This window comes from Nansenia antarctica, assembly GCF_963989245.1.
Source record: "Nansenia antarctica genome assembly, chromosome: 1".
NCBI classification, from domain to species: domain Eukaryota; kingdom Metazoa; phylum Chordata; class Actinopteri; order Argentiniformes; family Microstomatidae; genus Nansenia; species Nansenia antarctica.
In genome coordinates, this window is record NC_137674.1 from 100,037,297 (window position 1) to 100,109,061 (window position 71,765).

At 43.0% G+C, this 71,765-nt stretch overlaps 2 protein-coding genes across 2 annotated transcripts; both read left to right on the plus strand.

Moving 5' to 3' along the window:
* Positions 1 to 14,158: 14,158 nt before the first annotated feature.
* Positions 14,159 to 17,291, plus strand: LOC308155148 (E3 ubiquitin-protein ligase RNF14-like; the record flags this gene model as incomplete). The annotated part of the gene is made up of 6 exons (XM_080528398.1): positions 14,159 to 14,312; positions 14,784 to 14,914; positions 15,154 to 15,783; positions 15,931 to 16,216; positions 16,533 to 16,705; positions 17,178 to 17,291. 6 exons carry the CDS (start codon positions 14,159 to 14,161, stop codon positions 17,289 to 17,291), a joined length of 1,488 nt encoding a protein of 495 aa, XP_080384524.1.
* A 2,269-nt stretch (positions 17,292 to 19,560) lies between these two features.
* On the plus strand, positions 19,561 to 22,138 carry LOC308155158 (leucine-rich repeat-containing protein 24-like; the record flags this gene model as incomplete). The annotated part of the gene is made up of 4 exons (XM_080528409.1): positions 19,561 to 19,713; positions 19,885 to 20,163; positions 20,467 to 20,635; positions 20,949 to 22,138. 4 exons carry the CDS (start codon positions 19,561 to 19,563, stop codon positions 22,136 to 22,138), a joined length of 1,791 nt encoding a protein of 596 aa, XP_080384535.1.
* Positions 22,139 to 71,765: the final 49,627 nt, after the last annotated feature.

Below are 71,765 nucleotides of genomic sequence, written 5' to 3' on the forward strand. Positions count from 1 at the left end.
CACACACACACGCACACACACACACACACACACACACACACACACATACACACACACACACACATACACACACCTCACAGGGATATCGAATACTGTGCCATGAGGCCGGCGCACAGCAACATCGGTGCGCTCCCATGACCAAAGTGAGAGACAAACGATGGCTGGATTGGAAACGGTGTCGGATTAATAAGAGCTCAACTGAGGCAAGATTCTTATTAATCACACTATGGGTTCTCCCAACCCAGTCCTGGATTTATAGTAACACATGTTCAATGGGAAATCTCTATTCTAAATCCTTTAGCATCAGGTTTATTAATCTGGGTCTTAAAAATGTCTAAGTCCACTATCTCCTAACTTCCAGAGTCCATTTTAACATCAAAGTAATAACATCACCGGTATCTATTCTACACGCAGCACCAAAAGAGCAGGTACAGCTACCTCTCTGTCTAAATGGATTGCAGTTTATATATACCGCTCTGTGCGCTTGTGCATGCATGCAAGATGTGTGTGTGTGTGTGTGTGTGTGTGTGTGTGTGTGGGTGTGTGTGTGGGGGGGGGGGGGGGGGGGAGGGGGAGCAGGGGGGGGGTATGGTTATGGTTACGGCAAAGAGGATAAAACCCTCTAAAACCCACTGCCACCAGGAGAAATTTAGATCAAATTCGATTTAGCAAAGTGTGCATAAAGAATACGATGGACAACAGGATTATAGTACATTTCTTTATAGGATAAACCAGGCAGACAGGAACTATAAAACACAATCTTATACATAAGTCTCAAATATGGAATAAATCGGATATAAAAATCCATCTCACAATAAGATTGCATCATCCTCTTTGAATGAATGAATGAATGAATGAATGAATGAATGATCTTTATTGTCATTGCTATAGTACAGGTACCAAACAACGAAATTTGGGAGGGGTGGCTCCCCTGGTGCTAGGAAAGAAAAAAAACAAGAAAAAAACAAGAAGGGAAAGGAGCTGGTTTACATAAATAAAGGCTATGTACACTATCCACTATACTATACTGTACAGATAAGACGACTAGGGTTGTCATATTGTACATAGTGTTATTGCGCATTCATTTAAAGTGTCGCAGTTTGCAGGCTTGAAATGTACACATTTGTGCCTCAGCACTACACCTGATTTTTTTCAATCCAGCAGCTGCCATCAATCCGTCCAGACTGTCCAGGGCCCAGAACCTAGGTCTTTGCTGTGTTCAGGGCCTGGATGGCCCTGGGGTAGAAGCTGAGCTTCAGTCTGTTTGTCCTTGCGGCCATGGTCCTGTACCGCCTTTTCGAGGGCAGCCGGGCAAAGTGTTCGTACCCAGGGTGGGTTGGGTCTCTAGAGATCTTGGAGGCCTTCCTGAGACAGCGTGTGTTGTACAGCTCTTCCAGAGAGGGGAGGGGGGCGCCGGTGATCTTCTGGGCTGTTCTCACGACTCTCTGTAGCGCATTTCTCTCCGCGGTTGTGCAGCTGGAGAAACAGTTGCAGATGCCGTAGGTGAGGATGCTCTCCACTGCGCCGCGGTAGAAGGCCACCAGTATCTCCTGCTTGTTGTGTTCCTTCCTGAGGACTCTCAGGAAGTAGAGCCGCTGTTGTGCCTTCTTGATGGTGGCTGCTGTGTTGTTCTTCCAGGACAGGTCATCCTGTATGTGCACCCCCAGGAATCGGAGGGTTGAGACTCTCTCCACGCTCTCTCCGTCGATGAGCAGGGGCTGGACCTCAGATTTTTTCCTCCTGAAGTCCATGATGATTTCCTGGGTCTTTGACTTGTTCAGCAGCAGGTTGTTAACCTTGCACAGCTTGCTCAGCTGCTCTACCTCATCCCTGTACGCCGCCTCGTCGTCCCCCGAGATGCAGCCCACCACGGTGGTGTCGTCTGCAAACTTTACGATGGAGTTGCTGGGGTGGACGGGGGTGAAGTCGTAGGTGTAGAGGTTGTAGAGGATGCTTTGCTTAGAGTAATGGTAAATAAAGGTTAAGGTTAGCATCAAACCCTTTTTTTTCGCCTGTCATTTTCAACAAACATAGCAGTCCATATGACAATATTAAAAAATAGCATCTCCCCACCCCCCTTTTCCTCCCCTTTTCCTTCCCTCTTTCCCTCCCTTCCTCCCTATAAAAAAATAATAATAGATTATTGATTTGACTTGAGTCTAAATTATACTAGACATATGTGCCAGATGTACTTTCAAGAGAGCACCGGGCCACACCTTTTCCTTTCCCAAGAAAGGTAAATGACAGCACACTATGACACTGCTATTCCAGCACTTTGATCAACCCTCCATTTACACTACAAAGGCAGAACAACAACTTCCAATTGCACATACCATTCCCTATTTCAGACCATGCATTACAATGAGCCCGTTGTCCGATCTCTCCCTCCATCAGCCTGTATTTCACTCACTAAGATTCTATCCTATTGGTTTGTCTCCACCGAGCTGTTGTTTCCTGTCCCAGCCTGTCCTCACTATTAGACTGCAGGAGGGGGGGTGCACCTCCACTTCCCTTGCTTCTGTCCCCTGGTGGCCCGGAGACACAGGTGCAGGTAGACAACCATAGCAGGCATAATCAGAAACATCAGCAGGACTACGTCCAGTCTGATGACAACAGCTGTCAGGGGAGATGCTGTAATAGAAACAGTTTGATTAGGAGATGGATGGATAGATAGATAGATAGATCATAAGAGATCTGTCTGTGGAAAACGGTTTGTTCAGATCCCCATAATCTTACAGCTACTATTCTTGGCGTCCAACCAAAATGTGGATTCTCCATAGAGCCTGGCCTGTAAAGCTGTTCGCTCGCTCCAGAGCTCCACGCATTTGATAGCGTTCCTCATCCCCTTGTTCCATGCATTACAATGAGACCGTCATGCAATTTCTACCTCCACCAGCCTCCCCTGCTGTCTCTAATTAGTCAGGATTCCCCCACCCACTACGCTGTTTTATGAGGCAGTAGCAAAGCACCTTCAGTTTTACAAAGATGCTCCACTAAGAGATTCAGGAGATGTTTTATACCTGCAGCTATAAGATGTTTGAATGATTTAGTGCAGTCTGTTGCTGGAGAAAAATGTAGAATATGGCACTTTTGCACTTCTGTGCTTGGTTGATCCCTGTTTCCTAGATGTGAATATTAGGGTTTATGATACAGTATGGCACTGCACTTTATGTGGTTTCTAGGTGTGTATTGTCTGTTGTTTTGTCCCCCATAATGAAATCAGGGAGGGGACTATGGTTCGGTCTCTGTCCATCGTATGTCATATATATATATATACTGTATATATTATAGTTTATTTAGGAGTTTTGAGATGACGCCAATTCATCTTGTGATAGGTTGTTGTTATTAAAAACGTCATAATGGGGTGTAAAGAGGAGAACGCACCTCCGACCGCACCTTCTGGCCAATTGACTGTTTTTAAATAATACTGTCAAATCCTTGGTATCAGAATCACAATCGCTTTTTTAAAATATATATTATGTATACATTTCTTTTTTGTATTTTGTATTTTATTTCAATATACAAGTACACAACAGAAACATTCTTTGACTTTGGTTCCTCAACATTGGCATTACATCATTCAGATACAAAATCACAATAATAATAAGTAAAGTAAAGTAATACAGTGGTGGTACAGTGGCTTTGATAGTGCAAAAATGCTGTGCAATGGGATGAAATTAATTTACAAGTAATCCAGTAGTGTGCAAAATGTATACAACTTACAAACTGGCCGCAATTCACTAAATATAATAGTATACTAGGATAATATTAACACTTGAAGAATCATCATGTTAGGCACAAGATGTTCTATAACAACACACCCTATGCATTACAGAATAAAGTGAGGAAATGTAATGGAGACAGGAGTCACGATATGAGGTTATAGTGGGATTGGGATATAGGCAACTTTGCAGGGCAGGCCTTCCCATGCCATCCTCTACTCTGAATGGAAAACAGCCTTGCTCACAACCTGGACCTACAGGCTGTAATGATGTCTAAAGCTTGGCTATATAGGCTATATCATCGACCAATAGGTGTCACTATAGTTCTTGAGAGCGATATCACCTGTGGGGAATCAGTTAGAGGAGTTCAGTTAGAGTTGTACATGCTTGGAGTCTTCATGCTCGCATAAAGATATCAACTTTACAAAGTCTTATTTGTTCTACAAGAAGAAAAATTACACAGGCCGTGGTTAAAAATTTTGCACGAAGAAATGCAAGGTGTTGCACTAGGGGTAGTGGTGGCCTAGTGGATAGTGACTGGTGATCAGAAGGTCATGAGATCAAATCCCACCTGGGAACACCACCACTAGTGTGCCCTTGAGTAAGGCACTTAGCCCTAAGTTACTCCAGGAAGTCTCTCTGTCATTGTAAGTCACTTTGGATAAAAGTGTCTGCTAAATGGTTCAAATGTAAATATCACTGCATATGCAACTAGTAGGCCTATAGGCAAATAACAAGACAGGAGGACTACATCAGGAGACCAGTCTGTCGAGTGCGAACAGGCTGATGTTACTGTTACGGACGAGGTCGCCTTTCCCTTGGCGTCTCCCTCTGGACGGCCTGTGACACTGCTCCACTCCTTTCCTCCGTCGTGGACCCAACGGAGGCAGGACTATTCCGCGGCATGTCGGCTACGCAGGAGGCGATGCTGACTCAGCACAACCGCCACCTGTAGGAGATGTTGGAGAACATCAGCCAGGTAACCCCTCGCCGCGTTGAACCAGGCGGACAAGCGAAGCTATCCCAGCCAGCCAGGCAGCTGGTGGGGCAGGAAGTGGCGTCAGCAGCGGCAGCGGCACCCCCTGTCCCTCCTGCGGCTTCGCGGGAACCTCGCCTTCCATCTCCGGGAGAGGTACGACGGACGCCCGGAGGGCTGCAGGGAATTCCATACGCAGTCTTCCCTGGTGTTCAGCCTGCAGCCTTCGTCCTTCCCCGCCGAGCAATCCCGAGTTGTCTGCATCATCACTCTGCGCTCTGTGGTGGGCCACGGGCGTTGCTGGAGAGGGGTGCTGGTGTTGGCGCTATGGCGTGTCTGAATTCTTAGGGGTATTTTAAAGGTCAGAAAAAAAGAGCAGTTAGAATTAGTTCCCAAAGCCTAGTCCGAGATATTATTAGTATTCGTTTAGTATTACCATGTATAATGGGACATCTCCATTTAATGTTTTCTAGAAAGAGGCTTTATCTGGGTTGGGAAAACTGACCCATGAATTATAAAATCACATTCAGGATTAAGTCCAACTTCCAGAGTGCATTTTGACGTCAAAGTAATAATATCACAGGTGTGTGACTTTGTCTAAATGGGTTACAGTTTCTATACATCAGAGGCTGTGCATTTGTGCATGCATGCAAGATAAGTGTGTGCGTGTTTGTGTGTGTGTGTGTGTGTGTGTGTGTGTGTGTGTGTGTGTGAGTCTGTGTGTGCCTGCACATGTTTTATTTCTCCTCTATTTCAATAAAACAGACTACTCCGACTCTACTATTCTGTGTTTTCTACACCTCACATTAAAGTGCTGTCAAGTCAATGTCCTCTCTTCCTCTCTTCCTCACCTCCTCTCTCATCCTCCCAGATTCAAGCGGAGCTGACAGAGGCAGAACAGGCAGTTGGAGGATAATGGATTGTAACATGTCTTTGATGGCAGCTTCCATCGTTACCTGCTTGCCTCTGGGTCACACATCTCCTCTCCGTCGAATACAGACAGAGGTGCCACTCTTCCATCATTTATTCTCTAGTCTACACCTTGCATAGAGTGCTTCTGTCGCTCTCTCTTTCCCTTTCTGTCTCTCTCTCTCCCTTCTCTCTCTCTCTCTCTCTCATCTACCCAAAGTTGTTCACACTCCTTCTATTCTGCTACACAGTCAGAACACTGATCTGATGGGCCACTCGAGCCCTGGACAGAGGAGGGAGCAGATACAGTACGTGTGCAGTTTAACCAGGGGAGGCTGGTGGAGGTAGAAATCGGAGGACGGGCTCATCATAATGCATGGAACGAAACGAGGAATGAGGAGCCCATCTTATGATTTCTCCCTCCACCAACCTCCCCTGAGTGTAACATACTGTACTATAGCACCTATGGTGACATAACATATATAGTTTGATTCTCCCAATAGCAAAGAGTGTGTGTGTGTGTGTGTGTGTGTGTGTGTGTGTGTGTAGTGCGTGAATGTGTTTGTTTGCTTGGTAGAGAGAGAGAGAGAGAGAGAGAGAGAGAGAGAGAGAGAGAGAGAGAGAGACACAGAGAGAGAGAGACACAGAAAGAGAGAGAGAGAGTTTTGGGTTGAACAAGTTCTGAAGTTCTCCTCTACGTCCAGAGCTCCTGTAAGCCGATAGAGAGATTTTTTCCTCAGGTGTCTCAGGTGCCTCAATGCAGAGGTGAGAGACAGGTATGAGGTATGGTAGGAGATACTGTAGGAGGGCAATACAGTGTGCCTAGTATGTGGTTTCACTACCAGGTACAGCTTCCATACAACCATTCACAACCATGGCATTGCAATCAAAGTCAAATTCAAAACAGCTTTATTGTCCATCTCATTCACATACGGTAGGTCAGAACATTGTCTTCAGCATGCGGCTCATGTACAACCTATCAGAAAACAGTCAAATGCTAAATACTTGACATTGAGACGTACCAAATGTTCCTCCAGCCTGTAACAGAAGCCCGTGTCTCAGCCAACCTCTCTGCCTCACGGCGACTTAAGCAGCAGTTTAGAGCGACTCCATTTTATAATTGTTGTGAAGCCAAGAACTCCCTCAATTACACACAATTTCACGGCTGACCCTCCTCTGATGTTTAATTCATAAACCAGAGAGCTTGTTTTACACGTTCAAAAATGTGTTCAATTACGGAGCCTTCCCCAGCTCCCACCAGTTCAACAGCAGGTCCCCTTGCATTATTGCCTTATAGTAATTTAAAAAAAAACTATACTATACTTACTAAAGAAAATAAACCCTATACTTATTTTCCTCCAATCTCTAGCACTGTGACTGCCGGTGGCAGTTGTTCTTATCAAAGGTTTTCTTACTAAGACTGATGTATAGTTTATTGACTTACTTTAGACAAATGTACTCAATGTAAGACGCTTGGGATAAAAGAGTCGATGGAAATAGTATTGAAGCCATAGCTAATGGGTTTGATTGATGTCATGATGACTGAATGTGTCATCTCCATCTGTCTCTGTGTGTGTGTGTGTGTGTGTGTGTGTGTGTGTCTGTCTCTATGTGTGTGTCTCTCTCTCTCTTTCTCTCGCTCTCGCTCTGTCTGTCTCTCTCTCTATCCCTCTCTTTCTAATTACACAGAACAATGCTCTAATACAAATGTAAGTCTTGGAGGTATTGATAATGATAGCCCCAAAACAGAAACTGGCTCTTCTTTTTCATTCAAAACATATCTTGATCAAAATGAACAATGTGCGGGAGGGAGGCAACTGAGTTGTGGGTTCACGTCACACTGAGTCCAACAGACTTAATAAGGATTAAAGAATGAATGGAGCCACAGAGAGAGCAGTTATCATCACGATACAGTCTCTTTCAACTCCCTCCCATACAGTATACACACATGACGCACGCACACACACACAATACATTCCCTCACAGACACACACGCACAGACACGCACGCGCGCACACACACACACACACACACGCACGCGCACACACACACACACACACGCACACACAGACACACACACACACACACACACATACAGACACGCACACACACACACACACACACACGCTTATGTCCTACTCCCCTACTCTAGCCCAACAAAGAGAGACTAAAACAGCCAGGCAGTCTCATTATTTCTGTCCCATTTCCACATTAAAGTTTCATGTCCACCTTCCATTCTCTACTGTGAGGCGGTGTGGTCAGGACACACCCAGAGAGAGCTTCGGACGACGCTGTGTTATTTTTTTTGCGGCCCCACTCATATTTTTTATTTTATTGGACAGATATAGCGAAGTCAGACAGGAAGGTAAGGAGAAGAAGGGAGAGAGGGCATGTCAGGGCATGGCCTGGATTCGAACCCATGCCGACATGGGCATATACACTCACCGGCCACTTTATTAGGTACACCTTTTCAACTGCACGTTAACGCAAATATCTAATCAGCCAATCATGTGGCAGCAACTCAATGTATTTAAGCATGTATTTCAAAAAGTGCTGATCTACTGGGATTTTCCCACGCAACCATCTCTAGGGGTAACAGAGAATAGTCCGAAAAAGAGAAAATATCCAGTGAACGGAAGTTCTCTGGGCGAAAACGGTGGGGGGGATATTATCTTGGCACAAATCTTCAGAAACTGTGTGATGTTATAATATCAATATGGATCAAAACTCTGAGGAATGTTTCCCGCACCTTGTTGAATCTATGCCACGAAGAATTAAGGCAGTTCTGACATTCCTCCTCAGGTGGATTCGAACCTACGGCTAAGTGCCTTACTCAAGGGCACGCTAGTGGTGATGTTTCAGGTGGGATTTGAACAACCTTCCGATCACCAGTCCAACTCACTATCCACTAGACCACTGGACCACTCCAGGCCACAGACAACTCTGTGTGTCACCATCCCAAACAGAGGCACCAGTACTACGAAGACTCATTTTAGTTCAGACAGAAGTAGGAGAAAGAGAGAGTGAGGTTCAGTATCTTCTCCATCAATCCGTGAATTTACTCTGTGAGACAACTGTCTATGAACACCAACACACACACACACACACACACACACACACACACACACACACACACTCGTAGCATTCATTCCACACAAGGGTCTTTTCCTTCAGGTTCTATAGTAGAGCTTTTAAGTGCCAACTTCAAAGAGACTTAAAAAAAAAGCCTTTGGGGTGAAGAACTAAAGTTACTTTGAGTTTGCTACTCTGGGCAAGGTCATGAACTGTCTGCCGACTCCTCTCTGCCCCCGTACCAGATCTACCCCTCTATGAGTATGCACTTACTGTATTCCCTCCTCGTCATAGACTTTTAAACTGGCTGTACCCCATGTCTTTGACCTCAGACTAAAGCACACTTCCGTTTACACCATAATATAATCGTCAAACAGTGGACTGGTTCACCACTAACAAGGTGTGGGTTCTCTCTCTCTCTCTCTCTCTCTCTCTCTCTCTCTCTCTCTCTCTCTCTCTCTCTCTCCCTCTTTCTCTCTACCCCCCTCTCCTAGGATGTGTCATACTCTCCTAAGTGATGAGAGAAGAGAGGGATGAGAGAGAGAGAGAGAGAAAGATGGATGGATATTCTAAATGTCATGTCCTCTGTTGTAGAGATCAGAGGGAATCCTTTGTGGCTCCTGGGAACACCAGCACCGGGCTGGAAACACTTCCACTGGAAATGGCCCCCTGCCCCCCTCTCTCTCCTTTTCCTCTCCACCGCCTCTCACTTTGTCTCTCTCTCTCTCTCTCCTGTCTATATCTCTCTCTCCTTCTCGTTCGCTGTCAAATGTTTATGCCTCTCTGACCCTCTGTCTCTCTTTCTTCCTCTTCTTTTCTCTCTCTCACAATTGTTCTCCTTTTTTCCCCAATTGACTTTGAATGGGAGAATGAATGAATGAATGAATGAATGGTCTCTATTGTCATTAATACAGTACAGGTACCATACAACGAAATGTAGGAGGGGGGGCTCCCCTGGTGCTTGGAAAAAAGACTAAAAACAAGAGAGCCAAGGGTAAAAAAAAAAAAGAGTGTGTCATCTCAGCTGTATCTGATGTATGCTTTAAAGAAAAAACAGACCACTAGCACCTATCCAAACTCCCAATCCAGCCAGACAGTTATTACAGTATGTATGCTCTCTCAATAGGAGATGAGAAAAGCTCAGGTACGTAAACCTGGCTGCTAGACAGAGCATAATCATCCTTATTACATAGTCAATCGTTATTACTGGACTACTGTTGTGTATACTTCTCACTGCTCTATGATGTGACCCTTACTACTACTTGCAATACTGGAAAACTGTATACTTTTTGGGGGGTTGGGGGGTGTACAAGGATGTTGTTTTGTAATGTTTGAGTAGTCTTAATGTGTGTCCTGTTGTGTTGTTGTCGGAAATGTGAAAAAGTCAATAAAAAGAAGTCCAAAACAAAAGAGAGCATAGTCAGCCTCATGAGAAGACAGTTGAAGGTAGGGTTGTTGCTTATTCTGTTCTTGATAGACACACCCACAGTTGTTCTCCTTTCCCCCATCGCTTACTTTGAATGGAAGAATAGCAAACCTCTAGTCTCTGGATTCATATTTTATTGAGGTGTCTCATTGACTTTTTACAACAGAGGTGGTGTATAGTTTGATGTAGTAGCAGTGTCAATTTCATCATTTCCTTTAGAAGTTGGAAAGCTGTAGAACTGGTATTGACTTCTGATTCTCAGACCAATTAAATGTTAAGAAGAATCCTTACAGGATACAGATAGATGCCCTATGAGGTTACATAGTTGCATAGTTACTACTAGATACATAGAGTCCCTATTGAAGTTACATCTCCATCTTTCTCTCTCTCTCTCCCTCTCTCCCTCTCCCTCCCTCCCTCCCATAGGCACACAACACGATCAATACCAGGGGAGCTGCCTGGTGAAGGGTGAAGGAGTGAAATTGGATAACAATTAGTCCTGAACTAATTCCTTGGTTTCCCGTGAAGAGAGAGGAGGATAGGAGGAGAGGGGGGGAGTAGGAGAGGGGGAGAGTGTGGATGAATGTGGGATGAATGATTTTGTCACGTTACCCCGTAGCCCCTGACGCAGCCTTTAACACCCTCAGAATACTTTGAAGTAAAACTGCAGTGACTCAAAACTGTTTTTAACTGTGTATCGTCAACATCGCTAAAGACCCCGTCTTCAGAGCATGACAGATTACTTTAAAATAACATCAAAGAAGGTCTTTAAACTTTTGTCTCTTCCTCTACTGAGCGTGCCCGCAGAGCATTCTGACATCCTTATCTCTTCCGAGCAGACTCCACTACTGCAAACCCCCCCCCCACACACACACACACACACACACACACACACACACACACACACACACACACACACACACACACCACAGGGTCGTCAGCCTCATTTTTCTTCTCTTTCATGATTCTTATTTCCTACCCGTCTGTCTGTGACTGATGCCACGTTTTGGCATTTTGGCATAACCAGGTTGACTTGGTGGATTCCAACACACTGCAATCTCTCTCTCGGCTTGGCAGGGAACAGACATACCAATTACTTGGTAAGGGAGATAAGCGATGCGGCTTCCGCAGCAGGGAGCTCTGCAGTCTGCATGTTCTCAGGTGCCAGACAGCTCTCCTAGGACAGGCTCTCGCAGCACAGGCCAGAGGGGTTCCAGGTTTCATTTGAGTTAGAGAGAAAAGGACTGTCACTTCAGGTTGTTGACTTTAGCCTTTGTCCAGTCGTCTTGGTGTGGGAGATGCTTCTGTACGTGTGTGTGTGTGTGTGTGTGTGTGTGTGTGTGTGTCTGTCCGGACGGATTGTATGGCAGCTAGTGCTGAGGCACAAACATGTACATTTCAAGCCTGCAAACTGTGACACTTTAAATAACGTGAAAAAATACTTTTGTGCAATATGACAACCCTAGTTGACTATCTGTGCAGTATAGTACAGTGGATTGTGTACATAGCCTTTATTTATGTAAACCAGCTCCTTTTACCTTCTTGTGATTTTATTCTTTTTCTAAAAGTTTTTTTTTTCCCTTTCCTAACACCAGGGGAGCCACCCCTCCTAAATTTCGTTGTTTGGTACCTGTACTGTAGCAATGACAATAAAGTCCATTCATTCATTCCGTGTGTCGGTGTGTGTGTGCACAACTGTTTTTGTGCATGTGCATGTGTATGTGTGTGTGTGTGTGTGTGTGTGTGTGTGTGTGTGTGTGTGTGTGTGTGTGTGTGTGTGTGTGTGTGTGTGTGTATGTGTGTGTGTGCGTGCGCGCGCTTGCCGCCTTCTATTTACCATCTAACTGAGATGAGATGTATTTTCTTTATACATCTTTATACCTCACATCCATGGCCAGTATTTACAGACTATAACCCCAGGCATAACGGAGGAGACACACTGCCATCTAGTGGTCATCAGTGGTACAACTACACACCCACTGTTACACAGTATAGCTTTACAATAACATAAGTCGGCCTACAAGTGTAAGAAGTCTTCAGTAGTGTACATTCCTCTGCCTAATCTAAAAATCCATCATAGATTGATAGAGGACGTACTCAGTGGTGTAGTCTAGTTTTTTCTAGTGGGTATACTGTGATTTTGCCCTCCCAGTCAGAGCGACACCTGTCCCGTAGCGACACCCCATACGCACCACCACACTCACTTATGCATACAGTATGCATCTACACCAGTGTTTGCTGCCTTGGGGGGGGGGGGGGTGGCATGGACTGTACTTGTACATCAAGCTGCCTCACGCTACAGAAACAGGAGATAGGCTCCTGCCCCCTAAGGGCCGTTAGGCTCGAGAACCATCGGTTCTCAAGGCTACTTACGTGGTCTTGACTACATGTCCACTTTCTCACCTGGTTCTTGCTCTCTCTCTCTCTGGTGTGCCGACACCATCCTGCTCTCTCTCCTTCTCTCCCTCTCTATCCTCCTCTCTCCCTCTTTTGCTGTCACCCAAAAGGCAAATATAACAACCAGAGTATTTATAATTTAATAAGAGGTATACATTGAATTCATATAAAATCATAACATCATTCTAATTGAATATTGGGTTGCTGTGGGCAATAGAGTCAGATACTGTCTTTAATTACTCTCTCACCTGTAAGAAAATCGTATGTCCAACTACAAAAAACAGACATTTCCAATGAGTGAGGGTTTGTTCCAATGCTTCAATCCACTGTCCATGTACTGTAAATATGCCATTATGGTATTACCATAAAGCCCAATTCTAGCAGAATAAGAAAGATTGTATATCTACTTTAAGTAAAATAATAAAGTGCCTCCAGTTAGCTCTTTAGCTGGCATGTGTGCAGCAGACTAGCTCATCTAATCACCTCTGAGCTAGCTAGCTAGCTTGCTAGTTCTTTGACACTATTATTCACACCATGAAACTATAATCAGACACTTGAATGAATGAATGAATGAATGAATGAATGAATGAATGAATGAATGAATCGTCTTTATTGTCATTGCTACAGTACAGGTACCAAACAACGAAATTTAGGAGGGGTGGCTCCCCTGGTGTTAGGAAAGGGGAAAAAACACTTTTAAAAAAATCACAAGAAGGGAAGGAGCTGGTTTACATAAATAAAGGCTATGTACACTATCCACTATACTATACTGTACAGATAGACGACTAGGGTTGTCATATTGCACAATAGTGTTATTGCACATTTATTTAAAGTGTCGCAGTTTGCAGGCTTGAAATGTACATATTTGTGCCTCAGCACTACACCTGATTTTTTCAGTCCAGCTGGCTGGCGAAATGAGGGAGTGCTTCGCCAACCAATCAGGTAGCGGTATTGCCCTGCCTCCCCCTACCATCCTAGGTTTCGCAAATTCGCGGCCCGCCCACCCCAAGGCTCTGTAGGGGAAATACTGAGACTAGCATTCTGAACGACTGGTTATGTGATAACAAACATGTCAGAAAGTTCGAAGTAAGTGCTTCGTAACACAGGTCTACGGGGTGAATTTTATGAATGAAAGTGAAAGTTCTGTCACAAAACGCCGTTACGTATCCTCGCGCATTTTCTAGTGGGTATACGCAAATCCTTGGCCTTTCCTAGTGGGTATACGGCGTAGTCCTGCGTATCACGTAGACTACACCACTGGACGTACTGATCAAACAGGCGGGGTTGGGCTGGGGAGCGTTCAGCGGTGAGTCATCATGGGAGGGCAATGTTTCCTGGGTTTGCCATGCCATAAACCTCAGTTATTGCTGATCTTTGAGATCTCTTGCATCATATTCTAAACCAGAATATTGATGGCCTTCTGTTCTGCAGCTCCAAAGCTACAGTGCGCATCCGTCTGAGAAGGATCATTTTCACCGTCAACAGCTTCAACACTTTTTACAAGAGTACACAGACAGAATAGAAAAGGAAAGTACAATTACTATCAGTAAGGAGCGGCAGTAACAAAGGCAGGGCTTTACGTTTATTTATTGGTATACGTGTAGATAAGTAGCTTTTCTTGCTAGAGAGAGATAGAAAAAAGGGGCATTTGAGGTTATGAACGACGACTTAGAAGCGCAAGAAGATGAACTGTTGGCGCTGGCAAGTATCTATGTTCCGGAAGAGTTCGTTCGGGCAGAGTCGGCGTCACTCGGGCGGATTCGGGTTTCTGTTGACCTCCCACGGGACTTCCATGTGATTGTCAAACATGGTATGTTTATGCTCATCAATGATCATTACTCACACGTTTAGTACGATCTAGTGTGGTCACAATGTTCAATCTGCTGATCCCACTGGCTCACCACAAACTGCAAAACATAAGGTAGGGTGTTCACACATATCATTTTGCTTTCACTTTAGATAAAAATAAATATGTCCATCTCACATAGAATTTCATGAGAAAAACTATGGTCCAAACCCCATGGTTCTATCATGTACGGTTCAAAAGTTATCAAGGTTTACCTCTTTACATACAAGGGGAATATAAGGTGAAATATAAGGGGGAACTTTTATTAGGAATATTTAATAATGTTTTATTCTGGTAGGCAACCATCGTTATCAGTTATCCAATACTTGTGAACGGCAGGCCATAGACAGAATGGACCATAACATCGAGTAATAAAGCTGTGATAAAGCAGATAATGGTATTCACGTTTCCTGACTGTTTGTTGTTGATGCCAAGGTGACAAGCACAGGGAGTATGGGATATCATTCCTCCCTCCCCTGTTGATGACCTTTGACCTACCTGTGGATTACCCCTCCACCTCCCCACCCAGTTTCACTCTGAGCTGCAGATGGCTCTCCCTCATTCAGGTGTGTTAAAGCTTTGTGTGAGTAAACAGTCAGACATCCCTCTCTGTGTGTGTATGTGTGTCCCTCTCTCTCTCTTTCTCTCTCTTTCTCTCTTTCTCTCTGTTTTTCTCTCTTTCTCTCTGTGTATCTGCCTGTGCTCATTTTTGTGTGTGTGTGTGTGTGTGTGTGTGTGTGTGTGTGTGTGTGTGTGTGTGCGCGCGTGTGCGTGCGGGTGGGGTAATCTGTGGTTTATGTCCCAGCTCTCATCAGTATGTAAGCATCTGGATGAGCTATGGCAAGGCAATGTGGGAAACGTAGTCCTTTTCTACTGGGTCCAGTTCCTCCAAGAAGACCTCCTCAACTTCCTCAAGATCCAGTCCCCTCTGGAGATCCCTGTCTACTACCAGGCTGCTCCAACCTCAGAGGACTACAACAACCAGGCTGCTCCAACCTCAGAGGACTACAACAACCAGGCTGCTCCCAAGTCAGAGGACTACAACAACCAGGCTGCTCCCAAGTCAGAGGACTGCATCAAGGAGTCTACTCCAACCTCAGACCGCAGCCAGGCTGGAGGAGGTCTGGAGGGGGGCTTGGAGGCCCTGGACCCCAGGGCTGCCCTCTCAGAACAGACCCCAGACTCTGACCTCCTGGCCCATCTCCTGGACTACGATGAGAGCCAGAGGCAGAGGGTATTTGACGGCAAGCCGTATAGCTGTGGCATCTGCTTCCTGGTCAGGTTGGGTTCCGAGTGTGTCCAGTTCAGAGTCTGTGGTCATGTTTACTGTAACGCGTGCATGGCCGAGTACTTCAAGGTCCAGATCAGAGATGGGAACGTACATGGACTCACCTGTCCTGAGTCTGAGTGTGGCTCCGCGGCTACACCCTCACAGGTATGTACACACACAGGGACACACACGTACACCACACACACACACACACACACACACACACACACGTACACATTGGTGAAAACTCCCACTCCCTCTACGAGGGAACTCAACTCAGACAGTGCTGCCTCTTGCCCCTCCTCCCCTCAGGTGAAGCACCTGGTGGGGGAGGAGCTGTTTGGTCGTTATGACCGCCTCCTGCTCCAGTCCACCCTCGACCGCATGGCTGACGTCGTGTACTGTCCTCGCCACGACTGCACCGCCGCCGTGATCCTGGAGCCAGACACCAACGCCGCACTCTGCCTCGTCTGCCGCTACGCCTTCTGTTCCCTCTGTAGGAGGAGCTACCATGGCCCCTCCCACTGCCCACTGCCTGCAGGGCTTCAGCGTTATATGCTGATGCAGGGTTCCTATGCTGACGTACCCGAGGCTGAGTGTAAAGGAGTTCATTTATTATTTTACTTCGTTAAAACGTTGTTTTTATAATGTCACATTGAATTCAATTGTCTCTGGGTGTGTCAACATACGTGGCCAGTTTTAGAGGAACGTTTTTAACATTGCATTGGCTTGGCAATGTTAGTGGTAAGCTAGTCTTGCTTAGGCATACCTCCAAATCATGTTGTTCTCACGCACCCTTTTGGAGGTATGCCGTTTAAAACCCTGCCTACTGGTGAGTCAGCTCAATTAAAAAGCACTTAAGTTCAATCAAACTGTGTGTGTGTGTGTGTGTGTGTGTGTGTGTGTGTGTCTAGCCGGGCTCAAGGGCCTGTGGGAGGACTATCATTCTGGCAGCTCTGGGCGGAGGAAGCTTCTGGAGAAGCGTTATGGGAAAAACATACTCCAACTCGTGGTGGAACAGAGTCTGACTGGAGGCTGGATGAGCAAAAACATCAAGAAATGTCCATGTTGCTCTGTTAAAATAGAGGTGAGTCTGGTGAGGCTGGTGGATGTCGAAATCAGAGGACGGGCTCAATGTAATGCATGGAATGGAATAAGGAATGGTATCAAACACGTATTAGAAACCATTCCTTATTCCATTCAATTCCACTCATGTATTACAATGAGTAATTGTAAGTATTGGAGGTGCTCTTTCGTCATAGGGTCAGTCAAGTGCAAGAACAAAAAGGCAAAGCACTCTTCGATTTCGATGTTTATATTCTGGCACGTTCAATGAACAGATACAAATGTAAATTTGTTTCAGTCACTCCCCAACCATGGCTAAGGCCAAAAACTTTCTTTACCTTTATCACTGAACAGGTCAATTAATAAAGGAAAGTGGAAGAATGTCTTGCTCCTCCTTTCTATTGTTGCATTTGAAATAAAGTTAGTTTATATTTGATTGAATATGTCATGACGTCCCCCGTGACCAGTCTGTGTGTGTGGTCCGGTCCTTACAGAAGAATGGTGGTTGCAACATGATGACCTGTACCACCTGTTACCAGCGCTTCTGTTGGTTGTGTCTGACCAAGGGGAAAGACTTTGCCAACCACACCTGCGACGACGACGCCTAATTGCATACTAGGTGTACGACCACGACAACGATGATGATGATGATGATGATGATGATGCTAACCTACCAAATCAAATCAAATAGAACTTTTATTTATAAAGCATTTAATATGCAGAGGTAACACAATGCACTTCACAGAAATAAATATATAGCAGCCATAAAAGAGGTCCTCACATTTCAATGGGACCACAAAAATAAAGGTTACATACATAAAAATTAATAATTATAAAAGTTGCTTTCCTCATGCACAGAATAAAGTTTGGGTTCTTGGCCTAAAGAGCAATGTGTTGGTCTGATTGAATCCATTTATTGTGTGTTATTTATCTGTGTTAATTGAACCAATGAAATCGAAGATTGGACTATAATTACATTTTTATGAAACTTGGGTGAATGATGCGTCTTGCTGTATCAATGATATCCATCCTGAGGTTGTATTCTCCTTTCTAGGGTGAATGTAACATTTTAGACTATTAACTTTGGCTTTATTATCGATCACTAAATCTGTATTTATTTAGCACATTTCATACAGACATCTCATCATGACGGATATAGATCTGAGATACCTCATATTGTCAGCAGGGGGCCTCACAACCCGGTATTTTTCATACAGGTATTTTTCATATCAAAAGCTGCCTTTTCTCTGCGACTCTAAGAACACGATCTAACGGCTGGAATAAAACATTCAATGTAACTCGTCGGTTTTACATCTCTGTTCACAGAGTTGGCTTAGCTGCATAATATATCTGTCTTCCCTCGGGTATCATACATCATATTCCTTCAGATACAAGGTAACTCACGTCTTTTAGCTGGATTATTTGGTTGGTTAGGCTACTCCTCACTTTATATATTTTGAAGAATGTAAGGATTCATCCATGTAATGACTGTCAACAACCGAATATAAAGGTTCGAATAATTCAGAATTGGACAGCGACAGAGGTCCGCTGAATGTAGACGGGTGGAGATCAGCACCATGGACAGCGCCCCGATCACTAGCTGTGTGTGTGTGTGTGTGTGTGTGTGTGTGTGTGTGTGTGTGTGTGTGTGTGTGTGTGTGTGTGTGTGTGTGTGTGTGTGTGTGTGTGTGTGTGTGTGTGTGTGTGTGTGTGTGTGTGGGTGTGTGTAGAGAGAGAGAGAAAATCGAGAGACAGAATAGCAGAGAAATTCTTCTAGGTAAGAAAATGTAAGGACGTTCTTACAACAGTGGCCAGGACATAGACAAGGCCAGATGTAGTAATGACGCTATGAGTTAGGACAGGGAGGCAGAGAGAGGAGGGGATGGGACATGGGAGGGGCTACAGAGACGGTGTAACGTGCATGGGAAATTGGATGACACGGTGCGTACACAGGGAGGGTGACAAGATAACATAATGAGATGTATTTATTTTAAGAATAAGGAATTTACCTGATTCACCGAATCAGGGAACAGATCTATCAGTGCGGAGAGCGGTAGCGGTCAAGGATTCTATATCCTTAGGCTATTTCATGAGGATGCGGGCCCTCACTGTACCTTGATCGCGGCCCAACACTGGTATGGACAATGTGTTGTGTTAATGAGAATGTCGAATTAATATTTTCCCGAAGAGATCCGGCCGTCATTTGAGAGGAACAGGCCAGTCTGTCTGCACGAAGGTAACATTTAGACGCTTTACCTCGAAATTATAACGCGCAACGGACCATAGGAACCATAGGCAAAATCCGCGCGATTGAAATTGAACAGAGCATCTCTCCTTTTATGTTGATGTTTGCAGCACGTCGATCGGTGCCCTTTTTTGTGTGTGAACACTGCGATCATTTGGACTGTACGGCCTATAGTGCTTGATAAGAAGCGTCTTTATCTTTATGACAGTGATCATAATTGTTATCAGGATTAAAACATGTTTACCATATTTATCATTATAATACCCTAATGTTTGCCGCTGTTGCAGTTGTTGTTGGTGTCACGCAGAGGTAGCTGGACATACATCACCATGTAGGCTATAATCAGGCCTAAACAATACAATCATTAAAAAAGCCAAAATATATTTGTTTTTACAATTCTGGTGTACCCATTCACTGGGAACTCAGAAACATTCAGAAGATTCCACACTGGGTAAGATAACAGGATAATAGAAATAAATATTGAGTTGCTAATGTGATGTTTGTGAGTCTAACACTGCCCGTTTGTCTCTGGTCTTTACCTCTGACTGTCTCCCAAACCATCTCTCTCTCTCTCTCTCTCTCTCCCTCTCTCCCTCCCCCTCTTTCCACAGGTTCTCAGTCCTGTTGAAGCCATGCCTCTCGTCCTCTTGTCTGCCCTGATCCTGTCCGTCCACAGCCTCCCTTCATGGGGCTGTCCTGTGGGCTGTCGCTGCTACAGCTTGACTGTAGAATGTGGCTCCATGGGCCTCAGAGAGATCCCCTCACACGTACCACCTTCCACACAGGTAGGTCAACCTCACACACACATACACACACACACATACACACACACACGCATACATACACACACACGCACACACACACACACACACACACACACACACACACACACACATACACACACACATCCCTGCCCTGCCTTTGTTACTATCTTCCCCATTACTCTCCATTTCTAGACCATCTTCCTCCAGGACAATGCCATTGGTCAGATCCGTGTGTCAGACCTGTCCCAGCTGGGTCGTCTCCACTACTTGTACCTGCAGAACAATAGCATCTCAGCCCTGGAGCCCGGAGCCTTCCGGAATCAGGGCCAGCTGCTGGAGTTGGCCCTCAACGGGAACCGCATACACCTGGTCACCGGCGACATGTTCAAAGGACTGGAGCACCTCCGCGTTCTCTACCTAGCAGGAAATGACGTCACACGCCTCCAGGACTATACCTTCAGAGGCCTACAGGTGAGTCACCCACCACAACTGCTTCTATCACTAATGACCAACAATATGTGACAGGGTCTGGGGAAAAAGTCCCCAAATAGGGCAAGGTAATCTTTCAGTTTTTTACAGATCTGAAATCTGAAAATAGTTGCTTATTTTAATGTTGGTACACCTCAAACCAAATACCGGAGAGTATTAATAGATTAAAGAATGAACAAACAAACAAACAAACAAACAAACAGGCAAACAAACAAATACATCCAGAATGACTGTTCATGGATAATGATGACTGAGGTGTACCCGTCCCTCCTGTCCTGTATGTAGCGTCTCCAGGAGCTTCATCTGCAGCAGAACAGCATCGAGATGCTGGGAGACCAGGCTCTGGTCGGGCTCACCTCCCTGGCCCTGCTGGACCTCAGCAGAAACAACCTCCACACCATGGGCCCCGCCACGCTCAGACCCCTGGTCAGCCTGCAGGTGCTGCGGGTTACAGGTGAGGGGAGAGGGGAGGGCAGGGTATGAATGGGAGACAGGGGCAATGGGACAAGAATTGAAGATCGATCGATCGATCGATCGATCTATCTATCTATCTATCTATCTATCTATCTATCTAGCATCTATCTAGCATCTATCTATCTCTCTCTCTCTCTCCATCCATCCATCCATCTATTTATCTATCTATATCTATATATCTATATCTATCTGCTGTATCCATACGCCCTGGTTGCATCATTGTAAAGTGGCAATTGAAATGCATTACAAATGCATTACAACTTTAATATTGAATTTGTACTATTCCCTCCTAGACAACCCCTGGCGCTGTGACTGTGCGCTCCACTGGCTGCGTAGCTGGATCGACGAGGAGGGTCAACGTCTCCTGAGCTCTGCCGAGAGGCGCCTGGTATGTACGGAGCCACCCCGCCTGTCCCACCTCAGCCTGGTGGAGGTGCCCCTCAACAGCCTGGTGTGTATCCCCCCCCTGGTGCAGCTGGAGCCCCGGCGCCTGGCTGTCAGGCTGGGGGAGAGCCTGCGAGTGTCCTGCCACGCCTCCGGCTACCCCCGGCCCCAGGTCACCTGGAGGAAGGCCTCCCAGGGTAAGGTGATGCTCTCCCCCCGCGGCCTGGTCCAGGAGCTGGGTGGCGGAGGAGGTGGAGGTGGGGGTGAAGGGGCCGTAGGGCCGGAGGAAGTGGCGGCTCATCCAGAAGAGAGGGTGAGGCTTCAGAAGGTGGACGGCGAGCGCTTCGACCCAGACACCGGCAGCGGAATGCTGTTCCTCAGCAACGTGACCGTGGCACACGCCGGGCTGTATGAGTGCGAGGCCTGGAACGCGGGGGGTGTGGCTCGCGTCACCTTTCAGCTGGGCATTAACTCGTCCTCTTCCTCCTCGCCGTGGGCCCCCGCAGCTCCCTACTCGCCGCCCTGGCCCCGCCTGCGCTCCTCGCGCCCGGGGTCGTCCTCGTCCGATGTCAGCAGGGAACCCCTCTACGCCCTGGGCAGCATGGCCTTCAGCGCTCTGGGCGCCGCCACTCAGACCGCCATCGCCATCGGCATCTCCCTGCTGGCGCTCACCGCCCTCCTCCTGGTCGCCATGATCTACAGCCGCCACCACCAGCGCCTGAAGGACGCGGACGACAAGGAGGAGAGCATCCTGTATGTCAACGACTACTCGGACGGTCCCACCACCTTCGCCCAGCTGGAGGAGTACCGCGACGAGCGCGGACACGAGATGTACGTCCTGAACCGAGCCAAGCCCGTCCTCCCGCCTCCGCCGCCCCCCACCGCCATGACCACCAGCCTAGGGTACGGCCCCCAGCAGGAGCCCCCCCCCATGACCCCCACCAAGTCCCCCATGGAGCCAGACATTCGGACGATGAGGAGGATGGCGGGGGAGGGAGGGGAGGCTGAGCCCATGACCACGGCCGAGGCGGAGGGCTTGTTTCTCAACCACACAGGTTTGTTCCTGGACTCACAGATAGCCTACGAGATCCACTGCTGAGGGCCGGCCAGCAGAAGCATCAGTGACGTCACTCTTGTGTAAAAGAGATGTTTTCCTCTCAATGGAACTAACTTGATAAACGGTTTGACAAAATATAAAAGGGAGCGGAACAGGTAGTCCCGAACCCCAGTGAGGTTAATGATAATATTACAGCTCAGACAGCGCCCCCTGTCCGTGGGGGCGGGGAGTGAAGGAAGGAAACTCTATCACCCCAACTGTACCTCCTCTCCTGGGAGAACCAATGTTCTGCATTAGAGGTGAAAACTATAGAGATGAGACTATAGGTGAGAACTATTAGAACATTTCTGTGTCAGACTGAGAGTGGAGAGAATCCACCTGTCTATACCTGGTTGCTGGAGTTGCCATGCCAACCCACCAGGTTTGGACGGAATCATCCTTGGCGTGCCAGAGGAGCAGGAGTTCTATCGTTAGAGATACTGAAACACTCAACACCTGGCCATAATGAATAACTGAAATGTGTCACAATGTTCGAATGGAATTTTGTGAAATTGTGGTTTGTTGAATTTTGGACTCACCCCATACTGTACAGTATACAGTAGGGTATTGAGAGCCCTTCGACCAACCAAACCCTCTCTCTCTCTGTATCTTAGCTAGGAGTCTTTTGTTTTTGTTGATGAGCTCCAAGCTGGAGTCATATGTTGTGCATTGTTGTGTTGAGAAACCATTAGAGAGGTGGGAGGCGTGTGTCAAGGGGTTGGCATTGGCTTCATTGTCATGCTACCAGTGTTTTATGTCAACCAAACTGTGATAGGGGCATACTGTAAACTCCTTTACCCTTTCCATCTGTCTGTCTGGCAGAATGACCTGACTGACGTCACTTTGGCAGAACTGTGAAGAACTGGCATATGTACTGAATCATGATCCTCCATTTTCTACAGCATAATGTTACTTCCAAAGATCTCATCATTCAGACAGTGCATCATTGTGTGTGTCTATTTCAGGGGAGGCTGGTGAAGGTAGAAATCGGAGGAGAGGCTCATTGTAAATGCATGGAATGGAATGAGGAATGGTATCAAACACACGTGTCATCTCTTATTCTCTTCTCCCTACGTTGGGGATATTACCAACATATATATCTGAAGATGTGAACTTGCATGAAAATCCGGAGACGTATATCATATTTGAGGGCATTATCAAAGGCATCATCAAATCTGTCAAAAAGTCATAACTGTAAAATAATCTTTTTTGAGATGTATGAAATTAGAGCCTATAGCTTTACAACTGTTGTTTTTGTTGTATCCCAACAGGTGGTCATGACTTTGAGTTGATCGCATAAAACCATGTGCTTTAGCGTGCCCTCTTTTATTAACTGATGATTTCAATAGCATTCAGCCAAATGGGTTTACAGTACTCTATATACCTTGGCAGACTGACGTTTGAGTGAAAAGGGAGCACTCTCAACTTGGAAGAAAGGAGAGTGAAAAGGAAAATGCTGGTAAAAGTCTGTCCTTCAACCTATGACTGGTTTGCAGATGTTGACAGTAATCTCTTTGAGTCAGGGACTTCCGCAGCCGTGTGTGTGTGTAGTCAGACACACAGAGAGAGCTTGATGAAACAGTTTTAAGTCATATCCAACAACAGAATGCCAGTAGATACAGCAACAATGACATCAGGGGAGACTGGTGGAGGACACCAAGTGGTGCAATATAATCATACACAAACTGAAAAACACCAGATAGAGACATGTCTCTGAAACACAGGGATGATTCACACAGATACATGCACACAGTTCTAGTTTGGCTCTATGCCTGGTAAGCAGAGTATTGGATCTGAATGCCCTGGTGTGCTTGAGGCTTAACAGAAAAACCAATGCAGTCTGGCATATGACCAAGGCTGTCCTCTCCTGTCCACAATGTTAGCCTAGATACTTTAAAAATGTAAGTGTAAAGCTGTTTCGATTTTTCCGTTAATTTTGTGTGCGTGATATGTGATTTGTGTTTAAAAACAATTTCTAAATAAATGCATTTACTGTTGCCTTTATTTTGCTCCTGGCTGTACTGTACGTACTTATTAGTAATATCGTGACGTTAGAATTATAAGGTTCTATCTCCATTTTTGTCAAAATTGAGTTTTTTACATAATCTGATCCATTAGGTGTTTATTAATGCCTGTGTGGTGTTATTTTTTAAATGTTGACATTTTTGAGTTAGTAATTCATAAAATACAAAGGTTCCATCTCACAAAACATAATGGAATGTGAAAACTTTGACGCTCAATATCTCTGAACTGCCCTAAACGGAGATAGAACCTTATCATTCTAAGCTCACGATATTCAAATCATTGTCATCGCCCATGTTGGTCTAAGCGTAATGTAATGCAGTAGTTTACTAGATAAAACAAGGGCAACGTTGTCACTTTAATTCCAAGCTATATTTTCTGCAGCGCGGGTTTGATTGAATGTCGCTCGCGTCGAGTGGGAAAGCGGTCCGTTTCAGCAGCAGGTGAGGTCAGATTAACGCACTAATCAGATATGGAATAATTGTGTGGTTTGGCATTGGCAACTTAACTGTACAACAAAAAAACAGACTAGTCAGCATTCACAAAAACAGCCATGAAAATTGTAGGTGAAAGAGACTATGTGATCCTAAATAAACTATATGAAAAAGCTGTCCTGGACAAGGCTAACAAGATAATCGCAGACCCCCAACATCCGCTCTCCACAGAATACGAAGTTCTCCCCCTAGGTAGAAGGCTTCGCATGCCAAGATGTAATTAAAACTATAATTAAAACTACAATTTGTCCCATTCTCCATTGAACTAATCAATTCGCTCACGCAGAAACGATGATTAGGACATGATCACCAGCACCTGCACTTTATCTTAGACACCACTTGAAGGGCCATGTGCAATATTCGAAAACACCACTTGAAGGGTTATGTGCAATATATATGTATACCAAATGATGCCATGTCCAGGTGGAAACTGCTGCCAATGTCACTCAATGTTTGTTGCTATCCTGTTGTTTACTTTGCCTGCTGTATGTTGTATGTATCGTCTCTGTTGCACTTGAAGCATGAAAGTACCGTCCATGCCCAAGACAAGTTTCCCCTCGGGGACAATAAAGTATAATCAATCAATCACTTGTGCAAGACAAGCGAGCGGTGCGTAACCGGAGATCAAGGTAAAAAGACGAACTCCAATACACATACAAGACATACATACACACCACTCGTTGCTACTGTAAATGAGGGCAACCTCAGTAACTTACGAGTTTAAATAAAGGTTTGAATGAATGAACATACGTTCGCCAAATAAGTGGCACTCCACCATCAATATGCGAGCATGTTCGATAATTCGCTTGTGTTGTTATTGAATTGGACTCTAATGTGGGGTGGGGTGGGGTGAAATGTGAAGGTCTTAATAACGGACACAATTCGCATTGGTCAGCTCATGTTCTCCTTTGAAGTACTCTCCGCGATCACTGTATACACATTGGACAGAATGTTGTCGATAAATGTTTCCCATCATGTAGTCTGCGATACAAAACAATCGACGGTAAATTCATCACCTCAAAAAAATCCAAGTCACCAACCAGGTCGCCCTGGCAAAAAAAGGTTTCTAACCTCAAGGGTCTTAAATAAAGCTTATAGTCTTAATACAATCAATATTTTCACTTAACCTATTCTATCATGGCTGTCTAGAGGTGGGAAGCCATCATTGGGTCAATTAATATTTTCCCTGGGAGACGAGTAGGCCTTCTTTCCCCAGTAGTCTAATCATATTGTCAATAGTTTACCTTCTCCCACGAGACTCTAATCTCACTCTCATTCTGTCTTCAGAAATTAAGCCGTCTCAGACTCAACAGCAGGGGAGGCTAGTGGAGGTAGAAATTGGAGAACATGCAGGCTCACATTCCTAATTCCATTCCATGCATTACAATGAGCCCGACCGTCCTCCGACTTCTACCTCCACGAGCCTCCACAACTCAATAGGCTCTATCACAGGGATGAAATGTAATCAATGTTTGATTAATCAGGCCTGAGAAACACAAAGGTCATTGTTAAAGGCAGGTTTATCCATTCACAATGAGAATGGGATGTGTATGCGTACTTGCATAGAGAGACGGAGAGGGGCTGGGTGGTATGATGGCTGTCTATTGTCTCCCAACAGTCATGTGAACACCTCTTGGCTGCCCCCACCTCTCCCTATCTGGAGCAATCACTCACTGTTGGGTCACTGTTGAACCTGAGGACCCACTCGAGCATGCAGAGAATGTCTCGGCAGAGCCAGAAGTAAGACCTGATAGGAGCAGTGGAACAGTGGAACAGTGGAACAGTAGAGCAGTGGAACAGTAGAGGGCCAGCAGCAATTAGACATTCTGTGGGAGGAAGGAGAAGACGCTCAGATTGGAGAGGCGAGGACAGCGGGAAAGCAAACTTTTTCACCCTGGAATTAAAGTGCCACGGTTATCCTGGTTTCATCTAGTATCTCAGACTGTCTGGAAGTAGCAGAGGAGAATCGGGCAACAAGTACTAGAACCGTTGATTAAGGAGGAGAGGAGAGCAGGGCACAACGGATACTCAAGCCTTTGATTGAAGAGAGGAGAAGTCAAGAGCAAGAGAACAGCCAGAGGTAATAAGGCCTTGCTTGGAATGAAGGGAAGAGGACAGAGGACAAGAGAGGACAGAAGACTGATCATGAAGAGTCTGAGGGACAACATAGAGATGGTGCTGTTTGCCTCTGTCGACTTGATTGATGTGGTCCAACAGGAGGATGTGGTCCAACAGGAGGATGTGGTCCAACAGGAGGATGTGGTAGAAGACCTGGAGATTGAACAGGTAAAGTCAACCTCTAACCCTCCAGTCAACATGCAATCAACTGTTGGGTTATTTCAGTTAGTGTGTGTGTGTGTGTGTGTGTGTTCTCTCTCCTAAGTCTTAAATGTGTACCCACTAGACTTGGGGCCCAAATACTATTCATTTATATGGAGGACAGGGCTCATTGTAATACATGGAAGGAGGAATTATATGTGTAACTATGTCTGTTCTCCTACAGAGTCAGCGTGAGCACCCTCTAGTGGACGTCGAGCTGTCGGAGGAGGCGGAGGTGGCGGAGGAGGCGGAGGAGTCAGAGGAGTCTTCAGACCCGGTCCAACAGCAGCAGGAGATTCCCATGATAGCTCCACCTGCTAAGACTAAGAAGGAGGAGTTGCCAGTGGTTGCTCCAACAATAATTCCACTGGAGAGCATGGAGAGTGTCGAGATCGAGATGGATGTGTTCCCACCTTCAGGCTCCCCGACCGAGGACATGGTGGAGATCACGCCAGGTGACTCCTCCGTCATGTGCACTGTAAGTATGAGCGACTGGGTTTGAACCAGGGTCGTCTGGGTGTCCACTGGGAGACTGTGTTAAGCCCAGGTCACGAGCTTCACCCCAAGCCAGTAAATATTTCTCAGCGCAGGGTAGAAACCACCACAATAATACGTAAAGCATTGTTTTCTTGGTATCAAGGCAATAATGGAGGCTGGTTTTGTGAATTCCACTCCCGCTGAACTTCATCGTTTTCCAACATCAAATTGTCACTTTTCTTCAGACACCAGAACCGCTCACCCCAGCCCTCCCTCCGATCAAACTCAGAAGGCTCAAGTGGAGGAGCCTTCCAGTCGAGAGGAGAAGCCTGGTGGTGAAGGACGTGGTCTGTCTGCCCCGGGGGCACTACCTGGCCCAGGACGTCCGCCACAGCGTACCCAAGGGAAAGGAGAGGGCAGATCTCGCCGCCAAGGGCCTCATCGCCAGGATCACCATGGACTACACGTGGCTGGCCCACGAGGTGGAGAGCCGCCTGGCGTCTCTCTTCAGGGGCAGGTTCTTCAGAGGACGGGCCCAGAGGTTCACCTTTACCTACCTACAGGTACTGTGGTTAGAATGAGGGCGGGGGGGGAGATTCCCAAGAGAACAATGATGCACTCTGCAATCCCTGTTTTGAAATGTCAAGTTTATCTCAATTTACAAGCAATATGTACATATTGTACATAATATGTACATATATACAGTATGTAGTGGTGGCCTGGCCTAGTGGATAGTGAGTTGGACTGGTGATCAGAAGGTCATGATCAGAGTTCAAGTCCCACCTGGGAACACCACCACTAGTGTGGTAAATGGACCATGCAAGGTGTCAGCCCGCTCATTGGGAGCAATTTGGGGTTCAGTGTCTTGCCCAAGGACACCTCAACACGTGGACAGTAAAAGCCAGGGATCGAACCGACATTGCAATCATTAGACGCCGGTCATTAGACTGAGCCACAGCCGCCCCGTGTGTGTTCCCTTGAGTAAGGCCCTGAACTAGGGCTGCAACGATTAGTCGACATAATCGACGACGTCGATCATAAAAACTCGTCGACGTGGAATTTTAGTGTCGACGCATCGTATTAAAGAAGAAAATAAAAAGAAATAAACGGGAGCCATGCAAGAATCAGCTGGGTACGTTTTAGCTAACGTTGTTAGCCAACTGGCTAACGTTATATTGTTAGGGTCGTAATGTTTATGTTAGCTTTACTGTTACATGTTGGAAAACAACGTCTCATGGACAGGGCTGTACATGCTATGAGCGTTTGTGCTATTAATTTATTTGCCCTGTGGCACGCGTGTGACAGACAGAGGCGCTTGTATGTAACGTTACGTAGCAGGGGTTTTCCATGTTGAAGACAGGAGAACGCGAGATGAAATGAAGTGAGGGGTGGTCGCTATTAAAATACCAGGTAGTCATAGTGGATGATCATGAATGATGCTTGATAAGTGAATGCTATTTCAATTATGTTGAGTCCACCAGCGAGCTGTCTGTAAGATAAACAGCGCCAAGCGTAGCCTACTAACGTGAGCTGTCTGTAGTCTAGCCAGCAATGCAACTAGCTCTGTGAGCAGCTGTAGCTTGGCGTAACGTTAGGTTAGATAGCTAGTTAAGCCGGATTTATGCTTCTGCGTCGCCATTTACGCGCAGCGAAAAGCCACACGACTAACCGAAAAATAATCGACAGATTAGTCGACTACCAAAATAATCGTTAGTTGCAGCCTAAGTTACTCCAGGGAGACTGTCTAATTGTAAGTCTCTTTGGATAAAAATGTCAGGTTAAAATGTAAAAAATGTATATGTTTGTTTCTCTTTCCCCCTACTAGGATTTAGGATTACTAAGTGATCAAAAATAACTACAGTATGTTTAGTTTCTGATCGCCAGGTGAACTACCGGACATGTTGCGTATGTTATGTGTTGTAAACTTAATGCGTTATCATGTGTGTTATAATCCTGTATTGTCTTTGAGACGATTATCTTCTTTATCGTCCTCCTCTCTGGCTGTCAGTGTCTCCAGGGATCTCGGGTGCTGTTTGTCCCTGACCTCCCACCGCGGAGTGCCTGGACGGGGGAGGAGGTTCTGAGGATCGCAGGACATGGCCACCTCTACATCCTCAGTCACCATGACTACCAGAGCACCGAGGTGAACACTTCTAATAACTTTCGCTGATGGTTGATCAGCTAAATAATGAAATATGAAAATGTCTTTAAAGCCTCCACCTCTCCTCATTGCTGTAGAGGAATACATAATGGATTTTGGAAATACTGCATTATTATGATAGTGTGTGTGGACCAGCTCTGGAGAAAATACCCACTGTATTGAACTGTATTGAATACTGTATTGAAAATACCCACATTATAGTTAGTACCCCTAATGCCCAGTAGGTGGTGTAATTCACTCCAAATATAAAAAAAATCCTTGTTTCAGACCAAAATGCTTGTATAATGATATACTTTTACTTCTATTTTCAGCTTAGAATGTTTTATTTTGACTGGAGGGGATCTTTAACATTAATGTGTAGGTTATTATGTCATGTTGTACATTGACGTTGGTATTTAATGTTATGTTGTGTTTTTTGTGATTGTACAGGCAGAATGTGATTGGTCCATGTGCAAGACACCTATGATAGACAGGTAGGCCTATCTATATTTGACTATTTGAGTGAGAAGGGTGGTAATATAATATTTAAGCATTCTAAATGTGACAGGAGCTGGTGAAACCAGGAACAAGTTGGCAACCGACGGACCATTCAGCCTTTTATTCTGAAAAATTTCAATAAATGTTAACGCCATGTTAAAGCCAAAAGATTGCAATAGACCTAGTTAGAGTAGAGTAGTGGGGATTACTCACGGAATCCATTGCATTGCAATGTTTTGGCTTGACTAGCGAGTGTATCATTGATTTACAACAACATTGAAATGTATGTACATGTACATTTTCAGAAGAAAAGTCTGAACGTTTTGCTTGGTTGGAGACTCCTGGTTTCACCAGCAGTGGTCACAAATGGGGAATCTGAAGCTAAAGTGCACATGTCTGCTGCATTCATTGATTCTTTTTTTTGCCATGTATGGAAATAGCATAATAGAGTGAAACATGTTATAGAATGAATTTGGTCAATTTGCTTCACCAGTTTCTTTCTGCCATGTAGAAGGGAAATTTACCTTGACTTTTTTTTGCTGTTTTCTTCCCATGAGTGAGGAGCAGTACTGTATGCAGGGGGGTCTGGTGGAGGTAGACATCGGAGGACGGGCTCATTGGAATGAATGGTATCAAACACGTGTGCTTGATGTCATTCCACATTCAATTCCATGCATTACAATGAACCTGTCCTCCGATTTCTACCTCCACCAGCCTCCTCTGCTGTACATGCAGTTTATTCTAAAGGCCTCGTAAAACATTCTCCTCTGTCATTATCATCATAATACCCCCCCCTTGTGTGCCACCGTGTGTACAAGGCATTCCTGATTCAGAAATGCCAGTAACTGAGATAGTATTGGACTTCCCGTTGTACTAGAATGACACCCTGAAGGCCAAGTGGTGGGTTGGAGATAAGGAAATACCTTACCTTCTAACATACTATCTGTCTAACCTTCTATCTTTGCAACCTTATATCTGATACCTTATATCTGATCAAATCAAAATCAAATCAAATCAAGATAACCTTTCAACTACCTAGCATCATCCTTTCTTCCTTTCACCAGTCACTACTGCTTGACTCACTATAACCCATACTGATCATCCTCTTAATTGTTTTAATCTTTCTTTACCTCCCCTCTATTTGGATGTAATGCCCTCCTGTCTGCCCGTGGTGATGTTCTAGACAGGAGTTCTGTGTGGACGGCGGTACTGACAGCCATGACGAGAAGGCCAATGAAGACAGAATAGTGGGGTCTCCTCCGTGTGCTACCACAGGTGACGGGGTAAGCTGACACTGGCCTCTATTATTTATTATTATAAAGACTTCATCTCTCATGAGCTTCACACGATGTTAGATGTGGGAGTACAGACAAGGGGTTTAGTCTCTAAATTATACACTCATTTACTAGAAGCTTCCTGTAAACCTCTTGCTGTTCACCAGGTATGGGAGCGAGACCTTGATTTTTCTGATGGGGATATTGATTGGATGACTGTTTGGGACAATCTGGATATCACATCTAAAAATCCTAATCATAAGCTTATTCACTTTAACTTCTTACACAGGTTATACCTCACTCCGAGAAGACGCCACCTCATGAAAATCATACCCTCCTCAATTTGTGATCTGTGTTCACTCGGTCATGTGGGCTCCTTTTTACACATGTACTGGGAATGTCCTGGGGTGGCGGCATTTTGGAAACTAATATCTTCCACTTTATCTAATCTATTGGGGATCCATATACCTTGTTGTCCGAGATTATTGATTTTGAATGATACTTCATCATTGGATCTGTCAGCTTCCATGTTTCGTGTTTTATTTGCTGGTCTTACCGCAGCCAAAAAGATGTTAGCATTACGATGGAATCCTCCACATACTCTTACGCGTAAACAATGGCTGCTGTCTTTCCTGGACATACTATACATGGAACAATCTATAGCCAGAATACATGGAGCTAAAGAAAGGACAATTCAAACATGGACCTCTGCAATACATAAGATAAAAGAGTTGGTGGAGTGACTGTAGGCTGTGTTGTATGTGAATGTAACCTGTAATTGTTGTATTATTATGATTGTATGATATACCAAATATAGTGTAATGAAGAACTATGGGGGGGGGGGGGGGGTGGAAGGGATGTTATCGCCATGGGGGGGGGGTTACTCATGTGTTTATAGTGGGGGGTAAGATAAGTGGAAAAAAAGGACAGGACAGACACTTATTTTGTTTGGTGTAATAATGTGAGTTTTTCATGTGTACTGTTTTGCAATAAATAATTGATTACAAAAAAAAAAAGACTTCATCTCTTACGCAAAGGGGAGACTAATCTCAATTACCCTAAGATGTATTACAATAATGCTAAATGTATAATGTTTATGTTTTAGATCATCTTGGACTTGGATACCCTCCTGAGAACATACAGAGAAAAGAACACACTTCCTGAAGTCCAAACACATGTACACGTGACACGTAGAGACATCCTCGGGAGCGCTCTCAAAGTCCTGAGGAAGCCATCGTTCTGCTTCAAGACCCCTCCCCTATTCCACTTCCTGGGTGAGGAGACTGAGGGCTATGATGGACCAATGAGGGAGTTCTTCAGGTCAGTTCCCTGCTGCTCTACTGTTGTCAGTTGTTGATACTACTGGTGTTAATGTTCAATGACTCCATTTGTGTGTGTGTTAAGTGAATGTATTTGATTCTGTGTTTTCATTAGTTTAGCTAGACACCTGTTTTTCCTAGATGAATTTATTAGACTGTGTAAATGCTTATAACATGCTTAAAACATGAAAGCACTACTAATACATATCGTCACCTTCTTAAAATAAAGGCTTACGTCACTTTTGAGGAAAATTATGTTTTTGCCTAAATATAATATATTTAATATTATTTTACAAATTACAATTTTGGTTCAGTTTATTCAGTTTTTCGTAAAACTTTAAAATATGACTTAATATAAAATATGACTTACACCATTTTTTAAAGAAGGTGACAATATACTACATACTGAATGGAAAGCAGTTCCGCCTATAAAACAGTAGAATGCATTCTTTTTTGCTTTTATTACATCCAATGTACGGGTACACAAGAGTAACATTCTTAGGCTTATGTTCTTTGACATTGGCATTGCAGTGGGATACAAAATCAACAATAATATAATAAAGTAAAATAAGTAAGGTAAGTAATAAAAAAAAAAGTAGAATAAGGTAATAATGTGATGGCAGTTGTACTACAGCGGAACCAGTCGTACTGCAGTAGAACAGTAGTGCAAAATGCTGTGCAGGTTACAATGTGATGAAATGCAATACAACTGATTGAAAATGTGTTGTTTGAAACATAAGCTTTCTTTGTTGTGCCAATGACCTGTTCTGTTGCAATTACCCCTTGGCGTACGCATAGCAAGAATTCCACAGACATTGTGGCATGAAGTTGACAGCACTTGTCACATACGTACCGCAGTATTGAGAGGTATTCCATCAACGTCGCCAAAGGAAAATCCAGCCTTATTTTGATCATGAGAAAATACATACAACGTTGATGTATTCCCCCCCCCCCCCTTGTGTACCACCGTGTGAACAAGGCGTTCCTGATTCCGAAATGCCAGTAAGTGAGATAATATTGGACTTCCTGTTGTACTGGAATGAACCCTGAAGGCCAAGTGGTGGGTTGGAGATAAGGAAATACCTTATCTTGTAACATACTATCTGTCTAACCATCAATCTTTGCAACCTTATATCTGTCTAACCTTTTAACCCTCAACTACTTAGCATCATCCTTTCTTCCTTTCAACAGTCACTACTGCTTCACTCAGTATGATCAACCTGAACCAGAAAATGGTTATCAACCCTGATAAAAGCTTTCTGATACCCATGAAACGATTAAGCTTTTTGTAACTCTAAAAACTCTCATCCGGTTAACCAACCCCACTCCACTGAATTCACTGAATTCCACTGGCTTATTCTATCTGTCTGTCTATCTAACATTCTATCTGTCTGTCTATCTAACATTCTATCTGTCTGTCTATCTAACATTCTATCCATCCAACCAATCAACCAACCAAACAATCTGTATCCTTATCTGCTAAGACTCGCTTCCTTTCAACTACCCAGCGACTCTATCTATGTATTGAAATGTCTTTAAACTACTACACTACCAAAATAAGACTTTATAAGCCCTTTATAAGTTTCTTCTGGAATGAATAAAAATGTTACATGATGTGACCAATTTTTAGGCCACGGATTCATAAGACTGCATTTCCCTCTTCACAACCCAGTTGTTTCTCCTTCTTCTCCAGACTGCTTCTGTCGGTGCTGAAGCAGAGCCCCCTCCTAGAGGGCCGTCCTGGGCGTCTCCTGCTGGCCTACGACCAGGCAGCTCTGGAGGAGCGGAGGTACCACTCCGCCGGAGTGATGGTTGCCTGGGCGCTGGTCCACGGGGGTCCGGGACCGCGCTGTCTACACCCGGCCCTTTACCAACTGATGTGTGGGCTCAGCTCTGCCCTGGAGGACTTCCCCTGGACGGACATCGCTGATGTGGATGTACAGATACGGCTGCACCAGGTATGACAAAGACCTCCCACATCCTGTTGAATCACCGGATCTCGGTTCAAATAGCATCTGAAATCTTTTCAAATACTTTTCAAGCAGTGCTTGATGTACTGTAGCTTTTCTGGTGGTTTAGCACCAACCTTGTATTCCAGACAGGCTGTTTGCACTTGGGGCCTGCAAATCACCATGACATTCACCTACAGTATTATCCTACACAGCAGGGGGAGGCTGGGGGAGGCTGGGGGAGGTAGAGGACAGGCTCATTGTAATGCATGGAATGGAATGGGGATTGGAATCAAATGTTGTTTGATAACATTCCTCATTGCATTCCATTCCTTTCCATGAATTCCCGCCCTCCGATTTCTACCTCCCCTGCTACGCATGGGACTCTTTCAGTAGGGTGCAGTGTTAGAACATGGCAGAGTCTATTAATGAAACTCACTGCTGTCTGAACTACAGTATATTGCAGTCTGACAATTGGTCCATAAAATCCGTCACCAGTTCAGTCTGTTGTGGTCCCATTGAGTGATTTGTATGATGATGTGCATGTTTATAGCTCAAGAGGTGCACCAGTGTTCAGAACCTGAGCCCAGGCCTGTGTGAATGGATCGCAGGCTGCGGCCTCCCAGGGATCTACACTGCCCAGTCCAAAGACCTGCCCTCTATCTACGCCCGCGTCGTAAGGCACTACATCTACCACAGGTGGGAGAACAGCATGCTAAAGTGGTGTCCATAGTGGTGTCCATTTTTTTTTTTTAGAGAAGCTTTTTGTTTATTTGCGCGAGCGACTTCAGAATTGCAGACCGTGTCTCACATATTCAAATAATAACCAACTTATTATCAGACCGGTTGAATTGTCTTGCTTTAATCGAACGACTGCAATACGTAATTTGTAAGTGGAACGTCGCCATAAGTTCATTGATGAATACAATTTCTGTGGTCGAACAGGCAAAGACAATCTTTCTCATTAAATCTGTTGTTTCCCAGGGTGGCAAGCATGATCTCCCAGTTCACGGAGGGTCTGAACAGCTGTGGGGGCTTGTGGGACTTGATGAAGGCCCACTCTGCTGCATTCCTGCCTGTCATGACAGACTCTCAGCCGCCCCTATCCCTGGACCAGTTCAGAGGCCTGCTAGAGGTGGCCTGGAGCCCACAGGAGTCACGCCTCAGACCAGCCGAGGAGATCACCGTCCACTCCTGGGAGAGTGTTCTCGTCATGGTCAATGGTAGGTCGAGGCTGGCTAGCTTCTGCTCCAGATCACGTGTATATTTCGAATGAATTCTTATCTTATCTACACATGCGACTGTAATGAGCGTTGGTGTGTCATGTTTCTGCCCCAAGTCTCAGATCTGTTGTTGAAAATAGATCAAATATAAACTAGACATAGTTTGAATTATAGTTTGAAGAAATATATGAATGAATGAATGAATGAATGAATGAATGAATGAATGAATGAATGAATGAATGAATGAATGAATGAATGGTCTTTATTGTCATTGCTATAGTACAGGTACCAAACAACGAAATTTAGGAGGGGTGGCTCCCCTGGTGTTAGGAAAGAAAAAAAACGTTTAAAAAAAACACAAGAAGGGAAGGAGCTGGTTTACATAAATAAAGGCTATGTACACTATCCACTATACTATACTGTACAGATAGACGACTAGGGTTGTCATATTGCACATAGTGTTATTGCACATTCATTTAAAGTGTCGCAGTTTGCAGGCTTGAAATGTACATATTTGTGCCTCAGCACTACACCGGATTTTTTTTCATATGCGTTTGAAGAGAAGTATGAATGACAATTATGCTTGTACTATTCTCATTGAAACCTATGTTTTTATCAAATTTCAGAGAACCAAACTGCCTTGTCATTTGAGGACCTGTTGGCCTTCATCACAGGAGCAGAACATCTTCCACCTCTGGGGTTTCCCCGTCATCTCTGCATGCGCTTCTACAGCCAGGACCCGGGCACAGCCAGTGTCCGTCTGCCACATGCCTCCACGTGTGCTCTGGAACTCCTCCTCCCCCGAGACGTGGCCAGTCCTGTGGCACTCAGAGATATGCTTGCTAGAGCAGTACAGGAATCACTCGGGTTCGGACTAGACCTTCATACAGACTGCTATTCTCTCAACCAGTGAACAGTCAAGCCATAACTATTGTTTTGCTGCATCCCATTTGTCCATCCTCATCCTGGAGTGTGTACTTGTGAAGCGCCCACCAAATTGGAGGACGGTCTCATTGTAATACAATGAATGGAATGAGTAAAGGTATCAAACACTATTCCATTCAATGCATTACAATGAGGCCGTCGTCCGATTTCGAACTCCACCAATCACCCCTGCTGAAGACCTTTCTGGCGAAACGTAGGTGCATACTTAGTGAAAAAGGTGGAGAGTTGGCACACAGTATTTGATGGAATTCAGGCATGAATAGTTTTCTAATGGTAGCTCATTGGCGTTTTGTTTTACAAATTACTTTCTTCTACTAACATTGTCAACCATAACAATTGATGGAAACAGACTGCATTTAATTTGTGCTCAGTGTACTGTAATGTGATATTGCTGTTCAAATGTGATGATATACCAGTAGATCCATTGTATATTAACATACTTATCCATCTAAACCATGCAGAAGGTTATTTTAACATTCAATCTATGTATTTTGAATTATAATACTCAATAAATATGTTTTTTTTATTAATTCAAGAATGTTAAACATTGTGATTATAGTAAAAATCAATAATACTGTGAAAATAAAGAACAAAATACCTACAGCATTTAGGCATTTACGTACGATAAGGTGATATAATGCTTAATTTCAATTAGACAAAACACATAAAATAGTAGTTGGAGTTCATAATAATAATCCATGCCATTTAGCTGAGGCCTTGAGCCAAAGGGAAAGTGATCCATGGGGGTGGAGTTGTAGTAGTAGTAGATGTAGTAGTAGATTTAGGACTTGTTGAGGTTGTAGTTGTGCTTTCTTGTATTCTTCTCACCGTGACCCTAATGGTTCCATTCAATTGAATGTTCCTGAAATACTGAAACAAAATAAGTATTACAGTTTTTCTTTATCGCTTTAACACTAACATCGGAACCTCAAACACAATGACCAAAACCTGAAACTGGTGTATTTTATCTCACACCAATTCTTCACAATGACGAACACATTTCTTGCTTATCATTCATTTTGCAGCTCTAAACCACACAGTTAACAAAACACAAAATACAATTCTCTACGTTTGGCACAATCTTCCGTGATAAAATCTCTTGTGTTCACATAGAAAACACTACCATTCAGAATGCTAAACTCAAACCGCCAATCACACAGTGGTGTGCCGTCAGGGCCAGCAAGGCCTTCTCTGCTGGCCTAAACATCATCAGAATATACATTTTATTTTAATATATTTTTTCCACAAATATGTATTAATGATTCCCCATAGTCTATTCCAGTGGCGGGCGGTGCATTTCACACCTAGGCCTTCAGTGATGTCCGACACATTCCTACCTGAATTATTCTACCTCTTAATACCATCGTTATGACGCCATGGCTCTAGAAACTAGACAGAAACACAGTATAACCGGGCGTTGCATCACCTTAACATAGTCAGACAAGTACAACAGAGTTATATTAATATTTCCGAAGCATTTTTAATCAATAAATCCGCATTTACAATGAAGAGTGTTAAACTAACATCTTTAAGATCGCTACATTACCCACGTCTGTCGTCTCGTCCACCATAATAGCGACAAAGGGTGCCTTTTTAATCTCCATTTTGATCTCTTCTCCCATCACTTAAGCAATAGCAAAAATCAGGTCGTTTTGTATTTTGCCTGACGTCCCAGTAAACACTTTGTTTGTGGACAGGTGGTAATGTAAATCTGGGTTGTTTTCAGCCAGAAAAGAAATAAGCTCAACGTAGTTTCCTCTGTTTGTGGACTCGGTGCTTTCATCGTGTCCCCTAAATGATAGTTATTGTTTACCCAAAAACAGGACACAATCGATCAGTATTATCGATCAGTCAACGAAAGCTTTCGTTGTGATGCTCCGTTTCCCTGCGCCCTTTCAAAAGTTTCACATCTACCGGCATATACGCATCTCAATAGTGAATATCAATAGTGCGTATCAATAGTGCGTATCAATAGTGCGTATCCAATCAAAAGACGTGCTGGGTGCTGACATCATTGAGCCTTCCAGCAGGCGCCGTTGTTGCTTTTGCTCGCATCTACGTAGGTTTACTAGGAACGCCACAGGTTTTCTCGTTCCAACGTTAAGTTACAGGTCGAATCCGCGGCACCGCTTAACGTGCAGGCAGGCAGATTTTGGAGCCCCCTAGCAACACATTTTGATTGGATAAAAGCTCTAACATAAAGGCCAGCCCTCCAAATCTCAATCGGAGACTGGAAGCAGCGCAACCAAGAGGAAAGCTATGAAATGAAGAGAATAGACTATGGGGAATCATTAATACATATTTGTGGAAAAAATATATTAAAATAAAATGTATATTCTGATGATGTTTAGGCCAGCAGAGAAGGCCTTGCTGGCCCTGACGGCACACCACTGGTCTATTCTCTTCATTTCATAGCTTTCCTCTTGGTTGCGCTGCTTCCAGTCTCCGATTGAGATTTGGAGGGCTGGCCTTTATGTTAGAGCTTTTATCCAATCAAAATGTGTTGCTAGGGGGCTCCAAAATCTGCCTGCCTGCACGTTAAGCGGTGCCGCGGATTCGACCTGTAACTTAACGTTGGAACGAGAAAACCTGTGGCGTTCCTAGTAAACCTACGTAGATGCGAGCAAAAGCAACAACGGCGCCTGCTGGAAGGCTCAATGATGTCAGCACCCAGCACGTCTTTTGATTGGATACGCACTATTGATACGCACTATTGATACGCACTATTGATATTCACTATTGAGATGCGTATATGCCGGTAGATGTGAAACTTTTGAAAGGGCGCAGGGAAACGGAGCATCACAACGAAAGCTTTCGTTGACTGATCGATAATACTGATCGATTGTGTCCTGTTTTTGGGTAAACAATAACTATCATTTAGGGGACGCGATGAAAGCACCGAGTCCACAAACAGAGGAAACTACGTTGAGCTTATTTCTTTTCTGGCTGAAAACAACCCAGATTTACATTACCACCTGTCCACAAACAAAGTGTTTACTGGGACGTCAGGCAAAATACAAAACGACCTGATTTTTGCTATTGCTTAAGTGATGGGAGAAGAGATCAAAATGGAGATTAAAAAGGCACCCTTTGTCGCTATTATGGTGGACGAGACGACAGACGTGGGTAATGTAGCGATCTTAAAGATGTTAGTTTAACACTCTTCATTGTAAATGCGGATTTATTGATTAAAAATGCTTCGGAAATATTAATATAACTCTGTTGTACTTGTCTGACTATGTTAAGGTGATGCAACGCCCGGTTATACTGTGTTTCTGTCTAGTTTCTAGAGCCATGGCGTCATAACGATGGTATTAAGAGGTAGAATAATTCAGGTAGGAATGTGTCGGACATCACTGAAGGCCTAGGTGTGAAATGCACCGCCCGCCACTGCAATCACACAATCACACTCCTCATATGGGCAAACACCTATGGCTTTTCAATTAGCAATCATAGTTTTAGCAATAAAAGGGCCAAAGGTGAGCTCTCATGTGTTGAAATATATCTGAAGTATATCAGGGTTGGATTCGTCATGCCAGGCGATACTTTCCCCTCTGCTTGACCAGGGAGAACCTGTGATATCGACGAGGTCTTGTGGCCTTTTTGTAGATTATAAGCAGAAGGCTTATTGTCTTTTTTCTATTGTTTGTTCTGTATGAAGAACACTTTACGAATCCAACTGTCATTGCTGAGACACTGAAAAAGCAAAAGGCCTACTGATAATCTTATCATTACTGTTTTCCACTGATCATAGTGTTTTCCATTGTTCCACACATCAGTGTTCAATTGGTTCTTACAAGTGTCTATTCATTTGATGGTGTGTGTGTCATTTGATGACAAAATTACATTTTGAGAATACATAACATTATTTTGAATGCAGTGTTTGCTTTTGCAAGAGATTTAGTGTAAGGGTTTTGTGTGTACGTTTTTGGATTTGGAAATGAGCTATGCTTTGAGAAAACGTGTTAAAACGATAAAGCAAAACTGTAAGAAGTATTCCACAGCTATTTATCTGGTAGACACCAATGTAAGAAAGTGGGGAGAGCCCGGTCGGAATTATTACCCATTAGAAAAGGTGTTCCACAAGGGTTGATCCTGGGCCCTGTTTTATTCACTATTTATATGAATGACCTTATTTTATGAGTGGCTGTCAAGCTCATCTATACGCAGATGACACAATTATCTACTGCATTGCGGACTCTGTAGAATCAACTATTGACAATCTACAACTCTCATTTAATGTTCTGCAAGATGAGCTCATTGTCCTTAAGCTTGTACTCAATGTAAGCAAAACTAAATGTATGGTGTTCTCTAGGGCCAGAGATATTGCTCAACATAGTTTGCATATTTTCACTAGAAATGGATCTGTCATAGAGAAGGTTATAGAATATAAATATCTTGGAATCTGGCTAGATTTAAAAAAAATCATTTAAATGTCACAATCTTGCTTGTAAATTGAGGCAAAAAAATATTTCTTATACAGAAACAGAACCAGTTTTCCAATGACATGCAGCAAGAGGGTTGTCGAAGCAGTCTTTCTATCGGTCCTAGATTATGGCGATGTGGTTTATAGAGGTGCTGCTTCTTCAACTCTTAAACCTTTGGATTCTGTTTATCATTCTGCTCTTAGATTTATCAGTGGTGACAGATATGATACACACCACTGCATCTTATGAGAAAGTGGATTGGTCTTCTCTGGCAGATTAAACATTGGTATCTACCGGAAAATTATCTGCCTGCAACAGTTTGCAATTGTTTTTAGTCTTTTTCTCCATTATTCTGTACTTTATATCTTTATATTTGTATTATGTCTTATGTTTACTGTGTAAACTGATTCTTTGATTTATTAATGTTTATTATAATTTTATTAATTTTTAAATAATTTAATAATTTTGTCATTTAGCAGACGCTTTTATCCAAAGCGACTTACAATTACGAATTACAGGGACATTCCCCCTGGAGTAACTGAGGGCTAAGTGCCTTACCCAAGGGCACACTAGTAGTGGTGTGGCTTCAGGCGGGATTTGAACTCACAACCTTCCGATCCCAAGTCCAACTCACTATCCACTAGACCACCACTACCCCAACTTGTTGAATAATATGTATGTCTCGACGACATATTATTCTGGATTGAATTTAATTTAAATGAATTTTAAGTGTTACATTTGAACTGGAATCTAACTTCTTCATGTTTTTTTTGTTTTTTTTCTTCTTCTTTTTTCCACAGGAAACCTCTTAAAAACTATATTGATTCAAAATCAATGGAGGTATAGACACACATCCACAAACTAGGATTATAGGAATAGATAGACAGATGACACAGAAGGGCATAGATCAAAGTCAACTTACCTTTTCAATCTCGTGAATGATCGTTTCATTGCTTAGTCTTCCTATAGAGGATATCTTAATTTGTGCATGGGCAAATGTTGTGAGAGCTGTGGATGAGAGTGATATCAGCAATCAGGGAAAGATTCATTGACTAGTCACGGAAAGATTCAAGACTAGTCTAGCTAAAAGTGGGTTTCTCCACCTGTTAGGTGTGGATACAGGACTATTCACAAATATCAATTGACTAACAAGGATGAGTCAACTTATGAGGTTGTAAGAAAATGTGCATGTTATTGACATTGGTCAGGTTATCCACACACTGTAGTTACAGTAAATGAATTGCTTATTAAGTGAGAATTGGCAATATATATATATACAGTATATATATAAAAAAACAATTATGAACATTATTAAGCTGTTGTGTACTGTAGGATGATCTAGGTACGTTATATAATGCTCAAAGCATAATATACAACATACCTTCATATGGGGTAGTGAATATTGTAGGAGTTGTAGGAGCCTCCGTTGTAGTACTTGGAGCTGCTGTTATAGTACTTGGAGCTGCAGTTGTAGTAGTTGGAGCTGCAGTTGTTGTGGCAGCTGTGGTTGTAGGAGAGGATGTGGTTGTTGTTGGAGATGCTGTTGTTGTTGTTGTTGTTGTAGAAGCTGTGGTTGTTGGAGATAATGTTGTGGTTGTTGCAGAGGATGTGGTTGTTGTTGGAGATGCTGTTGTGGTCGTTGGAGAGGCTGTTGTGGTCGTTGGAGAGGCTGTTGTGGTCGTTGGAGAGGCTGTTGTCACCGATTGACCTTGACAGAGAATAAAGAGTACTCAAGATTTTGTCTTGATAAGATTCCTATTTTTTGGTAAATGAATGTAATGTTTGGTCTGCACACTGAGGAAAAGGATACAGCTATGATGATGATTCAACAATTACAGAAGAAATGGAAGTATAATAATCGAATAAGAAATCATTTAACTGACTGGCAGTGATGGAGTCTGTGTCAATGCTGAGTATGGTGTTCCCATTTTCCACAGACGTCACCAGTCCCTGCACTGCAGTTGCCGTGTCCGGTACAGCAGACTGATCACTGAAGATGGCGATCATTTCGACATTCACTGAGCCACTCCTGTAGATAAAGATGGAAAAGCTATACTTTTTATTTTCAATTATTAATTATTATTTAAAAAATATAAATTATTTTAAAGCCCTTTACAATAGCCTCTCGTTCACCCATTCACAGACATATCACAAGGCGCCGGCCCCCTCCTGAGCCACAGCCGCCCCGTATAATAAGTCTTCTTGAAGAAAGGTGTTGATCAAGAAATCAGTTCTTAATTGCTACTTACGAGAATCTAAGGATCCTACTCCGTAGAAAGCTCGATTGGAATATGTTTCTGAATGCACGATTCACCTGATGATGTAAAACAAGGATATTTATAAGTTAAAGTGTTGATAATTCTAACCCATGATTTCATCAATACAGCTAATTAAAACTCATTATCTACAAGTAGGGCTGTTACGATTATTCGACGTCGTCGACGTCATCGACTACGTCAATACGTCGGTTAGCGTAATATGCGTCGGTTAGTCGTAAATAAACAAAATGGCGTTTTTTTTTTTTTTTTTTTTTTTTTTTAAACCTTTATTTTACCAGGCGAGACAATTAAGTGTATGAGTGAAAAATGGATAGCTACTAGCTAATGTTACACAAGCAATGTAGCTCACCACAGTTCGTATGTCTTGTCTTCTGGTGTTAGTAACGTTAGCTATGTAGCTGGCTAGCTACGGTAGCCTATTGTCATTGTGGTGCGAGCACCTACTGTACGTTATCTAGCTCGTAGCTCGCATGCTACGTTAGCATCAATTTAGCTAATCATAACATAGCAGCGAGAGTAACGTTAGCTAGCTATGTGTTGTGGTGATGGACAGACTTCTAAATGGCCATGTTGGCATTCAAGTTGGCTAAACATAGCAGTGAGGTGGAGACAAATACGTTTTTTTTTTTTTTTTTTTTTACAGTACAAAAATTATCGTTAGACTTATCGATAAATTAGTCGTTAGACTAACCGAATAATCGATAAAATAATCGCTAGATTAATCGTTAGAAAAATAGTCGTTTGGGACAGCACTATCTACAAGACGTGACAACAGGCTTCACTCACTTCAGTTGTAATAGTTCCTGCCAGTTGCTGATATGCTGTTGTGGTAGGGTCCAAATAGTCATTTATGAAATCCAGTAATAATAATTTGAAACTTAATACCAGTGTCCCTTCGTTTGCTGTTGGAGGTGCTGTTGAGTCTGTAGTTGTGGTCACTGTAGTAGTTGTTTGGATATCACTGGTTGTTGTTGGGGAAGCTGTTGTGGTTGTTGGAGCTGTGGTTGTAGTAGTTGGAGCTGCAGTTGCATTAGTTGGAGCTGCAGTTGCATTTGTTGGAGCTGCATTTGCATTAGTTGGAGCTGCAGTTGTAGTAGTTAGAGCTGCATTTGCATTAGTTGGAGCTGCAGTTGCATTAGTTGGAGCTGCAGTTGCATTAGTTGGAGCTGCAGTTGTAGTAGTTGGAGCTGCAGTTGCCTTTGTTGGAGCTGCAGTTGCATTAGTTGGAGCTGCAGTTGTAGTAGTTAGAGCTGCATTTGCATTAGTTGGAGCTGCAGTTGTATTAGTTGGAGCTGCATTTGCATTAGTTGGAGCTGCAGTTGTAGTAGTTGGAGCTGCAGTTGCATTAGTTGGAGCTACATTTGCATTAGTTAGAGCTGCATTTGCATTAGTTGGAGCTCTAGTTGCATTAGTTGGAGCTGCAGTTGTTGTAGTTGGAGCTGCAGTTGTAGTAGTTGGAGCTGCAGTTAAAGTATTTGGAGCTGCAGTTGCATTAGTTGGAGCTGCAGTTAAAGTAGTTGGAGCTGCAGTTGCATTAGTTGGAGCTGCATTTGCATTAGTTGGAGCTGCATTTGCATTAGTTGGAGCTGCATTTGCATTAGTTGGAGCTGCATTTGCATTAGTTGGAGCTGCATTTGCATTAGTTGGAGCTGCATTTGCATTAGTTGGAGCTACATTTGCATTAGTTGGAGCTGCATTTGCATTAGTTGGAGCTGCATTTGCATTAGTTGGAGCTGCATTTGCATTAGTTGGAGCTGCATTTGCATTAGTTGGAGCTGCAGTTGCATTAGTTGGAGCTGCAGTTGCATTAGTTAGAGCTGCATTTGCATTAGTTGGAGCTGCAGTTGCATTAGTTGGAGCTACATTTGCATTAGTTGGAGCTGCATTTGCATTAGTTGGAGCTGCATTTGCATTAGTTGGAGTTACATTTGCATTAGTTGGAGCTGCATTTGCATTAGTTGGAGCTGCATTTGCATTAGTTGGAGCTGCATTTGCATTAGTTGGAGCTGCATTTGCATTAGTTGGAGTTACATTTGCATTAGTTGGAGCTGCATTTGCATTAGTTGGAGCTACATTTGCATTAGTTGGAGCTGCATTTGCATTAGTTGGAGCTGCATTTGCATTAGTTGGAGCTGCATTTGCATTAGTTGGAGCTGCATTTGCATTAGTTGGAGCTGCATTTGCATTAGTTGGAGCTGCATTTGCATTAGTTGGAGCTGCATTTGCATTAGTTGGAGCTGCATTTGCATTAGTTGGAGCTGCATTTGCATTAGTTGGAGCTGCATTTGCATTAGTTGGAGCTACATTTGCATTAGTTGGAGCTACATTTGCATTAGTTAGAGCTGCATTTGCATTAGTTGGAGCTGCATTTGCATTAGTTAGAGCTGCATTTGCATTAGTTGGAGCTGCATTTGCATTAGTTGGAGCTGCATTTGCATTAGTTGGAGTTACATTTGCATTAGTTGGAGCTGCATTTGCATTAGTTGGAGCTGCATTTGCATTAGTTGGAGCTGCATTTGCATTAGTTGGAGCTGCATTTGCATTAGTTGGAGCTGCATTTGCATTAGTTGGAGCTGCATTTGCATTAGTTGGAGCTGCATTTGCATTAGTTGGAGCTGCAGTTGCATTAGTTGGAGCTGCATTTGCATTAGTTGGAGCTGCATTTGCATTAGTTGGAGCTGCATTTGCATTAGTTGGAGCTGCATTTGCATTAGTTGGAGTTACATTTGCATTAGTTGGAGCTGCATTTGCATTAGTTGGAGCTGCATTTGCATTAGTTGGAGTTACATTTGCATTAGTTGGAGCTGCAGTTGCATTAGTTGGAGCTACATTTGCATTAGTTGGAGCTACATTTGCATTAGTTGGAGCTGCATTTGCATTAGTTGGAGCTGCAGTTGCATTAGTTGGAGCTACATTTGCATTAGTTGGAGCTGCATTTGCATTAGTTGGAGCTACATTTGCATTAGTTGGAGCTGCAGTTGCATTAGTTGGAGCTGCATTTGCATTAGTTGGAGCTGCAGTTGCATTAGTTGGAGCTGCATTTGCATTAGTTGGAGCTGCATTTGCATTAGTTGGAGCTGCATTTGCATTAGTTGGAGCTGCATTTGCATTAGTTGGAGCTGCATTTGCATTAGTTGGAGCTGCATTTGCATTAGTTGGAGTTCCATTTGCATTAGTTGGAGCTGCATTTGCATTAGTTGGAGCTGCATTTGCATTAGTTGGAGCTGCATTTGCATTAGTTGGAGCTGCAGTTGCATTAGTTGGAGCTGCATTTGCATTAGTTGGAGCTGCATTTGCATTAGTTGGAGCTGCATTTGCATTAGTTGGAGCTGCATTTGCATTAGTTGGAGCTGCATTTGCATTAGTTGGAGCTGCATTTGCATTAGTTGGAGCTGCATTTGCATTAGTTGGAGCTGCATTTGCATTAGTTGGAGCTGCATTTGCATTAGTTGGAGCTGCATTTGCATTAGTTGGAGCTGCATTTGCATTAGTTGGAGCTGCATTTGCATTAGTTGGAGCTGCATTTGCATTAGTTGGAGCTGCATTTGCATTAGTTGGAGCTACATTTGCATTAGTTGGAGCTACATTTGCATTAGTTAGAGCTGCATTTGCATTAGTTGGAGCTGCATTTGCATTAGTTAGAGCTGCATTTGCATTAGTTGGAGCTGCATTTGCATTAGTTGGAGCTGCATTTGCATTAGTTGGAGTTACATTTGCATTAGTTGGAGCTGCATTTGCATTAGTTGGAGCTGCATTTGCATTAGTTGGAGCTGCATTTGCATTAGTTGGAGCTGCATTTGCATTAGTTGGAGCTGCATTTGCATTAGTTGGAGCTGCATTTGCATTAGTTGGAGCTGCATTTGCATTAGTTGGAGCTGCAGTTGCATTAGTTGGAGCTGCATTTGCATTAGTTGGAGCTGCATTTGCATTAGTTGGAGTTACATTTGCATTAGTTGGAGCTGCATTTGCATTAGTTGGAGCTGCATTTGCATTAGTTGGAGTTACATTTGCATTAGTTGGAGCTGCAGTTGCATTAGTTGGAGCTACATTTGCATTAGTTGGAGCTACATTTGCATTAGTTGGAGCTGCATTTGCATTAGTTGGAGCTGCAGTTGCATTAGTTGGAGCTACATTTGCATTAGTTGGAGCTGCATTTGCATTAGTTGGAGCTACATTTGCATTAGTTGGAGCTGCAGTTGCATTAGTTGGAGCTGCATTTGCATTAGTTGGAGCTGCAGTTGCATTAGTTGGAGCTGCATTTGCATTAGTTGGAGCTGCATTTGCATTAGTTGGAGCTGCATTTGCATTAGTTGGAGCTACATTTGCATTAGTTGGAGCTGCATTTGCATTAGTTGGAGCTGCATTTGCATTAGTTGGAGCTGCATTTGCATTAGTTGGAGCTGCATTTGCATTAGTTGGAGCTGCATTTGCATTAGTTGGAGTTCCATTTGCATTAGTTGGAGCTGCATTTGCATTAGTTGGAGCTGCATTTGCATTAGTTGGAGCTGCATTTGCATTAGTTGGAGCTGCAGTTGCATTAGTTGGAGCTGCATTTGCATTAGTTGGAGCTGCAGTTGCATTAGTTGGAGCTGCATTTGCATTAGTTGGAGCTGCATTTGCATTAGTTGGAGCTGCATTTGCATTAGTTGGAGCTACATTTGCATTAGTTGGAGCTGCATTTGCATTAGTTGGAGCTGCATTTGCATTAGTTGGAGCTGCATTTGCATTAGTTGGAGCTGCATTTGCATTAGTTGGAGCTGCATTTGCATTAGTTGGAGTTCCATTTGCATTAGTTGGAGCTGCATTTGCATTAGTTGGAGTTCCATTTGCATTAGTTGGAGCTGCATTTGCATTAGTTGGAGCTACATTTGCATTAGTTGGAGCTGCATTTGCATTAGTTGGAGCTACATTTGCATTAGTTAGAGCTGCATTTGCATTAGTTGGAGCTGCATTTGCATTAGTTAGAGCTGCATTTGCATTAGTTGGAGCTGCAGTTGCATTAGTTGGAGCTGCAGTTGCATTTGTTGGAGCTGCATTTGCATTAGTTGGAGCTGCAGTTGCATTAGTTGGAGCTGCAGTTGCATTAGTTGGGGCTGCATTTGCATTAGTTGGAGCTGCAGTTGCATTAGTTGGAGCTGCAGTCGTAGTAGTTGGAGCTGCAGTTGCATTAGTTGGAGCTGCATTTGCATTAGTTGGAGCTGCAGTTGCATTAGTTGGAGCTGCATTTGCATTAATTGGTGCTGCAGTCGTAGTAGTTGGAGCTGCAGTTGCATTAATTGGTGCTGCAGTTGTAGTAGTTGGAGCTGCTGTTGTTGTAGTTGGAGCTGCAGTTGCATTAGTTGGAGGTGCAGTTGCATTAGTTGGAGCTGCAGTCGTAGTAGTTGGAGCTGCAGTTGCATTAATTGGTGCTGCAGTTGTAGTAGTTGGAGCTGCAGTCGTAGTAGTTGGGGGAGCATGCCTATGTTCCCCGGGTCCTATGTTCCCCGGGTCCTATGTTCCCCGCTTCCGCACTTCCGAAAAAGGGTTCTATGTTCCCCGCTTCCGAAAAAGGGTTCTATGTTCCCCGCTTCCGAAAAAGGGTCCTATGTTCCCCGCCTGCCGTTGTGTCAAGCGACCTCATGTGTCGTTATGTGGTACTGCATGAGAGTTTTTTTTTTTTTTTTTTTTTTTTTTTTGGGGGGGGGGGGGGGGGGGGTCTTAAGATGACTTGGAAATAATGAAGAACACAATGAATGTCATAGTATTGTCTCAGCATTTTATATAACTCCCTAGATAGATCATTTTCGAGATGGAATTGAAAATCTTATATTCCTAAAAGAACACCAGTGATATATATATATATACACATTATTAAATATTTGTTCTATATTTTTGTCAAACGAAATCAAATAAATACAGTAGAGATATCAATCCAAAATATAGGCTTTTATTGCAACCAACAACAACAACAAAAAAAACTATGTTTGTGCAAACATGGTGTTTGTTTCCAAGACCAAGCATCAAAATGCCAACCTATGGGACAATACTGTACATCCCATTGGCAGGACGTCACGTAACAGCGCAGTGTGTCTCTAGGTTACAGTGTCACATATCCCATAATATAATCCCTAAGTAACTAGCCAGTTTTCGTAGCACAGTGAGTGACGTCTTCGAAATCGAAAACACAGGCTATAGTGAGACGCGCGTCAAAAAAGGCTCACAGGCGGAAACTACATCCCGAACGATAGTTCCTCCCTAGGAAATATTAGTTCCCACTTCACACGAGATAGATAGATTAGATAGTTTGACTGTGTGATAGATAGATAATTTGATATTTTGAAAGTGTGATCGATCGATAGATAGTTTGATTGTGTGATAGATAACTTGATATTTTGAAAGTGTGATAGATAAATCGATATATCAATAAAGAAAAGAGTGTAAAAAGAAACAACTTGCATTGCTGTCATGCTAGCGTAGTGGTTAAGGCTGCGGACTGGAGTTCCAAAGGTTGCGAGTTCGAGACTTGACTAAGTCATTCGTTTTTATTTTATTTTACATTTAACCGAAGATTTCATGCAAAGGTTTCAAACACCATTGTAATCGTGTCAGTTCTTGTAAATTAGCCTGCACCATAATTTTATAGCCTACAATACTTTTTTAGATGAGATTTTAGATTAGATTCAGACAACGAAATGCAGTAAAAAGTGCGCCTGAAGAGGGATTCGAACCACTGATATAAAATGACGATTAAATCCTATGGCAGCAGTCAATACCACTAGGCCATTGTGGCGATATGACGGTTTGTAGCCTGCTGCGGATATCACCACAGTAGTAATATTCATTTATTAAAATATGAACATATAACAATAACTGGGGCTAGTATGACCTACGCATTTAATCGGTCAGCAATTTCTTGCCAAACCATTTCCCTCGCCTTGTTAATTGCGGCAGTATTGCACTATTTTACATCTTATTTTTCCGTCTTCATAAAAATCAATAATTCGGAATGCTGCGCAAATGTAGTACCCCTGCAGAGTGGAGTATCTTCATTTCGACAGATCGACACTTCAGGGCTTTTTATGTCTGCGTGCACGCGCCCATATCGAAGATTTGTAAGCCTGTCTTCTGTGAACACTGATGACACAAGGCTGATCCTCGTTCGAGGAATCACCTGAGGCTTGATTTCCAATCTCGAGTTCCCTGAGCGCCGCTATACTGATCCACCTTTAGTGGAATGACCCGCTGATTAGTCACTTTTACAACGAGGTATGACTTGTAAGGATCATGCATTTGTGGAATGAGCAACACAGCTAAACGTGTGGGTAGCGGCCCAACATTTGCAATTGTATGCATGGATTAAAGAAATATTTTTTCTATATTTTGGTCAAACGGAATCAAATAAATACAGTAGAGATATCAATCCAAAATATAGGCTTTTATTGCAACCAACAACAACAACAAAAAAACAATGTTTGTGCAAACATGGTGTTTGTTTCCAAGACCAAGCATCAAAATGCCAACCTGAGACAATACTGTACATCCCATTGGCAGGACGTCACGTAACAGCGCAGTGTGTCTCTAGGTTACAGTGTCACATATCCCATAATATAATCCCTAAGTAACTAGCCAGTTTCCGTAGCACATAGAGTGTGACACATCCTCTTGCACACATCAAATCCTCGGGGGATCCTGGCATACAGAGATGTAGTCTCTTTCACTCTAGTGTTTTAGTAGTCAGGCACTAATAAGGAGAGGCCTACTGTTTCACTGCTGAAACCTGGTAATCCTGACACATGAGCTCTAGTGCAATTATCAGTCCTAACTCTGGCATCACATATATTGTAATAATAACTATATGGCTTACTAAGTAAACAGGTCCATATAAACTGGAAAGGTACAGACATCTTTCAATAACAAAACTATGGTACAGCAATAACTTGGCAAAAACAAATGAAAGAGCTAAATAACATGTAAACAATGGCATACATGATGGCGTAAACAATGGCGTACAGCTTATTCTAACTAATAATAACAATAATAATAATAATAACAATAACACAATTAGGCCAATAACAATAATAATAACAACAACATAGGCCAAAGTGCTATCAAAATAAATGTGGAAATCTAGCCCATACGGACGCTACGGCTGACAGCCCTCCAGTACGAAGCCAGATCTCTGTGGCCCTGCATGTACTGTCCTTTCAGCCTCAGTAGACGGGCCTCCAACTCCCTCCACTTCCGTCTCCTTGTTGGGGGAGCGTGGCCTCTGTCTGCCATCCCCAGTTTACCCTCTGCAAGCGTTTGCTGATCCTTCAGGTGCCGAAGGAATTTCCAAAGTGAAGGATGGCGCACTTGGACAGCATCGTTCAGAGTACGATGATAAGCTAGAACAAAAATACAGAATTATAACTTATTAGCCTATTAATGGCCTATTAATGTGCAAACTGGTTCTACATCTGCAGGCTGATCTACTAACGGTGTGCAGTGAGGATTGTTGATCTTTCCAATGTAGAAGATAGCGGGCCTTATTTGAAGTATATCTCAACTTCCCCTGTGTGTGAACTTCAATTAGTATTCGTTATTTGGGATCTTAGTAAATCAGGCCCTAAATGTTATTAGTTTGGCATGAACATTTTGACATTGAACATTTTCCCCTCTGTGTCTCCTCCTTTCACAATTTTAAATCCTTTCTTAATCCTTTCTCAATCACGGTGCCCGCCCATGATTGGACTGATGTTATGTCCATCATCATTAGCGCGCCTGTACGTGGCAACTCGTCCACCTGTTTAAAGAGCCCTCCTGTCCTCTGCTGTGTTTGATGTTTCGTTAATTTTTGTTTCGGCTCATAGTTAAACCTCGATATACGCACAGGCCCAGAGGTGATAGGATAAGAATGAATTAACCCATAATTAGCAGACAATATTATATTAACAATATAAAATAATTAACTTAATACTTCAGATTTAGTTATTAGATGAAATTATATTTTTTTTGTTCAGATCTGTCATTGTTACACTTACATTCAACATGATTATTGGTCCTTTGCTCCATGTTTCTCTCGAACACATTCCACATCGCTGGTGGGAAGGCCGCTCCAGGATGGACATATGTGTTACGAACATACGCAAGGAAGTCTTGTAACTCAGGGTGGTTCATCAGGGCACGCCTGGTGTTTCTGTGGTTGAGGAGAAGATCAAAATTGATCTGGACCAGAGGCAGAGGCAGGTGTCCTAAGGCCATCACCTTGAGATGAGATGAGATGAGATGAGATGAGAGATGAGATAACGTTTATTGCCATTTATGCATACACATTAAGCATACACATATAGGAATTTGATTTGGCGTTACAGTAAGAGCATTTCTAAATGCAATGCAAACAAAACAACACAGGACAGACAGCAGTGCAGATAGAACACAACAAACCTTGCGGATGACTGCTGCCAGTGGATGGTCATGACGGAATGGACCAGCCAATCCAAGTGCCTGTACCCTCTTCCACAAGGCTTGGTTGAAATGGAAGTAGCATCCTCCGATTCTGGCTTGTGGCAACTCCGTTTCAAGAGCAGTTTTCAGCGCTTGCTCAAAGTCACAGATGACTTTACGCGGACGCCAAAGGTGGTGGGTGATTCTCCTGAGTGACGTTTTGACACACTGGAACACTTGTCGGTAGTGTCCAATTGTACGTTGCTCCATGAGGACATGTACAAGGGGGACAACGAAGCCATGAATGTCCCCGAGTATAGTAAATACTTGGTTGTATGGGCGTGGGCACGATTTGAATGTAGCATCCATGTATAATGTCCTGCAGTGTCGCAGCTGTCTCAGGTTGTCCTCTGTGGAAAACACTGCTATGCCCCACTCACTGTCTTGGTGCAGGAGGAAATGGTCTCTGCCCCATGTCTCAGCCCATTGACCGTCGATCCTTACATCATCAACGGTAGCTGGGACGGGAGGGATTACTGCAGCTCTGGCTCTGGCCATAACAGACCTAACTGAGGGCCCGCGACCTCCACGCTGGATGGGACGGCCCCGCTGTAGACCTACGCACTCAGCATCGTAAATGCGTTTGATTGGTACTGTGGGTTCTCTCACCACCTCTCCAGTAATCACTTGGCGAAATTGCGCATTGTTCACCATTTGTGTATCGGGGGCATGCACATGTTCGCGGACCTCCCGAACTTCTATGTTGGGATTGACCCCCTCTACATCAAAGATGTTTGTAACCAAAACTGTCCGGCAGTCTTCTCTCCAACACCGCCACCGAATGTTCAGTAAATTTGTGCGGTGTTTCTGGTACCTAAAATTATCCAGAACTAATATTTTCCCCCCTCGGTCTCCAGTAATTATTTGAGCCATTGTCACTACGCATGTGTTCCTCACATACCGGTATGTGAGGAAGTCTTGTAACTCAAGCTCAATTACAATTGACCTTAAAACAATTGATAGGGGGTGTTACGCCCTCTGGTGACTCGGAGTAGAAGGGCGCAACAGAGACACACTAAATATCAGAGTGCAACATTGTCCCCTGAAACAGTATTATATATATATATTATATCAATGTGTATAGTATAGTATATTATATCAATGTGTTTCTATGCAGTATCAATAGCATCTAATTTAGATTTTTTATTTTAGTTGTTTATCTAAAGAAAATAATATTTTAAAATAATGAATTATCTAAAACAATACATTAAAAACAATCTAAATGATATGCTACATTTAGCATATCATGCTACAATGATATGTACATTTCAAGCCTGCAAACTGCGACACTTTAAATGAATGTGCAATAACACTATGTGCAATATGACAACCCTAGGGTACATAAGGTTGCCGAGAATAGGAAATGTTAGAATAGGTATAGCATAGCATAGAGTACAGCACAGTGTTTTATTTGTACAGTATAGTATAGTGGATAGTGTACATAGCCTTTATTTATGTAAACCAGTACTATATCAATGACAATAAAGACCATTCATTGATTCATTCATTCATATTATCAATAGCATACCCCTTTTATAATTAGCATACTGAATTTCATTCTCAGATTTGATATAAAGACTATCAGAGTTGGGTCATTTGTGAAGACATTAATGTGTGAATAGAGCAGATTAATGTCTGAATAGAGCAGATTAATGTATGAATAGAGCAGATTAATGTATGAATAGAGCAGATTAATGTCTGAATAGAGCAGATTAATGTCTGAATAGAGCAGATTAATGTATGAATAGAGCAGATTAATGTGTGAATAGAGCAGATTAATGTGTGAATAGAGCAGATTAATGTCTGAATAGAGCAGATTAATGTATGAATAGAGCAGATTAATGTCTGAATAGAGCAGATTAATGTCTGAATAGAGCAGATTAATGTCTGAATAGAGCAGATTAATGTCTGAATAGAGCAGATTAATGTATGAATAGAGCAGATTAATGTTTGTCCATCAACGTCGAATTCTGACGTCTGCCGTGTGAGACCAGGGGCCTCATTCATAAAGAAATACTTGAACGTCATCTTTGACTTTCACGTAAGCACATTTTTCTAAACGGACGTGAGCATTATTTATAAAACGGGCTGAGATGGTTTAAAGTTGCGTACGTGCTTCCTTCTATAAATACCAAACATACTTGGAATTGAACGCAGGTGAATGAGGTTTGTATTAACGCCCTGTGATAGAGGCTCAATTATAGCGGCTGAATGAAGCCAAGTGCTATAATATAATATAATACAGACAGACAATACTGACAATATTATATACTGTCTGTATTATATTATATTATAGCACTTGGCTTCATTCAGCCGCTATTTGAGCCACTATCACAGGGCGTTAATACTATATTATATAGGCGTGCGTCTGGAAGGGGAGAGGGCAGTAATACCACGTTCATTGATAAAATGACATAAGGGATGGAAAGGGGGGATGGCAGTTTTAGAAGGGGGATGATTTGGACTGTTTTTATTTCAGGGGGGATGCCATTCCCCCTCATCCCGACTCAACTCGAAATCCAGTATCATTTAGCGCGTGGCCGGGCAAGGCATAGGCATGTTGAAGAGAGATAGACAGCTCCGTAGGGATATAAAGAAAGACTGAAATACAATCATAAACATTAGTTCCCTTTCAATCTTGAATTAAACTCATTTTCTCGGCTGATAACAACATCGTTAATTTTATTACGAGCCACTTGCATGAATTACAATAGGCAACGTTTTTCCAGTGCAGCTCACATGCCTGTAATAACTCCGCATAACCAGTAGGTAATGTACGTAAGCAAGTTGAATACTCGACGTCGAGCTACGATCGTTTCCACGTTCAAATTGACTCACGTTGACATTTTATAAATCACTACGTTGACGTGGTTTTCTACGTACGACACGGGTAAGATCAACATTTGATCTAAGCACCCGTTATGAATGAGGCCCCAGGCTGATTAGAGTTAGTAGATTTGTGACAGCCCCCCAGTGTGTCTGAATTGGAGTCCTAGTATACTGTACTTCCAAATGGTTTAGCATGGGGGGTCAGGTTCAGTACTAGATTTGGGCCGAGGTCCAATAGTGTCCTACCTACAAAAGGTTTTGTACATATAATCATTTTGTTCATATAATAATGTTGTACACATAGTAATCCACAGTATGATTATGTATTTGTGTATGTTGTTTAAAAAAAAAAAAAAAAAAAAAAAAACCTAACAGTATAATTATGTATTTGTGTATGTTGTAAAAAAAAAAAAAAAAAAAAAAAAAAAAAATCATGCAGTACTACATAACGACACCTGGGGTCGCTTGACACAACGGCAGGCGGGGAATATACGGAAGCGGGGAACATAGAACCCTTTTTCGGAAGCGGGGAACATAGAACCCTTTTTCGGAAGTTTTCGGAAGAGGGGAACATAGAACCCTTTTTTTTTTTTTTGCTAAGAAACAGGGGAACATAGGACCCGGGGAACATAGGACCCGGGGAACATAGGGATGACCCCGTAGTTGGAGCTGCAGTTGCATTAGTTGGAGGTGCAGTTGCATTAGTTGGAGCTGCAGTCGTAGTAGTTGGAGCTGCAGTTGCATTAATTGGAGCCGCAGTTGTATTAGTTGGAGCTGCAGTTGCATTAGTTGGAGCTGCAGTTGTAGTAGTTGGAGCTGCAGTTGCATTAGTTGGAGCTGCAGTTGCATTAGTTGGAGCTCTAGTTGCATTAGTTGGAGCTGCAGTTGCATTAGTTGGAGCTGCAGTTGTAGTAGTTGGAGCTGCAGTTGTAACAGTTGCCATTGTTGTAGTAGTTGGAGCTGCAGTTGTAGTAGTTGGAGCTGCAGTTGCATTAGTTGGAGCTGCAGTTGTAGTAGTTGGAGCTGCAGTTGTAACAGTTGCCATTGTTGTAGTAGTTGGAGCTGCAGTTGTAGTAGTTGGAGCTGCAGTTGTTGTAGTTGGAGCTGCAGTTGTAACAGTTGCCATTGTTGTTGTAGTTGGAGCTGCAGTTGTAGTAGTTGGAGCTGCAGTTGTTGTAGTTGGAGCTGCAGTTGTAACAGTTGCCATTGTTGTAGTAGTTGGAGCTGCAGTTGTAGTAGTTGGAGCTGCAGTTGTTGTAGTTGGAGCTGCAGTTGTAACAGTTGCCATTGTTGTTGTAGTTGGAGCTGCAGTTGTATTAGTTGGAACTGCTGTTGGAACTACTGTTGTAGCTGCTGTTGTAAGTGGTGTTGGTTGTACTACTATAGTAGTAAGTGGAGCTGCAGTAGTTGAGGTTCTCGTAGTTGATGTTGCAGTATTTGGTGTTGTAGCAGTAGTAGCTATGGCTGATAAGTAAACAATGGTATTGTGCATTATGTTAGCAAGATATGGTATTATTTATAACATGATCTATGAGTTATTCACATACAGTATATCATATGTGTCCAGCCATGCTGTATTGAAAACAAAAACATATTTAGGTATAAAGCCAGTTTTCCTGACCTTGTGCTTTTCATTAACCATTTAATTGCAATTATTGGCACACCTGGTAAAGATGAGTAAAAATGATTATAATGTCACACTGACAAACATTTGAATAACCACGAATGAATGACCACGTGTGCCACAATTATTGGCAGAAATTAAAAATTAGAAAATCTTATGAACAAAATGTAACTGAAGCATTTTTCCCATTTATGTCTTACTTTTTTAAGTACATCATAGTGTTTAGGAACTTTCAGGCAGTAATCCATGACTTCCTGTTTCACTGGAATATAAATATGAGGTGACACAGAGGCCATAATCCCTTAGAATTACAGAGGAGAGTAGAATCTTGGGGTCACCAAGTCTCCAAAACTACCATTATACGCCACCTCCATGCCAACAAATTATTTGGAAGGCATGCCAGAACAAAGTATTTCCTGTCATTTCACCACCAGAGAGGGGGTAATGTTGACAGGAGGTTATGCCAGAGAGAGCTTTTTGGGGTCCACACCCTAGAAAGTCTACAGCCCCTAGGTTTGAATGAGGATTTCGACATGAGTGTTATGCTCTGAATAAATTACTATAGACCATATATGTTCTATGCTATATGATGGCTACTGCCAGATGTCTGCATGTTGTAGCATTTCTCTATAGTTTTTTTGTCCTGTTATGTGTATATTGTGTTGTATGCATAAATATTTGATGTATTTTAGTGTTTCTTGTCTCACTGAACACTTGTGTATGTGGCTTTTGTAGTAATTCTAGGACTACAATTCCCTTGATGTCTAGCCACTAGGTGAAATATTTGACACAGTGATTTTGTTTGAACACGTTCTACTACTACATTCACTTGTCACTGTTTCATGCCTGAAGAAGGTCTATGACCGAAAGCTTGCAATAAACGAATGATTTGAGTGTGCGGATGCTGCTTTTTGGTCAGATGAAACAACTATTTCGCTTTTTGGCAACAAGCACTCCAAACACCTTTGTAGAGGCTTCTTAAGAATCTAAATAGTCTCTACATGGGTGAGTCGTACGTTCCAACAAACAATTCCCAAAAAGTGACGCGTGTATAAAAATAAACACATTCTCTTATTTCCTCAAAAGTGAATATGTCTCCATCAGCATTATCCATACTACCGACTCCTGTTGGCTACAGTCTATCACTGTCATTGAAACTTATTTGCACCCACCAACATTCCCTTTCCTGTTCCCTTATATCCCAAATATTAATTAATCCCAACCACAGGGGGGAAATGACCACAAGGAAAAATCTAAATAACATACAATAGGGAATATAAACTTAGAAGCAAATATTAGCATAATTAAATTAAAGCAATCAATATCATAAGTCAATAATTCAAAATGAATAATAGATAATTAACATAAATAACATGTAGGACTAAATGGCTCCTACAACCTTTTACTCCAACACCACACAAAGGTGGATGTGGCAAAAAAAGAAGGATGGCTATACCGAAAAGAACCTGATCCCCACTGTTAAGTATGGTGGAGTTTCTGTGATGTTGTGATGCTGTTTTTCCTCCAAAGGCCCCGGAAACCTTGCTAGGGTGCATGGCATCATGAACTCCATGAAATACCAGGACATTTTAAATCTGAATCTGGCTGCCTCTGCCAGGAAACTGGACCGTCAGATCCTTGCTCTGTATTCTCCAACCTTATTAGATGTTACAGGAGAAGTAACAGTAAAAATATCTACGTCTATTGCAATACTGCATAAAACAAAAGACATACTCAATCCAAATTCATTACACATATTGTACCATTCTCTAATAGTTCCATACATAACTTACTGTGTGGAAGTGTGGGGAAACACATACAAAACAATCACAAATCCAATGTATTTACTACAGAAAAGAGCTATACGAATTATAAACAGAGCTGCCTATCAAGAACCAACAAACAAATTATTCATATGATCTCAAATTTAAAGAATTGGTGGACTTCAACATGGCACAAGTAATGTATATAGTAAAAAATAAGATGCTTCCAGACTGTATCCAGAGACTGTTTCAAGTTAGACAGAGTAATTACGAACTCAGAGGAATATGTATGTTTATGAAAACAAAGATTAGAACAAATGCAAAGCAAAGATGTATAACAGTTAAGGGAGTTAACTTATGGAATACCTTTGAAGAGGAAATGAAAATGTGTAGTACACTAAAAGGATTTTAAAAATTACTAAAAAGTAGGATGATTGACAAGTATAGAACAGAGGTATAGATATCGTTTTTGTTTGGTATTTTTGAACTTTTTGTTAACATGCGTAAGTAAAATGTTGTTTATAAATGTCTTGATTATGCACTTATAAGGGGAAAACCACTAATGTAAAAAGGGTAGGCGCATTAATATAGTTTTTTGTTTGGTACTTTTGAGTTTTCTGTTAAGATGCGCAAGTGACATTTTGTTGTTGTTGTTTTTGATTATGCACTCATGGGGAAAGAAAAAAAGAAAAGAAAACATGCATGTAACAAGGGTAGGCGCAATAAGCCATGGCTTCAGCCTACACCTTTTTGGTCCTGGTATGCATTGTGACTGTGTAAATGTTTTTATATACAGTATGTATTGTGAATTGTATAAGGGACCAAAATAAACATTCTCAATCAACCAAGTAAATACATTTACTTCAGTTAAGTCTTTCAGTGTGACATTAAGGGTTAGGGCTAACCCGTTGTAACCCTTTTTACTCATCTTTACCAAAAGCTTTTCCCAATAATTGTGGAGGGCACTGTAATAACACTTTTATTTTCAAAGATTAGGCTACCACATACAATTATCAATAACATAGTGTGTTCTAAGAACATACAACACACTTGCACATTAATTCAAACTATTGTAACAGATCCCTTTACAGTTAACCTTACTTCCCAAAAGAATATAGATTGATTATCAAACCAATAAAGCGATAGTGATATTAAACTTCCTTACTTGTGCTAAATCCTGTAGACATGCTGATAAATCCTGTCAAAAGTACAAGACAAAACATCTTGCTTTTCATGATGATGATGTTGGAGTGGCTTAGAACAATGTTTCTTTTCTTTTACTGAAGGAGAGACATGAAATGACAAACCACCAACAGAAATTCTGCTTAACACATTGCAAGTATTTCCTGTAGAGACAAGAATGTCACAAAACTGGTTCCCAAACCATTTTTGAGAATCATAATTCATTCATTCTGAAGTGCAGCCAACCCTTTTAGACCTAATTATATATTCATATTTTCATATTTTCATATTCCGGAATATGACATTCCGATACAAGAACATTTGTGGTGTTTTCATATTACATCACAGAGCCAAAATGATATGACCATTTTAAAGAGAAGACCGAGGGCTTAAATGGTATCAATATTTCTTTTATTATTTGAGAATAACTATCCTTTATCCAGCAGATTTCACAAAGCAATCTTTACAAAACTCTTCTCCGGCTGCCATACTCCATCAGAAAACAGCATTTTAAACGATTTTACTTACAAGCTTGAGGGAAAGTTAGAGGGTATGAGACATGCACAATTCTGTTGGCAATTCAGAATAGAAGACAAGTTAGAAATATCTTATATTGTTCAAGAGTTATGACCATTCTCACTGGCGGACTCAGGGGGGCAGGGGGGGCGACCGCCCCTCCTGGTGCCCCCACGGTTGAAAAACGTCTCTCTTAAGTGCCCTTTTGAGTGGCAAAAATGCCCTTTTGAGTGGCGAAAATGAGAGGACGTACCCTATTGGTGCCCCTCCAATGGTCTAAACTTGACCATGTGCCCCAACAGTTGAAAAACGTCGCACTAAAGTGCCCTTTTGAGTGTCAAAATTAGAGGATGTGCCCTATTGGCTGCCCTTCCAATGGTCTAAACCTGACCATGTGCACTGATGGGGTCCCATGTTGCGCAGTAGGTGCCCTTTTTTTCTTTTCGCCCCGGCCCTTCAAACAGCCTGAGTCCGCCACTGACCATTCTAGTGATTAGTGACATGGAGGAAAAAGAAAATCGGAATTGGGTTTTATAGGTTTTTGTCAAGAATAAAGTATTTTGTAATGTTTTGGCTGTAAAAATGTCAGATAATGTCCTGTGAGTAAATGCCTTTGCTCCTTTTGTCAGGATTACTTCAGCATTCAATATCTGACATCACTGAAATGTTTTGAGGGAAGAAAAACACAAAAACGGAATTGATTTTAGAGGGTTTTTAGTGAAATATTAAATTGACTTTATATACAAATAGTTTAGAATAGACTATATACAAATAATTAAGAACAGACTATATACAAATAATTAAGAACAGACTATATACAAATGATTTAGAACAGACTATATACAAATGATTTAGAACAGACTATATACAAATGATTTAGAACAGACTATATACATATGATTTAGAACAGACTATATTCAAATGATTTAGAACAGACTATATACAAATGATTTAGAACAGAGTATATACACTATATAGTATATGCCTTCAAATTCATTTATTGGCTCTATTCTCTAGATCTATAGATGTTGGGAATAATGTGTCACTCCATTATAATTATTATAATGTAACATTTGACAATATATAGAAATACAATGTGATTAGATTATAGCATCTATACTACACAGATTTAAAATACCTAATTGTTTTCCTAAAATATCCATTCCCTTTAATCCTCTCAGAGAGGTGTCAGCAGGAGATTGACTTGGTTCTGGAAGGGAAGGAGCATGCTTCATTTGAGGACAGACACAACATGCCCTACATGCAGGCAGTGACCCACGAGTCCCAGCGGAATGCCAGTACTGTCCCCCTCAGTGTGTTCCACAGCACCACCAGAGACACTCAGGTGATGGGCTAGCATCCCAAAGGTAAGAAGAATCATGGATAAATATATTAGTGATGCTTAATCATTAGTCTCATCTGTACACTGTATTCATATCTCCCTCTGTACCCCCTCATCTCTCTCTTTTTCTCTCGTCTTCTGTCTTCAACAAATCCACCTTGTTGTTCCATCTTCTTATTTCTCTATGTTAATTTCTCTATCCAGGGCACTCTCATCATTCCCAACCTCACTTCTGCGCTGCACGAGGAGGGTCAGTGGAAGTTCCCCCATGAGTTCAACCCTTCCAACTTCCTGAATGAGCAGGGAGAGTTTGAGAAGCCTGAGGCCTTCCTGCCTTTCTCTGCAGGTATATAGCGCAAAACAAAGTACATCGCTATAGATAAATGTTGATGATGGATGGAAATAAATGGCTGATTGAGCTTTTTTCTTGTTATTGTTGTTAATGTTTCAGGGCCTCGTATGTGTCTTGGGGAAGGACTAGCTCGCATGGAGCTTTTCTTGATTATGGTGACGCTTCTGCGACGCTTCCAGTTTGTCTGGCCAGAGGACGCAGGGGAACCTGACTACACTCCTGTGTTTGGAGTTACTCTGTCCCCCAAGCCCTATAGACTAGGGGTAAGGCTGAGAGGGAACCAGTGAGGGGGAAGAGGTCAGGTATAGTCTGATGTTACCGATGTGATATAGTTAAACCCTGTATGTTGTTGTTGTTGTTGTTGTTGTTGTTGTACGTAAATCTATTGTACTTGCTATTGTGTTTTACACAAATAATTGTTGCTGTCAGTTTTGCTTTGTATAACCTTGATTAAGATTGATGGAACACTTCAAGCGCACTGTGTGCCAAAATGTTGGTTCATTCCAAGTAAATATGTCTTCCTCCTTTGTCTCCTTCCTTACATGCGTTACCATTGAAGAGCATACATTGTTAAAATGTTATTGGACTGGTATGTAATATTTTTGTAAAATAAATAGTTAACCAACATTAGTTTAACATAAGTTATGTGGAATGTTTGGCTTCCTGAATTCTTAATAAAAGTATTTATAAATGATTGTTCTGCAGTTGTTCCTCGTCTCTAAAGCATCTTTCACACAGGTCACAACCAATGAATCGAGACGAGCAACCTGTCTTGTACAGTTGCATTAAAAATTATTCAACCCCCAATTGCACATTAGGTTTATTGGCAAACTATTTCTCAGCTGTTTGCAATAAACAAATTACACAATAACTGTTTAAGTAGTTCAATGAAACTAATATTACAAGTAAAAAAAAAAAATCGAAATTCAACTCAAAATTCTACTTGAGTAGGCTACAGCTCAAGCAGGAGTTGAAAATGTGAGAAAGATGCGGTGCCAACAACAGAGTAACATCGCTACAGATGAAGTTTAAAGCATGGGGCATTAATTTGCCTCACTTGTTCTTCTCGATGTCAGAATTAGTTAAGTAGTAGTCGCTAAAACCGATTTTCTCGGACCTCCTAGCAACAGTGAACCCTCGCATATCCTATACGGTTTAGCAACAATGATATGATGTGATATGAAAGCTTTATTTCGAACAACACAAATTAAAATGGCAAAGAAAAAATCAAAAAGAAAATAGTTAAACAACAAAAAACAAAAAACAAGAAAAAATGCAACAATGCATATCAGACTGAAAGGATATTACTATGGAAGGAGTCGCAGAGCTATTTACAGTGCAATAAAATATTAAATAAAATTGTATTGGTCATTTACACAATATGCAAGACACAGCGTAATGAAGTGCTTTTGGGCAAACAATGATGCAACAATCAACAATACATTTTAACAGTGACGCCATGACGTCATAATAACATAACGTTATCATACATTGATATAGCCCATAACAATCGTCAACGACATTCAGAAACGCTGTATCTATCAGAGAGTACACATATTGCGACAGACTGCGCTTACTTATCTATATCTATATCTTATCTATAGCCATGGCGATGTTACCGGACCGTTAACATGTCAGACACTTTAACTGAATTCGTGCGCTTCCGAATTCGTGCGCTTCAGTCGTCTGCAAGCTTGGATCCAAGCCCGGTTCCAAGGTTGGTTCCAAGGTTGGTTCCAGGCTCGGAGCTTCAAGGTTTCGATGCGGTCATTGGATTGCAGCTCATGGTGTGTATCCTCTCCTTGCTCTGGCTCCTGGGCTGGATGATTAACCGGAGGAAAGGTGGCACTGCGCTCCCGGCCAGCGAGGTAAACTGAACTGCGCGTCAATATTAATATGAATAATTAGCGTAAAGCACCGTGGGGCTAGTGTGCTGTGTGTTATGATTAGGGTTGTGTGTCAGGGGGCCAGGGCTGTGTGTTTTAATGCTGTGTGTGTGTCAGGGCTGTGTCTTAGGGCTGTGTGCTAGGCCTTGTGTATTTAAAAGGCTAATTACTTACATTCCCGTTTTGTATTTGAACAGGAGGAAATCTCGACACCAACAATTGAACAAAAAATGTAAGTTCCATTAATTATGATTTGTCATAATTCTTTGTTAAACTAAAGTGGTTTGATGATAACGTGAACAGCCTAAATGCCTGCTGTGTTAGCCAGAATGAGAGCCCTGTTTGTTGTCCTCCTGCAGAAAGCAGTTGAAGGAGCGATTGGAGAAGATGCTGGACATCCTGGGGTTTAAGGTGGATGCTCACCTGGGCTCTGACTCCTCCTCTGACTCCGCCTCCTGCTCCAATTGGCCCTCCTCCTCGGCTCAGTCGTCCAGCTGCTGCTCTCAGAGGCCCTGTAGAACGTGTCGCCATAGGAACAGAAGAGGGGGGGGGGACAGGTGTCCAGGCGTGCCAGACTTCTTCCAGTCAAAAAGTTCAGCCTGCCAGCAAGACTCCAGTGCCTGTCACAGTTCCTCTGAGAACACGACCCGTGACCCCCTGCTGTCTCTGGATTTTCAAGACTCTGACCCGGACCTCCATCACTACCAGCACAAACAAGACCTGACCACTAACCCCCACGCCACTCTCAACCAGAACCCCGAGCAGAGTACTACCCACGCCACTCTCAACCAGAGCCCTACCCCCAGACCGGGCGGGCTGCCCGCGCAGTGGAGGCGTGGACCCCCGGAGGCCCAGTGCCGCCCCAGACGCCCCCTGGAGTCCGGCACGAGTGCCTCCTGCCCACGGTTCACCACGGCAACGGAGGGCAAGCCCATCATGATGTTCCTGCAGGGCGCCTCCGTCCCCTTCATCTCTCAGGACACCAGAGAGAAGTTGGAGTCGCACGTCCGAGGCAAACTCAGCCATCGTCTCTGGGGCTTCCCCCAGCGGGTCATCAGGTACGTGGGAGACCTGACACCTCTTCTGGTGCCCTCGCTGGCCACGGGAGACAGCAGGGTCATGGGCCATGTGACCGGCTCTGTGGTGTTCTCTCTGTGGGACAGCCGGCTGAGGGACAAGAGCAGACCACAGGTTAACCCCAACCTGAACACAAAGCCTAACCTGAGAATGGTCATCCTGCCCCAGCCGGCTAGTACTGGTGACACCAACCCTTCCCAGAGGGCTTTGCAGGAGCAGCAAGAGCCCAGGCTGGACATGAGCCTGAGGAGGAAGTGTCTGGAGGTCAAACGGTCTGACTTCCCCCGCCTGGTGGTCCAGTCCTACTATGCAGCCGGTCAGCCAATCAGGGAGATTCCCTCCATGAACCAGCCAATCAGGGAGGTACCCTCCACCAAACATGTCATCAAGGAGGTTCCCTCCACCAACCAGCCAATCGGGGAGGTACTCTCCACCAACCATGTCATCAGGGAGGTTCCCTCCACCAACCAGCCAATCAGGGAGGTTCCCTCCACCAGCCAGGTCATCAGGGAGGTTCCCTTCAGCCAGCCTATCAGCGAGCAGCAGCTCTCCTCAGCAGCTCTCCTCAGGAGGAAGGTATCGTTTATGACCCAGGAAGCTTTGAGGGGTGTGGAGGAGAACCTGGTCATGAAACGCCGGAATAATATTCCACAGAAACCACCCCGGAAAAAAAAAGCTCTCATTTGAGTGAGGATGCTGCAGTCATGGCTGATGCAACAAGAAACAGCAGAAAAGCTGGTTCAAACCCATGGCTCCCGGACATATTAAGCATTATATTATTAAGCATTATATTTTGGATATTTTGGATACAGTGGAAGATGTATACATTAAACTGTCTATCTTTCTCTACATATTTCTCAATTGTGTGTTCCTGAGCTGATTGTTGACTTCATGTAGCCTATGGGACCAGCCTCATTTATAAAGCTTTGCGTATAACTGGCGTAAACGGCTTGCGTACCTACGCAAAGCAAGAACATTTACACACACCAACATTCGGATTAATAAAACGGTGCGCACGCCAGTGGCATTTGCAAGTCCCACGCCTGCTTCCATTTATGAATCACAATCAACTCTCAAATGTTGTGCACGTGAACGAGCGTCTTGTACCACCCTTTTTGACGCCCATAGTTGCCTATAATAATAACTTTTTATTTGTATAGCACTATTCCTGCAAACGTTGCATATAATTGGTCAGTCAAACGACCGACAGAACACAGAAAAAAATACATTTCACCCAATCAGACATATCTAACTTGCTGAAAAACATAGTGGTCAAGCTCAGGCACCTAAATTGTATTTTATTTCGAATACCCTCTGTTAGTTGAATAGGGCTAACAGAGTGGACACTAACAGGGTGGACATTTTGAGTTAAAGTTAGCCTTTAGCCAGCCTGTGTTAGCATAATGCCTAGCATGACCATGAATACTTGATGAGGAATCTAATTTGCACTAAATACTTTTTTTTTATTATTCAATTTGATTGATCTCCTCAATATTTAGGCCTAACAGGGTGGACACGTTATGTTCAACCACATTAAATTCACTTGATAAAAACATCAAAATCAGATGGTAAAAGAGGTAGAAAATCACACAGCTTACCACATTTGATTTCCCTCCACTGATGTGATGTCACTCACCTCATGAGAGTGATGTGATTGAGAAATATTTTTATTTTTTTAAAGGGACATTAACACAGCTCAACAGGGTGGACAGTGACCGCAGGGACCAACATACAACCTTAATTTGTTTAATTGTGAGAAAAAATATTACAATTATATTTGATTCAATAGATATTGCTCAGGAAAATGTAATAATAATAACATATTTGGAAATGTATATGTTTTTATTAGTTACTTTTTAGATTGAAGTTGAATGAACAACACTGGGGACATGGCAAAATCCCATTTACGTCTTTAACCAAAGCTTTTAAAATGTAAAAAAACAACAACTTAGAAGCCCATATCATTGTATTCATAATAAATAACAATTGACTATACATGAAAAAACGAATGGAATTAGTATTTGTCCAAATTTAGACAAAATACAACATGATTTGTTCTGGGGACGGAAAAGGCACCCTATTAAAAAAATGACCCTTCAGCTTGCTAAAAGTATGTGCATGTCAATGAATAGACAGTAGGCTACAGTGGTTAATGTGGGGTAATATAACCAGGCTTTCCAATTTTTATGGAGAGTGAGGACACGATACTGTACTATCAATGGAACTGAGCAACGACATGACCTGGAGCTGCAGTTGTACAGACAGGTTGAATTGTCTTGCTTTAATCGAACGACTGCAATACGTAATTTGTAAGTGGAACGTCGCCATAAGTTCATTGATGAATACAATTTCTGTGGTCGAACAGACAAAGACAATCTTTCTCATTAAATCTGTTGTTTCCCAGGGTGGCAAGCATGATCTCCCAGTTCACGGAGGGTCTGAACAGCTGTGGGGGCTTGTGGGACTTGATGAAGGCCCACTCTGCTGCATTCCTGCCTGTCATGACAGACTCTCAGCCGCCCCTATCCCTGGACCAGTTCAGAGGCCTGCTAGAGGTGGCCTGGAGCCCACAGGAGTCACGCCTCAGACCAGCCGAGGAGATCACCGTCCACTCCTGGGAGAGTGTTCTCGTCATGGTCAATGGTAGGTCGAGGCTGGCTAGCTTCTGCTCCAGATCACGTGTATATTTCGAACTAATTCTTATCTTATCTACACATGCGACTGTAATGAGCGTTGGTGTGTCATGTTTCTGCCTCAAGTCTCAGATCTGTTGTTGAAAATAGATCAAATATAAACTAGATATAGTTTGAATTATAGTTTGAAGAAATATATGCGTTTGAAGAGAAGTATGAATGACAATTATGCTTGTACTATTCTCATTGAAACCTATGTTTCTATCAAATTTCAGAGAACCAAACTGCCTTGTCATTTGAGGACAGGGGAGGCTGGTTCATTAGGGGCAATTGGACATTGCCCCACCAAAGGGAGAAGAGAGAGATTTTTTTTCTATGACTTCTAGACAGTGTTGCTTCTGAATATCATAGTCCAATCAGCTAGTGTTCTGTGGCGTATATCATAGTCCAATCAGCTAGTGTTCTGTGGAGTATGTTCCAATCAGCTTCAAGTCCCGCCCCTTTCGGGGCAACTTTCACACTACGCGAAATTGCACTAGGCTGTTCTCGTAGACTTGCATGTAAAATCTATTTTGGTAACTTCAGGCCATTCGGTCATTTGTCTATGGGGTTTTGGGACATGCACCGAAAGGGGCGGGACTTGAAGCTGATTGGAACATACTCCACAGAACACTAGCTGATTGGACTATGATATACGTCACAGAACACTAGCTGATTGGACTATGATATTCAGAAGCAACACTGTCTAGAAGTCATAGAAAAAAAATCTCTCTCTTCTCCCTTTGGTGGGGCAATGTCCAATTGCCCCTAATGAACCAGCCTCCCCTGCTTGAGGATATTACAACTGGACCTATTACCGAAGTCAAACTTCGTTTGTGGTCGCAATCTCCGCGGCTGTTAGGCTGCTACTGTTGGTGTTTTGCGAAGCCAGAATACACAAACTCGACCTGAAGGTAAGAGAGTCAGCTAAGATAAAAGCTACTTCAAACATTTAGTAATATCGTCAGCATGGTACGTTTTCTATTGTCGTCTTTTAGCTTGTTTGTTTATGTATTCAGCACACGCACACACACACACACGCACACACGCACACACGCACACACGCACACACGCACACACGCACACACACACACACACACACACACACACACACACACACACACTCACACTCACACACTCACTAGAGGGGATGAAGAGGTCTGTACAGGGGGGTAGGGGGGATGAAGAGGTCTGTACAGGGGGGTAGAGGGGATGAAGAGGTCTGTACAGGGGGGTAGAGGGGATGGAGAGGTCTGTACAGGGGGGGTAGAGGGGATGGAGAGGTCTGTACAGGGGGGTAGGGGGGATGAGGAGGTATGTAGAGGTGGGTAGGGGGGATGAAGAGGTCTGTAGAGGTGGGTAGGGGGGATGAAGAGGTCTGTAGAGGTGGGTAGGGGGGATGAAGAGGTCTGTACAGGGGGGTAGAGGGGATGAAGAGGTCTGTACAGGGGGGTAGAGGGGATGAAGAGGTATGTACAGGGGGGTAGGGGGGATGAGGAGGTATGTACAGGGGGGTAGAGGGGATGAAGAGGTCTGTACAGGGGGGTAGAGGGGATGAAGAGGTCTGTACAGGGGGGGTAGAGGGGATGGAGAGGTCTGTACAGGGGGGTAGGGGGGATGAGGAGGTCTGTACAGGGGGGTAGAGGGGATGAAGAGGTCTGTACAGGGGGGTAGAGGGGATGGAGAGGTCTGTACAGGGGGTAGAGGGGATGGAGAGGTCTGTAGAGGTGGGTAGAGGAGATGTAGAGGTGGGTAGAGGTGATGAAGAGGTCTGTAGAGGTGGGTAGAGTGGATGAAGAGGTCTGTACAGGGGGGTAGAGGGGATGAAGAGGTCTGTAGAGGTGGGTAGAGGGGATGAAGAGGTCTGTACAGGGGGGTAGAGGGGATGGCGAGGTCTGTACAGGGGGGTAGAGCTATTCTCATGCTAAAATCGACTGTAAATCCAGATTTTAAAGTTGATATTCTTCCCCGTGGAGCATGCCCCCATAACCTGTGCCCCACCCAAAATGTTTAGCACCAGCCGCCACTGTTTGAGGACCTGTTGGCCTTCATCACGGGAGCAGAACATCTTCCACCTATGGGGTTTCCCCGTCATCTCTGCATGCGCTTCTACAGCCAGGACCCGGGCACAGCCAGTGTCCGTCTGCCACATGCCTCCACGTGTGCTCTGGAACTCCTCCTCCCCCGAGACGTGGCCAGTCCTGTGGCACTCAGAGATATGCTTGCTAGAGCAGTACAGGAATCACTAGGGTTCGGAGACCTTCATACAGACTGCTATTCTCTCAACCAGTGAACAGTCAAGCCATAACTATTGTTTTGCTGCATCCCATTTGTCCATCCTCATCCTGGAGTGTGTACTTGTGAAGCGCCCACCACCACCACGACCACCACCAATCATATGCCTTTACTGTCAGTAAAGGTAGAAATTGGAGGACGGGCTCATTGTAATACAATGAATGGAATGAGTAGGTAGGTATCAAACACCATTCCATTCAATGCATTACAATGAGGCCGTCGTCCGATTTCGAACTCCACCAATCACCCCTGCTGAAGACCTTTCTGGGGAAACGTACAAGTGCATACTTAGTGAAAAAGGTGGAGAGTTGGCACGCAGTATTTGATGGAATTCAGGCATGAATAGTTTTCTAATGGTAGCACAATGGCGTTTTGTTTTACAAATTACTTTCTTCTTCTATTACTAACATTGTCAACCATAACAATTGATGGAAACAGACTGCATTTAATTTGTGCTCAGTGTACTGTAATGTGATATTGCTGTTCAAATGTGATGATATACCAGTAGATCCATTGTATATTAACATACTTATCCATCTAAACCATGCAGAAGATAGAAAGGTTATTTTAACATTCAATCTATGTATTTAGAATTATAATACTCAATAAATATGTTTTTTTTTATTAATTCAAGAATTTTAAACATTGTGATTATAGTAAAAATCAATAATACTGTGAAAATAAAGAACAAAATACCTACAGCATTTAGGCATTTACTTACGATAACGTGATATAATGCTTAATTTCAATTAGACAAAACACATAAAATGTATGTTATATGGCTGATTAATTAGCTGCTTCACAGTAGTTGGAGTTCATAATAATAATCCATGCCATTTAGCTGAGGCCTTGAGCCAAAGGGAAAGTGATCCATGGGGGTGGAGTTGTAGTAGTAGTAGATGTAGTAGTAGATTTAGGACTTGTTGTAGTTGTGCTTTCTTGTATTCTTCTCACCGTGACCCTAATGGTTCCATTCAATTGAATGTTCCTGAAATACTGAAACAAAAGAAGTATTACAGTTTTTCTTTATCGCTTTAACACTAACATCGGAACCTCAAACACAATAACCAAAACCTGAAACTGATGTATTTTATCTCACACCAATTCTTCACAATGACGAACACATTTCTTGCTTATCATTCATTTTGCAGCTCTAAACCACACCGTTAACAAAACACAAAATACAATTCTCTACGTTTGGCACAATCTTCCGTGATAAAATCTCTTGTGTTCACATAGAAAACACTACCATTCAGAATGC